Below are 72,089 nucleotides of genomic sequence, written 5' to 3'. Positions count from 1 at the left end.
AGAGCTAACTGTGATGCATCTATTGCATTTCTTGCTTTTATGTTTTTGGTTTCTTTAAAGGCAAAGAGAAAAGGTGAAGCGATAGCCTAGCGCAGAGTCGGCGCCTACCGTCAAGTATTTTTGATTTTCCAATGTTAAAAAACGTAAGATGTTTTTCCTGTTCCTCGGTAAGAGGAAGGACACTCTCTCTGCTAATAAACGAGGGTAGACGCACGTTATTTTACAGAGTAATCGGCGGTAGCCATTTTGGATACGAGAATAAGTGAAAAGACTGCATTTTTAATGTGTTCAGAAGAAATAATACATTCTTATTTCGTTAGTGAAAAATTGAGTTAATATAGAATTAAAGAAGCCCACTTGTGTACTTCTGAGTTATCACGAAGATCCGGTTCCCATATCATGGACACGGTCAAGATTTTGTAGGCGGATAGGGCGATCGGACGTAGTATTGTTAATTGGTAAGCATAAATCTACAATAAGATAAAGACTATTTTGTCCATTCAGAACTAATATGAACCCATTGACAGGCAGAGCTCAGCTTATTATGCTTGTCCGAGCAGGGAAAAATTAATCTCATTTCCATATATCTAAACATTATTACATTTTTTATTGTAGTATAAAGTGGTGACAAGCGATACGCACGCTGCGTAGTGAGCAAAACTGTGAGTACTAGAATTGTTAAGACAATGAATATACATGCATGTTAGTAATTTCTTTACGTTCCAAGTAATCGGATGTTATGACAGGGACGATGATGTAACACTGGAAAAACACTAACTGAAAGACAAAGAAATAATAAATAAATTAGGAGGAAAAAGACAATAATACGAAGAGTGGACAACTGAAAGTACAGTAGAGTGAAGTACCAGTTACAAGACAACAACAAGGTAGGACCGAGTAATGCATGTAGAAAATGCTTTCCTAATAGACCTATTAGAAAGTCCGAGCACCTATTTCCTAAAATCCAGAACATAAAGCTTCAGGGGTTAACGCAATTGCAATCAAGTAGAGAGAATGACATTAATCAGTACGAAAAGGATATTTAGTGAACAACAATTGATATTACAATTACATATAGTTGTACATGCATTCTGTCGCGCAAGAAATAGCGCGGGAGTAAAATCCAAACATAGAAAATACGGGCCAAAAAACCCCGAGCCTTCGGATTATTATTGTTATAACGGTTAATTTTGATTTACATTGAACGTGTAGCACCTACACACATTTTACATAAAAATCATGAAAACATGAAATTACACAACGTACAACAGTCCTTTGTGTTTTGTACAGATAGTTGTATTAGTCTGTGTTTTTGGCTGTTACAATTTTACATGGTATATCAGTTCATCGTCGACTACAACATTTTTGGATCTGATCGAAGTAAACGTTGCCGACGGCGGTTTGTTGTTGGTCTGGCGGTGTGTCGCTGCTGGCGTAGACGATAGCGTATGTGACCGCCTGTAGCAGCCGGCGCCGGTTCGTTGGCCCAAGCGGTGACGTAGGAGCGAACAGCTGCCGGTCGGTGGGCGTGGCGCGGCGTCCGCTGCCCGGACAGGACAACCGCCGATAGGTCGCCGCGTCGCGCAACATGTAAATATTTCACCGAGTATCAGTTCATCAGCATAATAAAGTAAATATACCTGCTATAAGTGCTGGAAGAAAACTCATTAATTTCCCAAACACTCCACGGTCACTGGTGTCCACTGTTTACGGAAAGCATTGTAAGAATGTACGAACGAACAAGTTCCAGGTCTTTAAATAAGTTCTGGTACGAACTCACATTTTACACTGGTTTAACATAACTGTAGTTTTAAGCTAAGTGTTCACTTGATCGCAGTACGCACTGTCACTATGGTGAGTGTTCAGTTGAGTACGTCGCGGTGACACTTTTCGCTTCATATCACTTGGCCTGCGTCGCTTCTAGCGTGCATCTGCCGGTCCGGAAACCACAGTTCGCTGTGCGCTACTCATAGCGTATTTTCACTGTACCCTGCTATGGCTCCGTTTATCAGAAGTCTCACTTCGTTGCCGAAACATTTATCCACACTGTGAATGTCTATCGTGTTTCGCATCTAAATTGTTTTCTGGGAAAGGCACACCATTTGAGCTATTAATTTTTGTTCTTTTGTTCACTCTACTTTCAGAACAGTCTTCCACTGTTAAACACAGTCACACATGTTGTGTTCTTGCACAGTTAACTGTTCACACTTTTATGTCGTTCGAATTCGTAGTTCAGTTCATCCGTTTTTTCACTATTTGAGCGTTCAGATAGTCACTTTTAAATTGGAACACGGTTTATTGCATTTTACTAGAATTACATAATAAATTTGTTTTGCATTTTACATGTTAATATTATGTATTTACATAGGTATGGTACAATTAGAGTTCCTTCTAAGTCCGTTTATCACTTAGTATTCAGTGATTGACCTAGTTGTCACCTCTTATTTAAAGTGTTGACCAGTTGGTCATACTGGACCCGTGAGTTCAGTAGGTTTTATGACATGTGTATTATTTATTCATTCAACACTGATTCAGAAACTTTTATCATTGTTGCGTTTGCAGCTGCCTTGCTTACGCACGGGTGTACCTGCAAGCGCCTCCAAGCTGGAATCAGTGCGGAAGTTAAGAGATATTATTCTGTTTGAAATTTTTTATTACGCGAATTCTCGCGTCTCTACAGCGATTCGCTGTTAATTTGCGCGTCCGACGACCATGCACAATGCTTCCTCCCTTTTCAAGGTTTATCCTGTGCAGAGCGTCCTTACGCAGATTCATTTGCTAATCTCTTTTCTGTCACGGCACTTGTTTAAGTGCAGTATTCTCCTTCTGTCACAACTCACTCATACATACACTTAGCAACTACTCTATATCTAATAAGCACAAGTACAAAATCAAATAAACATTAAATAAATCTTACTAACTAGGCATACAAGTTACATCTACCTTTACACACTACACATCTTAGACTTAAACTCTTAAGTATCCCTGGATATAAACGGTTTTATTATTTGCCACCGCAGCATTCTCTGAATTTCTCTCCCCACGGTTTGTCTTTTCGACCACGGCATTGAATAGGAGGAACGGCAGAAAGTTTGATGAGGTTTTACATGCATGTCAAACTCATACTCTTATTACCCCGGTTTTTCTGGAAACACTTGTCCAAATTGGTTCAGCACTTGGCTCAAATCAGATTGCTGTGACAGGCTGAGGTACGAAGATTCTGCTACTTTTGATTCAATGCGTTGCTTAATAATAGCATTTTCCCGTTCGCAACCGGATTCCGGTTCGCTGCTGTCTTGATTTACAGCACAGTTGTGGTGACTCAACGCGTCAGGATCCTGTAAAGTTACCCGGACATTCCGGCAGTAGTTCACATACGCGTCCGGAGTCCTCATTAACGCCAGATCAATTTGTCGGTTTGGATAGGTTAAGGTGCATGGACAATAACTAGTTTGGACAAGAAGAGAATAGAAGCTTTCGAAATGTGGTGCTACAGAAGAATGCTGAAGATTAGATGGGTAGATCACATAACTAATGAGGAGGTGTTGAATAGGATTGGGGAGAAGAGAAGTTTGTGGCACAACTTGACTAGAAGAAGGGATCGGTTGGTAGGACATGTTTTGAGGCATCAAGGGATCACAAATTTAGCATTGGAGGGCGGCGTGGAGGGTAAAAATCGTAGAGGGAGACCAAGAGATGAATACACTAAGCAGATTCAGAAGGATGTAGGTTGGAGTAGGTACTGGGAGATGAAGAAGCTTGCACAGGATCTTGTCTTGTGACAGCCAGAGCGAGAGCACCAGCAGCAGCGAGTACTGTTTGTATAAAGCGTTTATTTTGCATTTTGTTTACGACCTTCCACTAAGGAAGGGATTCTATTTGTGTTTATCTGCTCTGCATAGAAACTAACAGTTCTTGATCGTTAGGAGAGAAATTTATTTTGTACTTATTTGCTGCGCTTAGCTTTTAAATAGTTAGCCGGCCGAAGTGGCCGTGCGGTTAAAGGCGCTGCAGTCTGGAACCGCAAGACCGCTACGGTCGCAGGTTCGAATCCTGCCTCGGGCATGGATGTTTGTGATGTCCTTAGGTTAGTTAGGTTTAACTAGTTCTAAGTTCTAGGGGACTAATAACCTCAGCAGTTGAGTCCCATAGTGCTCAGAGCCATTTGAACCATTTTTTTAAATAGTTTTTCTGGGAAAACCTAGCGTAGTTTTCGCGTCTCGTATTTCAGTGAGTGTTTCTTGATTATCAGAGTAGCTCATCAGAAGATTATCATGGGAATTTGTCACCGTATAGAGTAGGGTAAACATAGTCATGTGTAGGGACTGTGGTTGTTGTGAGCGGACGCAAGGAGAATTGGCCACTCTTCGGGGGCAGGTGGAGGCTTTGTCTGTTAGGCTCATCGAGCTCGAGGCGCAGGCGTCGGCTCGTAGTGGCGTTGGGGCAACTGTGGTGAGACCTATGCCTACTTCGGTGGCCTTGGAATCACATGGAACCCCTGATGTCGCTGCGTCTTCCGGCAATGAGCATCTTACCGGTCAGCCATCACTCCAGGGTGAATGGCGGACAGCCGGCCGCGGTGGTCTAGCGGTTCTGGCGCTGCAGTCCGGAACCGCGGGACTGCTACGGTCGCAGGTTCGAATCCTGCCTCGGGCATGGGTGTGTGTGATGTCCTTAGGTTAGTTAGGTTTAAGTAGTTCTAAGTTCTAGGGGACTTATGACCTAAGATGTTGAGTCCCATAGTGCTCAGAGCCATTTGAACCATTTGAATGGCGGACAGTGGTGGGCTCGCGTGTGCCTGGCCGAAAGGCGAAGGTGGGATCTGGCCGCGTGGCAGCTGCCTTACCCCTTTCCAACAGGTACGGGGTGCTTCCTAGTGGTGATGACATCGTTTCCGAGCCACCACAGGATGCCTCGCCTGTTGGGCCACTGGCCGATTCTCCGGCAAGTTCCCGACAGTCACAGAGGGCGGGCCTATTAGTTATAGGGAGCTCCAACGTTAGGCGGGTTATGGAACCCCTCAGGAAAATAGCGGGTAGGTCGGGGAAGAATGCCAGTGTGCACTCGGTGTGCTTGCCGGGGGGTCTCGTCCGTAATGTGGAGGAGGCCCTTCCGGCGGCTATTGAACGCACTGGGTGTGACCGGCTGCAGATAGTAGCACATGTCGGAACGAATGACGCCTGCCGCTTGGGTTCTGAGGCCATCCTTGGTTCCTTCCGGCGGCTGGCTGATTTGGTGAAGACAACCAGCATCGCACGCGGAGTGCAAGCTGAGCTTAATATCTGCAGCATAGTGCCCAGAGTCGATCGCGGTCCTCTGGTTTGGAGCCGTGTGGAGGGTCTAAACCAGAGGCTCAGACGACTCTGCGACTATAATGGTTGCAAATTCATCGACCTCCGTTATTGGGTGGAGAACTGTAGGGCCCCCCTAGACAGGTCAGGCGTGCACTACACACCGGAAGCAGCTACTAGGGTAGCAGAGTACGTGTGGCGTGCACACGGGGGTTTTTTAGGTTAGAGGGACCCCCCCTTGGGCGAAACGATAAAATACCTGACGGCTTACCAGAGAGAACATCAGCATCGTTGATAAAGAACGTCCGTCCTCAGAGACCAAAAACAGGAAAAGTTAACGTAATATTGGTAAACTGCAGGAGTATCCAGGGCAAGGTTCCTGAATTAGTATCGCTTATTGAAGGAAATAGTGCGCATATAGTATTAGGAACGGAAAGTTGGTTAAAACCGGAAGTGAACAGTAACGAAATCCTAGACACAGAATGGAATATATACCGCAAGGATAGGATAAACGCCAATGGTGGAGGAGTATTTATAGCAGTAAAGAATTCAATAATATCCAGTGAAGTTATTAGCGAATGCGAATGTGAAATAATCTGGGTTAAGTATCAAAGGTGGGTCAGATATGATAGTCGGATGCTTCTATAGACCACCTGCATCAGCAACCGTAGTAGTTGAGCGCCTCAGAGAGAACCTGCAGAACGTCGTGAAGAAGTTTCGTGATCATACTATTGTAATAGGGGGAGACTTCAATCTACCAGGTATAGAATGGGATAGTCACACAATCAGAACTGGAGCCAGGGACAGAGACTCTTGTGACATTATCCTGACTGCCTTGTCCGAGAATTACTTCGAGCAGATAGTTAGAGAACCAACTCGTGAAGCTAACGTTTTAGACCTCATAGCAACAAATAGACCGGAACTTTTCGACTCCGTGAATGTAGAAGAGGGTATCAGTGATCATAAGTCAGTGGTTGCATCAATGACTACAAGTGTAATAAGAAATGCCAAGAAAGGAAGGAAAATATATTTGCTTAACAAGAGTGATAGGGCACAAATCGCAGAATATCTGAGTGACCACCATCAAACGTTCATTTCTGAGGAAGAGGATGTGGAACAAAAATGGAAAAAATTCAGAAACATCGTCCAGTACGCCTTAGATAAGTTCGTACCGACTAAGGTCCAAAGCGAGGGGAAAGATCCACCGTGGTATAATAATCATGTACGAAAGGTACTACGGAAACAAAGAAAGCTTCATCATAGGTTTAAGAGTAGTCGAATCATAGCTGATAAGGAAAAGCTGAACGAAGCGAAAAAGAGCGTAAAGAGAGCAATGAGAGAAGCATTCAACGAATTCGAACATAAAACATTGGCAAACAATCTAAACAAGAACCCTAAAAAGTTTTGGTCATATGTAAAATCGGTAAGCGGATCTAAATCCCCTATTCAGTCACTCGTTGACCACGATGGCACCGAAACAGAGGACGACCGAAGAAAGGCAGAAATACTGAATTCAGTGTTCCGAAACTGTTTCACTGCGGAAAATCGTAACACGGTCCCTGACTTCAGCCGTGGCACGGACGCCAAAATGGAAAATATTGAAATAAACGATATCGGAATTGAAAAACAACTGCTATCACTTAGTAGCGGAAAAGCATCCGGACCAGACGAGATACCCGTAAGATTCTACAGTGATTATGCTAAAGAACTTGCCCCCTTTCTATCAGCAATTTATTGTAGATCTCTGGAAGAACGTAAAGTACCTAGCGACTGGAAGAAAGCGCAGGTCGTTCCCATTTTCAAGAAGGGTCATAAATCAGATGCGAATAATTATAGGCCTATTTCGCTTACGTCAATCTGTTGTAGAATAATGGAACATGTTTTATGTTCTCGTATTATGACGTTCTTAGATAATACAAATCTCCTTCATCATAACCAACATGGATTCCGCAAACAGAGATCATGTGAAACTCAGCTCGCCCTATTTGTCCAAGAAATTCACAGTGCCGTAGACACTGGCGAGCAGATTGATGCCGTATTCCTGGACTTCAGGAAGGCATTTGATACGGTTCCGCACTTACGTTTAGTGAAAAAAATACGAGCTTACGGAATATCGGACCAGGTTTGTGATTGGATTCAGGATTTCCTAGAAGAAAGAACACAACATGTCATTCTTAACGGTTCAAAATCTGCAGATGTAGAGGTAATTTCGGGAGTACCGCAAGGAAGCGTGATAGGACCTTTATTGTTTACAATATACATAAATGACTTAGTTGACAACATCGGTAGCTCCGCGAGGCTATTTGCAGATGACACGGTTGTCTACAAGAAAGTAGCAACATCAGAAGACTCGTACGTACTCCAGGAAGACCTGCAGAGGATTAATGAATGGTGCGACAGCTGGCAGCTTTCCCTAAACGTAGATAAATGTAATATAATGCGCATACATAGGGGCAGAAATCCATTCCAGTACGATTATGCCATAGGTGGTAAATCATTGGAAGCGGTAACGACCGTAAAATACTTAGGAGTTACTATCCGGAGCGATCTGAAGTGGAATGATCACATAAAACAAATAGTGGGAAAAGCAGGCGCCATGTTGAGATTCATAGGAAGAATTCTAAGAAAATGTGACTCATCGACGAAAGAAGTAGCTTACAAAACGCTTGTTCGTCCGATTCTTGAGTATTGCTCATCAGTATGGGACCCTTACCAGGTTGGATTAATAGAAGAGATAGACATGATCCAGCGAAAAGCAGCGCGATTCGTCATGGGGACATTTAGTCAGCGCGAGAGCGTTACGGAGATGCTGAACAAGCTCCAGTGGCGGACACTTCAAGAAAGGCGTTACGCAATACGGAGAGGTTTATTATCGAAATTACGAGAGAGCACATTCCGGGAAGAGATGGGCAACATATTACTACCGCCCACATATATCTCGCGTAATGATCACAACGAAAAGATCCGAGAAATTAGAGCAAATACGGAGACTTACAAGCAGTCGTTCTTCCCACGCACAATTCGTGAATGGAACAGGGAAGGGGGGATCAGATAGTGGTACAATAAGTACCCTCCGCCACACACCGTAAGGTGGCTCGCGGAGTATAGATGTAGATGTAGATGTAGTAGCATGGAGAGCTGCATCAAACCAGTCTCAGGACTGAAGACCACAACAACAACAACAACGTGCATCTGGCTCGGGGAGGTCAATTTTTGCCTTCAATTCCCTAAGCGCGTCAAGGCCCAGGAAGCAAGGTACTGTGAGATTTTTGACCACCAGGAATGAGGACAGTATGGCTTCGTTTTCCAGGGCAATCTCTTCCTGCACCTGATTCTTTATTAACTGCACCCTGCCCCGTAGGGCACCTACTATCCTACAATTTTCTACTGGCAGGCTCGGTAACTTTTTCACACGATCCACACACTTGAATAACTGCTCCTCAATACAAGAAGCACTCGCCCCTGTATCCAATATTATTATTACTTCGACCCCATTTATCTTTGCCACAAAGGCAGCCTGCACATGTACTATTTCTTGTTGGTCTGCAGGTCGCGGATCAACTGTCAGTTGATCTTTCATCTCGCATCCGTCATTGTAACGGAGCATATTCACCCCCACATTCTGTCTGCCCCCCTCTTTCATCTTGCCGAACGTCTGGGAAGGGCCTACAGAGGTCGGCCAGAGTTTGATGGCCTGTCGCACCCTGCCGACACGTGATCAGACACATCGGTTATTCGAACATCATCAGTCACAATTGGTGACGTGCACTGCGGTGCGTACACGTGTGACTGATTGTACGGAGGCTGAGGTGGAGGCGGTGGCATCGGGATGACATTGATGTGATTAACAGGCACATGACCTGACGGCATGTTTTGATGTGGCTGCCAGTTTGCTGGCCCTGCCCGTTGCCACTGCTCGTTGTTAGTTCTCATATTTTTATTGCCGAAGTTGGAGTTTCCTCCCCCTTCGTCTCGTCTCTTTCGATTGTAGTTTTCTCCACCTCTTTTTGGTGAAGACGGGTTTGACTGGCCATGCTAGTACGTATTGTATCCAGTGCTGTGCCAGTGACCATCCACAGTGGGCACACTATTCATAGTGTTTCCTTTCTTAGTTACGTTTTCCCATTGCGAATATGCGTCACTCTTTGAATATCCGTTCTTACGAGGGCTATTATTGGATAGGTTTTTTCTTTTACAGTTCGCTTGTCCGTTGTTTGTACTCCCCTGATCTCCCTGCCTGGCATCCTCGTGTATTAAATCTAGGGAGTCTATGGTTGCCATAAACAACTCCAAGTCCGTGTCAGGGACGTGTACGAGTTTCTCTCTTATCGTTATAGGCAGTTTACCCTTCAAAATTCTTAGAACGTCCTTGGCAGGCATGGGTTCGTCCCAGTATCTGGTTTTGTTCAGGTATCTTTCAAAATATTTTCTCAATTTACCTGAACGGGGATTGAATGGTTCTGGGTTATACACTTATTTCCGGAGACGCGCCTCAACAGACCTGGACCAGTACCCGGCAAGAAATTTACTTTCGAATTCAGACAACGACGGACACTGCTCCGCGATTTCCATCGCCCACAGTGTCGCGTCGCCTATGATGAAAGAGATCACAAACTGAACCTTTTGGTGCTCAGACCATGATGCCGGGAGTACATTCCGAAAACTTTTTATAAATATTACCGGACGGACATTCTTTTTCCCCCCTCATTAAACCTCTGGAACTGCCTGTGTTTTACGAGGTGCATTCAAGTTCTGAGGCCTCCGATTTTTTTTCTAATTAACTACTCACCCGAAATCGATGAAACAGGCGTTACTTCTCGACGTAATCGCCCTGCAGACGTACACATTTTTCACAACGCTGACGCCATGATTCCATGGCAGCGGCGAAGGCTTCTTTAGGAGTCTGTTTTGACCACTGGAAAATCGCTGAGGCAATAGCAGCATGGCTGGTGAATGTGCGGCCACGGAGAGTGTCTTTCATTGTTGGAAAAAGCCAAAAGTCACTAGGAGCCAGGTCAGGTGAGTAGGGAGCATGAGGAATCACTTCAAAGTTGTTATCACGAAGAAACTGTTGCGTAACGTTAGCTCGATGTGCGGGTGCGTTGTCTTGGTGAAACAGCACACGCGCAGCCCTTCCCGGACGTTTTTGTTGCAGTGCAGGAAGGAATTTGTTCTTCAAAACATTTTCGTAGGATGCACCTGTTACCATAGTGCCCTTTGGAACGCAATGGGTAAGGATTACGCCCTCGCTGTCCCAGAACATGGACACCATCATTTTTTCAGCACTGGCGGTTACCCAAGATTTTTTTGGTGGCGGTGAATCTGTGTGCTCCCATTGAGCTGACTGACGCTTTGTTTCTGGATTGAAAAATGGCATTCACGTCTCATCCATTGTCAGAACCGACGAATAGAAAGCCCCATTCATGCTGTCGTTGCGCGTCAACATTGCTTGGCAACATGCCACACGGGCAGCCATGTGGTCGTCCGTCAGCATTCGTGGCACCAACCTGGATGACACTTTTCGCATTTTCAGGTCGTCATGCAGGATTGTGTGCACAGAACCCACAGAAATGCCAACTCTGGAGGCGATCTGTTCAACAGTCATTCGGCGATCCCCCAAAACAATTCTCTCCACTTTCTCGATCATGTTGTCAGACCGGCTTGTGCGAGCCCGAGGTTGTTTCGGTTTGTTGTCACACTATGTTCTGCCTTCATTAAACTGTCGCACCCACGAACGCACTTTCGACACATCCATAACTCGATCACCACATGTTTCCTTCAACTGTCGATGAATTTCAATTGGTTTCACACCACGCAAATTCAGAAAACGAATGATTGCATGCTGTTCAAGTAAGGAAAACGTCGCCATTTTAAATATTTAAAACAGTTATCATTCTCGCCGCTGGCAGTAAAATTCCATCTGTCGTACGGTGCTGCCATCTCTGGGACGTATTGACAATGAACGCGGCCTCGTTTTAGAAAATGCGCATGTTTCTTTCTCTTTCCAGTCCGGAGAAAAAAAATCGGAGGCCTTAGAGCTTGAATGCACCTCGTAATAGTGATTCCTCATGCTTTACTTGCGCTACAGTTGGTAGAGCTACCTCTCCGTTCGCGGCCACCATGCCAGAACATTTGACTGCCGAGTGCGGTTGCACTTTCTCGCAGTCAGCTTTTTCCACTCGGCATACATTTATCGGCACATTGCCATTATGTAAGTTGTTCAATGGCGCAGGGGTCGATGCCTGCTGGGCCCATTTTACCTTTTGTGGAACATATTTGTTTTGTTGAACCAATTCAGCCACTTGCTATTTTACTGCATCGATGTAGTTGTTGTGGTCTTCAGTCCAGAGACTGGTTTGATGCAGCTCTGTAGTTGTTGTTGTTGTTGTTGTGGTCTTCAGTTCAGAGACTGGTTTGATGCAGCTGTCCACGCTACTCTTATCCTCTTCAAGCCTCTTTATCTCCCAGTACCTACTGCAACCAACATCCTTCTGAATATGCTTAGTGTATTCATCTCTTGGTCTCTCTCTACGATTTTTACCCTCCACGCTGCCCTCCAATACTAAATTGGTGATCCCTTGGTCCCTCAGAACATGTCCTACCAACCGCTCCCTTCTTTTAGTCAACTTGTGCCACAAACTCCTCTTCTCCCCAATCCTATTCAGTACCTCCTCATTCGTAATGTGGTCTACCCATCTAATCTTCAGCATTCTTCTGTAGCACCACATTATGAAAGCTTCTATTCTCTTCTTGCCCAAACTATTTATCATCCATGTTTCACTTCCATACATGGCTACACTCCATACATATACTTTCAGAAACTACTTCCTGACACTTAAATCTAAACTCGATGTTAACAAATTTCTCTTCTTCAGAAACGCTTTCCTTGCCATTGCCAGTCTACATTTTATATCCCCTCTACTTCGACCATCATCAGTTATTTTGCTCCCCAAATAGCAAAACTCATTGACTACTTTAAGTGTCTCATTTCCTAATCTAATTCCCTCAGCATCACCTGACTTAATTCGACTACATTCCATTACTCTCTTTTTGCTTTTGTTGATGTTCATCTTATGTCCTCCTTTCAAGACAATGTCCATTCCGTTCAACTGCTCTTCCAAGTCCTTTGCTGTCTCTGACAGAATTACAATGTCATCGGCGAACCTCAAAGTTTTTATTTCTTCTCCATGGATTTTAATACCTACTCCGAATTTTTCTTTTGTTTCCTTTACTGCTTGCTCAATATACAGATTGAATAACATCGGGGAGAGGCTACAACCCTGTCCCACTCCCTTCCCAAACCCCTGCCTCCCTTTCATGCCCCTTGACTCTTATAACTGCCATCTGGATTCTGTACAAATAGTAAATAGTCTTTCGCTTCCTGTAATTTACTCCTGCCACCTTCCGAATTCGAAAGAGTATTCCAGTCAACATTGTCAAAAGCTTTCTCTAAGTCTACAAATGCTTGAAACATAGGTTTGCCTTTTCTTAATCTAGCTTCTAAAATAAGTCGTAGGGTCAGTATTGCCTCACGTGTCCCCATATTTCTACGGAATCCAAACTGATCTTCCCCAAGGTCGGCTTATACCAGTTTTTCCATTCGTCTGTAAAGAATTCACGTTAGTATTTTGCAGCCGTGACTTATTAAACTGATAGTTCGGTAATTTTTACATCTGTCAGCGCCTGCTTGCTTTGGGATTGGAATTATTATATCCTTCTTGAAGTCTGAGGGTATTTCGCCTGTTTCATACATCTTTCTCACCAGATGGTAGAGTTGGGTCAGGACTGGCTCTCCCAAGGCCGCCAGTAGTTCTAATGGAATATTGTCTACTTTCCTTCAGTGCTCTGTCAAACGCAGTGCTCTGTCAAACGCAGTATCATATTTCCCATTTCATCTTCAACTACATCCTCTTCCATTTCCATAATATTGTCCTCAAGTACATCGCCCTTGTATAGACCCTCTATATACTCTTTCCACCTTTCTGCTTTCCCTTCTTTGCTTAGAACTGGGTTTCCATCTGAGCTCTTACTATTCATACACGTCGTTCTCTTTTCTCCAAAGGTCTCTAATTTTCCTGTAGGCAGTATCTATCTTACCTCTAGTGAGATAAGCCTCTACATCCTTACATTTGTCCTCTAGCCATCCCTGCTTAGCCATTTTGCACTTCCTGTCAATCTCATTTTTGAGACGTTTGTATTCCTTTTTGCCTGCTTCATTTACTGCATTTTTATATTTTCTCCTTTCGTCAATTAAATTCAATATTTCTTCTGTCACCCAATGATTTCTATTAGCCCTCATCTTTTTACCTACTTGATCCTCTGCTGCCTTCACTATTTCATCCCTCAAAGCTACCCATTCTTCTTCTACTGCATTTCTTTCCCCCATTCTTGTCAACTGTTCCCTTATGATCTCCCTGAAACTCTGTACAACCTCTGGTTTAGTCAGTCTATCCAGGTCCCATCTCCTTCAATTCCCACCTTTTTGCAGTTTCTTCAGTTTTAATCTACAGGTCATAACCAATAGATTGCGGTCAGAGACCACATCTCCCCCATGGAAATGTCTTACAGTTTAAAACCTGGTTCCTAAATCTCTGTCTTACCATTATACACTCCTGGAAATTGAAATAAGAACACCGTGAATTCATTGTCCCAGGAAGGGGAAACTTTATTGACACATTCCTGGGGTCAGATACATCACATGATCACACTGACAGAACCACAGGCACATAGACACAGGCAACAGAGCATGCACAATGTCGGCACTAGTACAGTGTATATCCACCTTTCGCAGCAATGCAGGCTGCTATTCTCCCATGGAGACGATCGTAGAGATGCTGGATGTAGTCCTGTGGAACGGCTTGCCATGCCATTTCCACCTGGCGCCTCAGTTGGACCAGCGTTCGTGCTGGACGTGCAGACCGCGTGAGACGACGCTTCATCCAGTCCCAAACATGCTCAATGGGGGACAGATCCGGAGATCTTGCTGTCCAGGGTAGTTGACTTACACCTTCTAGAGCACGTTGGGTGGCACGGGATACATGCGGACGCGCATTGTCCTGTTGGAACAGCAAGTTCCCTTGCCGGTCTAGGAATGGTAGAACGATGGGTTCGATGACGGTTTGGATGTACCGTGCACTATTCAGTGTCCCCTCGACGATCACCAGTGGTGTACGGCCAGTGTAGGAGATCGCTCCCCACACCATGATGCCGGGTGTTGGCCCTGTGTGCCTCGGTCGTATGCAGTCCTGATTGTGGCGCTCACCTGCACGGCGCCAAACACACATACGACCATCATTGGCACCAAGGCAGAAGCGACTCTCATCGCTGAAGACGACACGTCTCCATTCGTCCCCCCATTCACGCCTGTCGCGACACCACTGGAGGCGGGTTGCACGATGTTGGGGCGTGAGCGGAAGACGGCCTAACCGTGTGCGGGACCGTAGCCCAGCTTCATGGAGACGGTTGCGAATGGTCCTCGCCGATACCCCAGGAGCAACAGTGTCCCTAATTTGCTGGGAAGTGGCGGTGCGGTCCCCTACGGCACTGCGTAGGATCCTACGGTCTTGGCGTGCATCCGTGCGTCGCTGCGGTCCGGTCGCAGGTCGACGGGCACGTGCACCTTCCGCCGACCACTGGCGACAACATCGATGTACTGTGGAGACCTCACGCCCCACGTGTTGAGCAATTCGGCGGTACATCCACCCGGCCTCCCGCATGCCCACTATACGCCCTCGCTCAAAGTCCGTCAACTGCACATACGGTTCACGTCCACGCTGTCGCGGCATGCTACCAGTATTAAAGACTGCGATGGAGCTCCGTATGCCACGGCAAACTGGCTGACACTGACGGCGGCGGTGCACAAATGCTGCGCAGCTAGCGCCATTCGACGGCCAACACCGCGGTTCCTGGTGTGTCCGCTGTGCCGTGCGTGTGATCATTGCTTGTACAGCCCTCTCGCAGTGTCCAGAGCAAGTATGGTGGGTCTGACACACCGGTGTCAATGTGTTCTTTTTTCCATTTCCAGGAGTGTATAATCTATCTGATACCTTTTAGTACCTCCAGGGTTCTTCCATGTATACAACCTTATTTGATGATTCTTGAACCAAGTGTTAGCTATGATTAAGTTATGCTCTGCGCAAAATTCTACCAGGCGGCTTCCTCTTTCATTTCTTACCCCTATTCCATATTCACCTACTACGTTTCCTTCTCTCCCTTTTCCTACTACCGAATTCCAGTCACCCATGACTATTAAATTTTCGTCTCCCTTCACTATCTGAATAATTTCTTTTATTTCATCATATATTTCTTCAATTTCTTCGTCATCTGCAGAGCTAGTTGGCATATAGACTTGTACTACTGTCGTAGGCGTGGACTTCGTGTAACTTGGCCACAACAATGCGTTCGCTGTGCTGTTTGTAATAGCTTACCCGCATTCCTATTGTTTTATTCATTATTAAACCTACTCCTGCATTACCCCTATTTGATTTTGTATTTATAACCCTGTATTCACCTGACCAAAAGTCTTGTTCCTCCTGCCACCGAACTTTACTAATTCCCACTATATCTAACTTTAACCTATCCATTTCCCTTTTTAAATTTTCTAACCTACCTGCCCGATTAAGGAATCTGACATTCCACGCTCCGATCCGTAGAACGCCAGTTTTCTTTCTCCTGATAACGACGTCCTCCTGAGTAGTCCTCACCCGGAGATCCGAATGGGGGACTATTTTACCTCCGGAATATTTTACCCAAGAGGACGACATCATTTATTCATACAGTAAAGCTGCATTCCCTCGGGAAAAATTACGGTCGTAGTTTCCCCTTGCTTTCAGCCATTCGCAGTACCAGCACAGCAAGGCCGTTTTGGTTAGTGTTACAAGGCCAGATCAGTCAATCATCCAGACTGTTGCCCCTGCAACTACTGAAAAGGCTGCTGCCCCTCTTCAGGTACCACACGTTTGTCTGGCCTCTCAACAGATACCCCTCCGTTGTGGTTGCACCTACGGTACGGCCATCTGTATCGCTGAGGCACGCAAGCCTCCCCACCAACGGCAAGGTCTATGGTTCATGGGGGGGACTACATCGATCTCCTGTGACAAATATGACACTTGCGCCCTGTCACGTTGTTGAAACATTTCATTCATTTTTGCCAGGAACTGATCATCACGCTCCTGTTCCCTGCGTTCGCGTTCAAGGCGTTCCTGTCTTTCCTTTTCCTCACGTTCGAGACGTTCTTCCGCTAAAATGTCCTTAACTTGGTTAATTAATGCCTGCTCCCGTTGCTTGTCTCTCATGTCTAATTGTGCCATCAGCACCGTTAGAAAATCGGTCGTTGGTATACGTACTTTGACAACAGTCGCTATCGATGCAGTAGCATCCTCCTTCCCTGTGCCAGTAATGTAGTGGATTTCTTTGCTCAATTGAGCTTTATCCTGATCAGTGTCTAATATTTTGTGCGTTTCAGGTTGCTCAGCTTCCGGTTTTGGAAGTTGAGAACCCGTCATTGTGGGTGGGTTCCTCACTGGACATTGTTGTATATTTTCGTCTGTGTCATAGCCTGACAGATCTTCCCCCTCTAACCGTGTGTCCTTGCGTGTCTTCACCATTTCGACTAGTATTAATCCTGACTGGTAAGACACGAGTACACACAAAATCTATTTTCCCCAAAAATGACACACACAAAATATACTAACTACACACAGCACGTACAAAACACTAAGATCAAGTAAAGCAAAGAAGTTGCCTACTACTATTACTACTGAAACTAACAGTTACACTTTCGTACTCGTTATATCTCCGTTGCACTGTGAAAAACTTTACCTCTGCAAAAATATTACTTTGTCAATCAGCTGCACTAGCATTTATTTAATTCAGACAGCTGATTGTGTGACCTCAAATCCAGAACACTAATCACTGTCTCAGAATTCTAACACTAAGTTTTGTTCAGTAGTAGTAAATGAATCTGTTTCACTATCCACTGACATTAAAACAAATTGCATAAACACTTTTGACAAATTTTAACTCAGGAAGATAAACACAGTGCATGGTCCCCGGATCTTTTCTTCCTTTAGTTTCCAGCCCAGAAGCGCATGCACATATACCTTTACCTTTATTAGTTATTGTTGCTTGGTGTTGTCTTTATCTCAGTCGAGACAATGGTACTCATCTAATCAGCTTCATGTCCATTTATCTTCACTGGTTGGATCTCGTGCAAGTTTTGTATTTTTGGTACATGGAAATACACTCCTGGAAATGGAAAAAAGAACACATTGACACCGGTGTGTCAGACCCACCATACTTGCTCCGGACTCTGCGAGAGGGCTGTACAAGCAATGATCACACGCACGGCACAGCGGACACACCAGGACCCGCGGTGTTGGCCGTCGAATGGCTCTAGCTTCGCAGCATTTGTGCACCGCCGCCGTCAGTGTCAGCAAGTTTGCCGTGCCATACGGAGCTCCATCGCAGTCTTTAACACTGGTAGCATGCCGCGACAGCGTGGACGTGAACCGTATGTGCAGTTGACGGACTTTGAGCGAGGGCGTATAGTGGGCATGCGGGAGGCCGGGTGGACGTACCGCCGAATTGCTCAACACGTGGGGCGTGAGGTCTCCACAGTACATCGATGTTGTCGCCAGTGGTCGGCGGAAGGTGCACGTGCCCGTCGACCTGCGACCGGACCGCAGCGACGCACGGATGCACGCCAAGACCGTAGGATCCTACGCAGTGCCGTAGGGGACCGCACCGCCACTTCCCAGCAAATTAGGGACACTGTTGCTCCTGGGGTATCGGCGAGGACCATTCGCAACCGTCTCCATGAAGCTGGGCTACGGTCCCGCACACCGTTAGGCCGTCTTCCGCTCACGCCCCAACATCGTGCAGCCCGCCTCCAGTGGTGTCGCGACAGGCGTGAATGGAGGGACGAATGGAGACGTGTCGTCTTCAGCGATGAGAGTCGCTTCTGCCTTGGTGCCAATGATGGTCGTATGCGTGTTTGGCGCCGTGCAGGTGAGCGCCACAATCAGGACTGCATACGACCGAGGCACACAGGGCCAACACACGGCATCATGGTGTGGGGAGCGATCTCCTACACTGGCCGTACACCACTGGTGATCGTCGAGGGGACACTGAATAGTGCACGGTACATCCAAACCGTCATCGAACCCATCGTTCTACCATTCCTAGACCGGCAGGGAACTTGCTGTTCCAACAGGACAATGCACTTCCGCATGTATCCCGTGCCACCCAACGTGCTCTAGAAGGTGTAAGTCAACTACCCTGGACAGCAAGATCTCCGGATCTGTCCCCCATTGAGCATGTTTGGGACTGGATGAAGCGTCGTCTCACGCGATCTGCACGTCCAGCACGAACGCTGGTCCAACTGAGGCGCCAGGTGGAAATGGCATGGCAAGCCGTTCCACAGGACTACATCCAGCATCTCTACGATCGTCTCCATGGGAGAATAGCAGCCTGCATTGCTGCGAAAGGTGGATATACACTGTACTAGTGCCGACATTGTGCATGCTCTGTTGCCTGTGTCTATGTGCCTGTGGTTCTGTCAGTGTGATCATGTGATGTATCTGACCCCAGGAATGTGTCAATAAAGTTTCCCCTTCCTGGGACAATGAATTCACGGTGTTATTATTTCAATTTCCAGGAGTGTAGATTACATATATGGCATTAATTTCACATACATATAATGACATACATAAAAAATTTTCTTTTAAATATAGTTTTCTAGACGGACAACCATATCTCAGACATTTCTGTGTAATTAATATTGGTATATAAAATTTCGAGCCCTCACGTTGTTGGGCGCACTTGTGACGTCCGTTGGGATTCCTTACGTCACATACAAAGGAAATTACATGTACATACATTTTATATATTTTTTATTTTTAATTTATCTGCATGATTCATTCTCTCACGGCTATTGTCTTTTCTTATCACTTTGATTTACGTGCATAAGTAAATATGAAACGGGTTCTTGAAGGGCCTCAGTTATTCATGTACCAACTTTAGATTTTGAACGTGATGACTAAAATATAGTTGCCGTTAACTGAATTTAGTGTAATTTTGTTAATTTCTATTTATTGATTGCAAAGAAAGGCTTGAGAGAATTTCGAATGTTGCTGATGTGAGGCCAAGATAAAACTTACTGAACTCATGGAATCTGTATAGTTTAGTAACATGAACTTTAACGTAAATTAATTATCTGTTGCAATTTAAAAAGGTTCGTACAACGAAATCTCTCGCATTTACATTTACTGTTAACACTGAAAAATAAAGGCGCGTAATGGCCGACCAGAGGCTGCATCGGATGATGAGCTTCTCGCAGCGCAAATTACTGAAAAAATGCTTATTAAAAATAATTAGCCAATGCGAGCATTTGAGGTGACTACTATTACAAAGGAATTCATTTTGTAATAATAATAACAGTAATACGAATAATTTACATCAAATATGTGTAGCCGCTCAATGGCTGCCTTCCATATAGCGAAACAAAACAGTGTGTGTCCCACAAAATACGTCCTTCCTCCTCGGCCGTACAATCGCTTCTCTTTCGATCCTTTTTTATTTTCATAGACATTAAATAAAGATGCTATCGCTGCATATCAGTTGTTTCAAGAACATTAACTACATCTTTTACACTAAATACACTCCTGGAAATTGAAATAAGAACACCGTGAATTCATTGTCCCAGGAAGGGAAAACTTTATTGACACATTCCTGGGGTCAGATACATCACATGATCACACTGACAGAACCACAGGCACATAGACACAGGCAACAGAGCATGCACAATGTCGGCACTAGTACAGTGTATATCCACCTTTCGCAGCAATGCAGGTTGCTATTCTCCCATGGAGACGATCGTAGAGATGCTGGATGTAGTCCTGTGGAACGGCTTGCCATGCCATTTCCACCTGGCGCCTCAGTTGGACCAGCGTTCGTGCCGGACGTGCAGACCGCGTGAGACGACGCTTCATCCAGTCCCAAACATGCTCAATGGGGGACAGATACGGAGATCTTGCTGGCCAGGGTAGTTGACTTACACCTTCTAGAGCACGTTGGGTGGCACGGGATACATGCGGACGTGCATTGTCCTGTTAGAACAGCAAGTTCCCTTGCCGGTCTAGGAATGGTAGAACGATGGGTTCGATGACGGTTTGGATGTACCGTGCACTATTCAGTGTCCCCTCGACGATCACCAGTGGTGTACGGCCAGTGTAGGAGATCGCTCCCCACTCCATGATGCCGGGTGTTGGCCCTGTGTGCCTCGGTCGTATGCAGTCCTGATTGTGGCGCTCACCTGCACGGCGCCAAACACGCATACGACCATCATTGGCACCAAGGCAGAAGCGACTCTCATCGCTGAAGACGACACGTCTCCATTCGTCCCTCCATTCACGCCTGTCGCAACACCACTGGAGGCGGGTTGCACGATGTTGGGGCGTGAGCGGAAGACGGCCTAACGGTGTGCGGGACCGTAGCCCTGCTTCATGGAGACGGTTGCGAATGGTCCTCGCCGATACCCCAGGAGCAACAGTGTCCCTAATTTGCTGGGAAGTGGCGGTGCGGTCCCCTACGGCACTGCGTAGGATCCTACGGTCTTGGCGTGCATCCGTGCGTCGCTGCGGTCCGGTCGCAGGTCGACGGGCACGTGCACCTTCCGCCGACCACTGGCGACAACATCGATGTACTGTGGAGACTTCACGCCCCACGTGTTGAGCAATTCGGCGGTACGTCCACCCGGCCTCCCGCATGCCCACTATACGCCCTCGCTCAAAGTCCGTCAACTGCACATATGGTTCACGTCCACGCTGTCGCGGCATGCTACCAGTGTAAAAGACTGCGATGGAGCTCCGTATGCCACGGCAAACTGGCTGACACTGACGGCGGCGGTGCACAAATGCTGCGCAGCTAGCGCCATTCGACGGCCAACACCGCGGTTCCTGGTGTGTCCGCTGTGCCGTGCGTGTGATCATTGCTTGTACAGCCCTCTCGCAGTGTCCGGAGCAAGTATGGTGGGTCTGACACACCGGTGTCAATGTGTTCTTTTTTCCATTTCCAGGAGTGTATATTCATAAAATACGTAAACCACGATTTACAGCCGCTAAAAACGTCAATATTTATGTGACGTACCGTCACACGTCCTTCTGGACAGCGTTGTTAATGGTCGAAAGTTTAATAAAACACCTATAGTTTCCTGTACTTTCAAATGAACTAAAGCGATCGCGCCCGGTAGTGTTTGTTCGAGCCTTTAAGAATGTACTGCCTAGGACTTGGACAGAAGCTCAAAAGATCAAATATGTGGTAGGACATACAGAAGGTGACACCTTTTCGTGAGCTACTGAGATGTCGGAACTCTGTGAGACCTAGATCAATTGGAGAATGCGTTTTTAGATAAATACTGGTCAACAGCTATCCAGGAGAGATTAAGACGGGAGATATTTAACCCAGTATCATAACATCCAAAATTTTTTTTTTTTTGGGAGGGGGGGGCTTAGAAACTATTCTTGAACATTCCTGAACAAAATCCGCTACTGAAATAATCCGATATCTCATGTCTATGTACTGAAAATCTTTAAGAACAAGTTGGCTGCAAACGTTAGGAAAAAATTAGCAACCATTTACGATCTCTAGTATTTTCTCTCAGTGCTCGACTCAATTGATCTAATTCATGAGGATGGGTAAGCCATGCCTAGTTGTCGTAACGGTAATGAACGCTACGCAAATGGGAGGAACAACAACGGTAACGGCAACGGCAACGACTTTGGAAACTATAAAGGTCGTGTGCTTATGAACGAATGTCATCCTTATGCACCGCCGCTCCACAACGGAAATCCATACAACCGGTTTACCTATCAGCCACAGGGTGACCGAAGGTAAGAAAATAAATATCAGCCCCACTGGTACGGCAATGGCCGAGATAGGAGAAATTCGAGAGAAAACTTTGATAATAGGTGACAAGGAAACGCAAATTACCAGGATCGGAATGTGGAACACAGGGATCAAAGAGGGAACCGGCAGCCCGTACAGTCAAACCGAAACAACCGGGCCACGAACTGGCGAGCACGCGGACATAGTAAAAGTGACGGCAGAAAATGAAACAATACCTTTCTCGACTCCAGGAAATAGCAATAATCGGGCTTGACTAGAGGAAGAAGGTAATGAACTGCCAGTGTGCCACAATAATAATATTAGCGACATAAACACTAACACGAACAGAAATAGGAAAGAGGAAGTAGACACTGAAACAAACTTACACGTACAGCACATCCGTTATCTATTTTTAAGGTTGATAAGGAAGCAGAAATGAAAGAAGATTTTTTCACTGAAGAGAAAGAAACAACGCGCAAGGTAAGTGAAATAATTCAAGCAACAATTAAGGTAACGGTGAGAAACATAGATGTACAAGTTGTTTGGGAATCTGGCGCGTCAACAAGCCTGATGTCGACCAGCTTGTTTAAAAAGATAGCGCTGGAAGTAAATGTACCCACGCTACCTGCAGAGAATTGTAAGATCGTAACGGCGATGGGAAGTAAATCTAAAGTTATAAAATTACAGGCCAGCATACCCATTAGCATATATGATTTAATTTTGCAGTGTACTTCCTTGTTGCTAGACAAACTGATAGTGAACTGATTATTATTATTTTACTGTATACTTCGTATGAAGGTGTTGAAGGTGAGAGGTGAGAGGTTTGTCGCCCTTTGACGAATAAACCGACTGGCGCTGGGTTCCTCTCCGGCTAGGGGGTACAATACTTATATTTCCGGTACACTCTTCTACTATCATGTTTAGTCCATAAGGAATGTTCAATTTTCTTCTACTATCTAACATGCAAAGAATGAGATGCAATCTAGTGAATAGAAATTTTCATTGTATTTTGATATTGTACTTTCCTAAGACTTAAATATCTATAGAAGCAAAGGAAACCTTTTGATATTCCTTAAGGAAACACGGAATATACAACAAGACCTAAAACAACTATACACAATACTGAACAAGGGAAAACCATTAGATGACGTAGTTATACTACATCAGGCGTAAAAACTTGAATAAGAGTGATGGAAAAGAAAGGAATTCACAGGGCACAAGCTCTAAGCGAGGGTCAAAAGCGGTGAAACGTAGTGAGACGCGCAACCGCGCTTAAATCGGAGCGTACATTAACTATATGTGAAGCGGGTAACATATGATCGTAGGGGCAGAGTATGCAAAATGCAAATTTAATTTCAGTGTCCCCTTTAAGATGCGCAAATACACACTGCGCACCGCAACGGAAACCATTTTAGAATTTAAGCGAATCGGCATCTACGGCGCGCAGCCAACTGGACAAAACAGGAACGATACGAAATGGAGCACCTATCAGCTGATTATTCTAACATAAATCAGTTACACAAACAAAACGAGTAGAGACATTTGTTTCCAAGTCTGAGACTATACTGTAAAAAGCACTAATTTTAAGAGTATATCATTAGGTTAAGCATACATAGTTTTAAGACAAGGAGCGCATCGGCGCAAGAAAATTGTAAGCAGCTTAGAATACGCTAAACTTGTGAACTTAACATAGGCTATTGAATGTACATAGTTAGAAATGAGTATAAGGATTGAAAGTAGACGAGAATCTACACAGGAAATGACCTATCCGAGTATACAGAACAGGACTAAGACACGTCTGAAAGAGAAGTAATAACATGTACGTTTAAAAGAACGCGATCAGCACAGAACTTAAGAACTAAGCGACTTACATACAGCACGAAAGTAAGGTAAAATGAAATATACACAGAAATATGGGTGTGACTAAGACGTAAACTATAAACTAACATATTGTACAAGATTTAGCGAGAGGAGCAGTTGTGCACTAATAGAAATACACTTCTTTACAGACACCATTAGAAGTAGTGGCCTTAATGTACAGGGAGACAACATACCTAAAAATCTGCTATTACAGAATTCACGTGAGTTAGTTGCTAGTACCTTATAGGAAAAGCATAAGGAGCAAAATAAAACTGAACACGAATCGTACAACACGCGAGAGATGAGCTAAGTAAATACGAAAACCAACCAATACGCACACAACGTAATTACATGAACTTAAAGTAACTGAGGTAAGTACAGTAGGTTTAAAAAGCAAAGTGGAGAAATAAATGAATCTGACTGCTGGATAATTCTAGGAAATAGAGTGTGAAATCTTTTAGATTCAACTGGAGATATTAATTAGTTAATCTACGTTTGTGGTGACATATCATACATGGAGTGAAACTAGGAAGAGAATGAAAGTGTATTAGAATAATATGAGTATTTATATTTGTGGGAAGAAATAAATAGGGCGGTGGTGTTAGTGTGATAACCCCACAGGTAATACATGGGTATAAATGTAGGTCATGTGGAAGATTTTTAATGAATAATTATATGGGTGTACGGCGATGAATATCAAGATCAATATTACTGGGGTACCTAGGAAAGGGTCACGAAGGCGACGTAAGAAACAATAGATTATATAGTTTTAAGTATCGGAGTGAATGATTGCGTGAGTGTGGAAAGCGAAGGAGGGCGCTACATGTACGGTAAGTAATTGTGAAAACGAACACCTCGAAGAAGCAGTGAATAGTGAATAAGAAACAGCGAAGTCAATATTAACAAAGGTACACGGTACATTTAACGTACACCAAGGCACAGTAATTTGCTAAACATACATCAGAATGTGAAACAACTTAGTTTGAAAAATACTTCCTTAGCGACTCACTAAAGTTGAATATAAATGAAATTATATACAATTCGTACGAGGGATGAACAAAAAACGCAGTGAAACAATATTTTCTCCACTGAGTTCTTGACACACGCAGAAGGGAAAGCAGTACTTTAGCATAAGCATTTTATTCTTTAGCGGGAATGAATTATGAGTGGAATTACATATGACAAAAGTACAGTAAAATTACCGGTTACACGTTACGAACACGTACACATCGTCGCACCAATAAGGCAGATATACAGCTTCATATATGTGTACACGAATGTGAAATATTGCAACGATTAACAAGCAGTGATGAAGTCAATATTGTACATAGTATGAAGAGTTATCAAATGCCAGGGATAGAATAAGTACACTAACGACGCACTACAAGTAGCAATGCTAGACGTAGCTTGATCTTTGAAGCAGACCCTAGCAAATCGTCTTTTTTCATGTAGTGAGTGGTGCTGGAACGTATTTTCTATGTGTAGTTGTGAAGGTAAAAATGCGAAGAAGGTCGGTCCTGCAGGACAAGAAATGAAAATGCAAATATTCAGAACAAATGCGAGATTCCTTGTAATTTACTTATTGATGTGTAAGATGGTGCCTAACATGGAGCCCGTATATGAAATAATGCGAATTGTACATTTAGTTTTCAACATTATTATTGTCTATGTCTATATAAAATGTATGTACTATTGTCAATTTTATGTGAAATTTTATTTTGAAGGAGAACCAGTTATGTATGTATGTATGTATGTGAAGTACAACGCGATGGACGAGTAACGTACTCGCAAGTGTGAAGTGACACAAAAATAGTAAGGCCTGATAATAGTGAAAGTAGTGGCTGAGCCGTGAGAAAACCAAACGCTACAGTCTAGCAAAGTGGATACAGCGCGATGTGCGACGGAGAAAGCAGAGGAAATCCGTATAACCACTACTTGATGTGTGAGGACCACCGAAATACAATGCACGACGGAACATAATCCTGCAGTGCGGCCCTTACCTTCAATTTCACTGGCCGAAAACTTCGTGCAGGTGCGATATGAGGTACTGGTGTGCCTCGGGTTGGGTGTTGGATCTAAATCCGTTGTATCCATTTTCCGAACTGGAGGGCATACACAACACCGACCTCGTAAGCCTGGAGCGACATTACAATGGATGCGCGGGCAGTGCTGGTGCTCACGTGGCGCTTGGGTCACTGCGACGGGCGCGTTAAACAATGAGCTGCTGCTGGCCGTTAAGTGCAGCCAACAATGAGATAGCGTGTGCCGAAAGGGCATCTCAGAATTGCCAATAAACCGAAAGCAAGTGAGAAAAACATTTTTAAAACAGGGTAAAAGGAAAATTTAAGAAATTTAAAATTTTTCCCCTGTTCACACCATGCATACTACCAAATGTAAGGATAAAAAACAGACTAAGACGGTGGCACAACATGGACGTGCAATTATGTAATATAAATGTATGTGAATGTATTTATACCTATGGATTTGCAATGGACAAAGAAATGAAGCTTTGTAGATATACTTGTAGCAGCATAAGGATATTGAAACTTCATTGACGTACAATAAACACCAGACTATGAGCCCCCAATGTAAATAAGGCTACTGTATACCGTATCCCTAAATAAACAGACTTATTTCCGGCAGCGTACAGTAGGGGGAGGGGGCATTTGTGATGTACCCTTTGCATTTCTTGCTTTTTTGTTTTGGTTTTCTTTAGAGGCAAAGCGAAAAGCGGTAACCCAGCATAGAACCAGCGCCTACCGTCAAGTATTTTTGATTTTCAAATGTTAACAACATTTGATGTTTTTCCTTTTCCTCGGTAAGAGGAAGGACTCTCTCTTGCTAATGAACGAGGGTAGACGAACGTTATTTTACAGCGTAATCGGCGGTAGCGTTATTTTTGATGTGTGTCGAAGAAATAATACATTAGTATTTCGTTAGTGAAAAATTTAGTTATTATTCCAAGTGGTACTGTAATATAGGACTGAAGAAGCCTACCTGTGTACTTCAGAGTTATCACGAAGATCCGATTCCCATATCATGGACACTCAAGATTTTGTAGGTGGATACGACGATCGGACGTAGCTTTATTAATTGGTAAGCATAAATTTACAAGAGACTATTTCGTCCATTAAGAACTAATATGAATCCATTTACAGGCATAGTTCAGCTTATTGTGCTTGTCCTAGCGGAGAAAAATTGATCTAATTATTTCCACATATCTAAATTGAGACGCCCGCTAAACCTGCTGGGCAGACCAGGTAATAGGACTGTGGTAAGGGCCAAGGGTTGAGGTCAGTTTCTGCTTATAATTGTCATTTATTGTAATATAATAACCGTTACAACCAACACGCCACATAGCCGAATCTTTACCGAATGCAACTCTTTCAAGGCTGAAGGCATCCAACAAGAAGTCCTAAGAAGATAAAAATCCTATTAAGATAGCAATAAAATAATTCAAAAAACATACGCAATGTGTAATACAAATGGCTGAATTTTAAAATATATTATCATAGACCTTTAAAGGCAGAAGGCCAGCATGTTAAACATCAAGAAATCTTAAAATCCAATTAAGATAGCAATAAAATAATTCAAAGAAGCAGCATATGCAAGGTGCAATACCAATGGCTGAGGGCCACAATTAAACTTCAAAATTTTAAGGTTTATTACCATAATCTTTGAAGGCAGAAGGCCGCAGTATTTAAGTCTGAAAGATAAAATTAAAAAAATAATTTTGCAAAATTTTAAGAAACAGAACAATTAACCATAAGCCTAAAATTTAAAATAGCTGCCAATAGATAATTAAACACCTGTGGCACTCAGAAGGCCTCCAGGTAGGTCGATCTGCCCTCGTTCACTTAGGTGGGGAGTCCAACCATACTTGACCCGTCGGAACCCAACCTGGGACAGCCTCGGACCGACGGACACAACGACTTGCTTCCCGTCAATCAGTACATGACAACTCAAACCGGCAATGTTACAAACGTGATAATCCACAATGAAGTATGTATTAGCTGTCAAAATTGCACACCATGTTGGACGGCGACAACTGGTGAGGAAAGGACGCTGCCTGAAATTTCGTTAGTGGCCATGGCAGGTAACCGGAACACTAACGGCCACAAGACAAAATTCCACTGGTGCAATCAAATCGTAATCGACTAAAATAGTTAACAGCACCGCATGGCGGCTGAATCTCAACAGTAGAACCACTTGGTGTTGCTCACTGGAAAACCTCCCCCAACAGCAAACCACCGAAGCGAACCAGCACAACGTTCATAGACGTGGCTTTGGTAGTTGAAACCACTACTCAACCTTGACGTCCTGGGTCAGTGAACCATGTAGCTCGTAACGATCTGACAGCTCCACACACGCTCCGACACTGCGCAGGGGTTGCCAGCGGCCCCAGCCGACTGCACCGCGCTGAGATAACTTCCTTCGTCCGCAACAACCGACCGAGTCGCCTCAGAATGCCGACATCTAAAATCGTCGTCAGTGGAAACAACGCCAACTTCACACACAACCAGACAAACACTTGCACCAAGACCTGAACGATACACAACGGTGACTGAGCATACACGAAAACAAATCGTGAGTCGATGCGCATACACACACAGCCGACTCACTAACGATCGGCGAGCCAAAACGCGTCGTCCGGTAGGACAACCGACCGACGATCCACCAAGACCGTGGCCCGGCTCAAGTGATGCGTGGCGGCAACGGTCGGGCGAGCCATGTCGACGCAGGCCTCACTGCTGCTGCATTACAACTCCCGACTGGCAGGTCCGGAGTGCGCTCAAGACGCGTTCCAACTGACTGGAAGTGGCAGGACCGAACTCGCGACACAAAACTCACTTACGACAGACAACGACCGGGAAGTCATAGCAGTTAAGCAAAGATACTACTAGAGGGGATATATCGATACGCGCTGCTAGCGCCGGTCACGGTCAGGCAAAGCAGCAACTCAGTGACAGTAGTAGTTTAAATTAACGTAGTGCGGTGGAAGTACGTTAAAAACAGGATGTAAAATACATGAAAGCGGGACCATGAGCCATGCACGGCTCATAACCATTTTTATTATACGAGGGTTGTTTTTTAAGTAAGGGCCGTTCACGCGTATAGTCCCGTAGTTCGCGCGGACGCCGCAACAAGCCACCGCGCCACTTGCCGTCATCCTTCCCGTTCACACTGATGCAAGTTGCAGCTCTGTAGCTGACGTGTACGCATCGCTGTGCTACTTTATAATGTTTACGATTGTTGAATCGCCCGCCGCGTGTGAGATACGGTCAGTGATACGTTTTTTGACCGCGAGAAGCCTATCAGCTGCAGAAATTCATCGTCAGTTAACAGAAGTTTATGGCGTGAATGCAATGAGTGAAGGTAAAGTGCGTCAATGGGTTAGAGAGTTTAAAAACGGCCGTCAAAACGTCCATGACGAAGAACGCTCAGGCCGGCCCTCTGTGATCACTGATGATTTGGTGGCTGCAGTCGAAACAAAGATTCGTGAGATCAGAAGATTCACAATTTCCACTCTTTCTTTGGAATTTCCACAAGTTTCAAGATCGGTTTTGTACAAAATTGTGTCTGAAAACCTAAATTTTAAGAAACTGTGTTCTCAGTGGGTACCCAGACTCCTCACAGAGGACCACAAAGGGAAGAGGTTTGCCACTTCATTGGACTTTTTGATTCGTTACGAGAAAGAAGGGGATGACATGTTGAGTCAAATAGTCACTGGAGATGAAACATGGGTATCCCATATCACTACCGAAAGCAAGCGACAATCGATGGAATGGCGACACACAACCTCACCCGTCAAGGTCAAAGCCAAACAGATGCTGTCAAAGCGCAAGATTATGGCAACTGTGTTCTGGGACCGGCGCGCTGTTTTGCTAGTGGACTTTATGCCACGAGGAACGACAATCAACTCAGATGCCTACTGTGCAATTCTAAAGAAGCTCCTCAGAGCAATTCTAAACAAAAGGCGCGGCATGCTGACAAAAGGAGTTTTGCTCCTGCACGATAACGCTAGGCGTCACACCTCTCAAAAGACTCGGGATTTGATTGATTCTTTTGGCTGGGAAGTTTTGGACCATGCACCATACAGCCCCGACCTTGCTCCTAGCGATTTTCACCTTTTCCGGTACCTGAAACACCATCTTGGCGGGCAGCGCTTCAATGACGACGATGAAGTGAAAGCGGCCGTGAACTCTTGGCTGTCGGAGCAGGCGGCCGCATTCTATGAAGAGGGAATTAGAAACTTAGTTGTACGGTATGACAAGTGCTTAAATAAACAAGGCAACTTTGTAGAAAAATAGGTAAAAGCGTGTAGAATCAGAAAATAAAAGTTTTTTTACAAAAGTATTTGTATCTTTTTTTAAAAATAAAAACGGCCCTTACGTAAAAAACAACCCTCGTATTATATAACCTACAAATTCTCTGTGCGTCCATTTTAGTGAAAAAATGGGATGGTTTTCGAGCCAGATAAAGCCGACAACTAGCCGGCCGCTGTGACCGGGCGGTTCTAGGTGCTTCAGTCCGGAACCGCGCGGCCACGACGGTCGCAGGCTCGAATCCTGCCTCGGGTATGGCTGTGTGTGACGTCCTTAGGTTGGTTAGGTTTAAGTAGTTCTAAGTCCTAGGGGACTGATGACCTCAGATGTTAAGTCCCATAGTGTTCAGAGCCATTTGAACCATTTTGGAAGCCGACAACTGCCGCTGCAGAGCGCTGGTAGCGCCAATTTACGTTAACCAGCTCCTGCCATGGTGCCGATGGCGCTGTGTCTCGTGACGTGGAATGTCCAGTCTACGTGCGCATCAAAGTTAGCAGACTCGTCCCGTGTGCCGACGGCTCTAGCGACACGCAGTCCGCCAGTAAAATCTACAACTTGTTGCTCCGAAGACTTATTAAGAAGCACTATTAAAACTAAAACCAGTCCAAATAAGGGTCGCCTGTCTAGCTTAGACCCGACAGACAAAGTTAAACTTATCTTTACTCCAAAGCGAATAACTACTGCGCTGTAGATATCTAAAGGCAGTCAGCAAATATCAGCAGCGCTAACTGTTCATACATACTAGTTTCTAGCAACTCATGCTGATAACCTCGAGAAAAACAAACTCAAATGGTCAAAATACACATAAGAACACCACACTTCAAGTTGCTACGCAAGCTAATGTGATTTATTATTTTTAATTAGAACTCATCAAGTCAATATCTTTCATTAAACTTTTACTACAGCTAATTACTGGCACCGTGATTTGTTAGGAGTGCCTGCCGAGTACTTGTACAGAAGCAAACTGCAACAGCGTCAGGAGCAGAATGCGGGCACTTACATTAACCATTTCGAAGTGCTGTTTACGCCTTGAATTTTTGATAGCTTATTTCAGACACGCGCTGAGAAACGCACGTCTTAGTGAGAAAATCACTAGCCCTTCATCCAGTACAGTCTGCTCTGACAGCAAACCACTTTGGCCATATTACAAGAAGATCTTATAAGATTATGCGAAAGAACTTTCTCCCCATCTAGCAGTAATTTTTCGTAGATCGCTTGAGAACAAAAGATACCTAGCGACTGCAAAATAGCGCAGGTCATTCCCGTTTTTAAGAAAGTCCGTAACACAGATTCACACTATTATAGACCTATTTATTTGACGTCAATCTGTTGTAGAATTATAGAACATGTTTTATGCTCAAGAATTATGACGTTCTTGGAAAATGAACATGTCCTCTATAAGAATCAACATGGATTCCGCAAACAGAGATCCAGCGAAAGCCAGCTCGCTCTGTTCCTCCACGAAATGCACACCGCAGTGGACAACGGCGCTTAGGTTGAGGCTTGTGCCTTGATTTCAGTAAGGCATTTGACACCTTCCAGCATTGCCTTTTAATGAAAAAAAAATACGAGCTTACGGAGCATCGGAGCAGACCTGCGATTGGCTCCAAGACTTCCTTGCAGACAGAACTCAGCACGTCGCCCTTAGCGGAACTAAATCGGCAGATTTAAAGGTAATATCCGGAGTACCACAGGGAAGTGTGATAGGACCGTTGATGTTTACAATGTACATAAATTATCAAGTATAAAGCGTCGGATTCTCATTAAGGCTATTCGCAGATGATGCAGTTCTTTATACCAAAGTAACAACGCCAGAAGGTAGTAAGAACTTGCAGAACGACCTGCAGAGAATTTATGAATGGTGCGACTCTGGCAGTTGACCCTGAACGTAAATAAATGTAACAATTGCGCTTACATAGGAAAAGAAATCCACTTATCTACGGCTACACTACTGACGACAAACGGCTGGAGACTGCGTCCGCCGTAAAATATCTAGGCGTAAATATCCAGAGCGATCTTAAGTGGAATGACCGTATAAAACAGATGGTGGGAAGAGCAGACACGAGACTCAGATTCATCGGAAGAATCTTAAAAAAATGTAACTCTTCCATGAAAGAAGTGGCTTATAAGGCGCTTGTTCACCCGATTCTTTTGTTTATCTATCTGGGATTCCTTTCGGGTAGGACTGATAGAGGAAATAGAGAAGAGCTAACGAAGAGCGGCGCGTTTCCTCACGGATCGTTTCGCTGGCGATAGAGCGTTACGAATATGCTAAACAAACTCCACAGACGTTATAAGAGAGGTGTTGTGCATCAAGGAGAGATTTACTATTGAAATTTCTGTAAAGCACTTTCCCGGAAGAGTCAGACAACATATTACTTCCCTCCACATACATCTCGTGTAGTGACCACGAGCAGAAAATTCGCGAGTGGAAAATGGTTGGAGGGAGCAGATAGTGGTACCGAAAGTACCCCCCGTCTCACACCATTTGGTGGCTTGCGGAAAATATTAGTTTATTTATTTAAGTTTGGCTTAATATATGTATTTATCTTGCCAAGGTGAGTCTCATCATTTGTGAGTGTATATTCTGTTACTGTTTGAGGGTGCTGCCTCGCGTGTGATTTTGTTCACAGTTGACTGTTGAAAACGACTAACTCGCTGATGGTTCTCCATTCCATGTGTTGATGTTTGATCCTTTCCTATCCTGAACCTGTTACCTGGGTTCCAAGTAGAAGTCGACTTTTGGAAGACCAGTTTGGGTTCGGAAGAAATGAAAGGTAAAGCGACGGAGATAGCTTGAAGAAAAGTAAACTTACGTTTATTCCATTTGTAGATTTACAGACAACTTTTGACAGTGTTGTCTGAAATAAACTTTTTTAAATTCTGAAGATAAAAGGAATATTATACAGGCAGCGAAAGGTTGTTCACAATTTGTACAGAAACGAGACTGCAGTTACAAGCGTCGGAGGACATGAAAGTGTTGTAGCATATCCCCGATGTTATTCAACCTGTACACTGAGCAAGCGGTAAAGGAAACCAAGGAGAACTTTGGAAATGGAATTAAATTTCAAAGAGAAGAAATGAGAACTCTGAGTTTTGCCAGTAACATAGCAGTTACGCCAGAGGCGACGAGGGATTTGCAGACGAAACTGAACAGAAATTTATCTTAACATTGTAATATGAACATAAACGAATGAAAAACAACAGTATTGGAATGGAGTCTAATTAGATCAGGCAATGCTGAGTCCTTGAGTTTTGCTATTTGGACAGCAAAAAGCTAACGATGGTCGAGTTAGAAAGAATATTAAATGCGAACTGGCTGTAGACACAAAATAGTTTCTGGAAAAGAGGAATTGGTTAACAGTGGATATAAATTTAGGTAAACAAGCTGTGACATGGTCGTGAATGGAACAGTGACTCGAAAAAATAGAATAAATTTTCTTTTATTAAATATCTCGGATTACAAACTTCTAGGTCCTCGAACTAATGCTTTCTGTCAGCAGTGACCATCTTTAGATCTGCAGCAAAATACGGGAAAAATATAAATACTAATGGGCTGTCTATAGCTTAAAACAATAAAATTGGCCACGATGAAAAGTTTTACTGGCATACATGTGAAAATTGTGCGCTCTAAATATGATGAGTTATACCTATCTCATTAAAAAAAAAAAGTCCGAATATACTGGAGCCAAAGTGGCTTCGTTAAATGCTAAGCACAAATTCGGAGCCAGCGACGTTACATATACACAAACCAAAAAAGTTTTGCATCACCTCGGTTCCGAGAGTTCCGGAACCTGTACAGAAAATTAGAATAGAGATAAACATAAACATTTTCACCCTTCTTATTCCTCATGGAAACCACACGTTACATGTTGTGCCACCATACAGGAGACCTTCAGAGGTGGTGGTCCAGATTACTGTACACCCCGGTAGCTCTAATACCCAATAGCACGTCCTCTTGCATTGGTGCATGCCTGTACTCGTCGTAGCATACTATTCACAAGTACATCAAGGCACTATTGGTCCAGATTGTCCCTCTCCCCAACGGCGGTTTGGCGTAGATCCCTCAAAGTGGTTGGTGAGTCACGTCGTCCATAAACGGCACTTTTCAATCTATCCCAATCATGTTCGATAGGGTTCATGTCTGGAGAACATGCTGGCCACTCTAGTAGAGCGGTGTCGTTATCCTGAAGGAAGTCACTCGCTAGATGTGCGTGATGGGGGCGCGAATTGTCATCCATGAGGACGAATGCCTCGCCAATACGCTGCCGATATGGTTGCGCTATAGGTCTGAGGATGACATTCACGTATCGTACAACCGTTACGGCGTCTTCTATGACCACCGGCGGTCTACGTCTGCCCCACATAATGCCACCCTAAAACGTAAGGGACCTCCACCTTGCTGCACTCGTTGAACAGTGTGCCTAAGGCGTTCAGCCTGGCCGGGTTGCCTCCAAACGCGTCTCCGACGACTGTCTGGTTGAAGGCATATGCGAGTCTCATCGGTGAAGAGAACGTGATGCTAATCCTGAGTGGTCCATTCGGCATGTTGTTGGGCCCAACTGTACTGCGCTGCATGGTGTCGTCGTTGCAAAGATGGACCTCGCCATTGACGTAGGGAGTGAAGTTGTGCATCATGCAGCCTATTGCGCACAGTTCAAGTCGTAAACACGACGTCCTGTGACTGCACGAAAAGCTTTATTCAACATGGTGGCGTTGTGAACTGTGTTTTTCTACTTCGCGTCAGCGTAGTTGTTATTTGCGCTAGTTCGGTTGTGCCTGCGTTCTTACGAGGATATCCTTGAGTGCGAGATCACCAAAGACAATGATTTTTACTGCATTCGACGCCCCCACATATTGTCTACTGTGCAACCACAACACTAGCTGCCAATGGCTATAGGGTTCGGGACTAGAGGTATCCAATGGTGCGCACAGCATGAGGCTACGGAATGTAATTGAAGTGTTTAGTCGACGAGTAACTCACAACAGTGCTATTGGTTAATGATACAAAGCAGAGCAATAGCAATGCTAAACGAAGCAAACTTTGCATTATATCTACAACAATGGTTGCCGAATTTGACATTTCGTCTGAAAAGAACCCAAGGAGTTTCACGAAGTAAGAAAGTGGTGACAGATCAAATATTAGCGTTTCTGCAAGATGAATCACTGGAGTGTGGTGTCATATATGCTCGACTGTATGGACAATTTACGTGAGGAGTACATAGATACGTGCTTAAAAAGTGAAAGTGGTGTAGAAACATGGAGCCACACATCCCGTCTCCAGCGAAACGTAGCAAAGGACAATCGTTGCCCAAAGAGCGGGTACTAAACATAATTACGTACATGGAAAATTATCCACAGCATAATAAAAAAACAATTAACAACAAATTTCGAATAACTTCGCAGCAATATGACCGTTTAGTGCAAAAGAAAAACTACGGATATTTAAGAGAGAACAAGCGCACTTACTACAAAAACTAGTGTTCGTGTGTTTCAAGGAAGTTCTATACAATTTACAGGATGTGCATGATAGTGACCAACAACGTTATGCACACTAAACGCGCACGACATAGGTTACAGTAATTTCAAGTGATGCAGTGGATGGTAGTTTAGCTTCAAAGAGTCCTACAGAATTGGAAGGCGTAAGATAACTAAATTACATACAAAGCGGCAGGTTGACGCACAGCAAACTGCGCAAACGGTACGAACATTTGTAGATGAGATAAACAAAGTTATCCCATAGTTCACAAAGGATTTTTTTCCAACTCCGACAAATCGGGATTTGAAGGGGAAATGGATGTGAAAGGAACTCTGGAAATTAGAAGTATAAAAAAAGATGTATCAAGATCAACTAACATCAAATCCTTAACGCATTCGTTTACAGTTATGTCGGTTGCTCATCTAGATATTAAACTGGCTGAAAAGCTACTTATTGTGCTGCGATATGTTGGAGGTGCTCTATCCCGTACGATTCTTTCTCATGTGTGTGATCTTGGGAATATTTACTTACCTCACAGCAAGCAAGAGTGGGAAAATAGGCGTAAGAGAATTATAACTACGGTATGAGTACTTCTTCTCGTGAGCAGATGGTAAAAATAACTTGCTTTTCCTTGATTACTGGTCTGTGTGTAAAAGTTATACCTCATGCCACCTGGAAGCACTGGATAAATGTAGCCGCTGGGTGTTTTCTTTTCCGTACCTACAAAACATATTATAGCGCTATCTGCAGCTACCCCTTGAAGGATAGCCAGCTTTACGGCAAGCTTCACGACAGACGGTTGCATGGGCCGTCACATAAAGTTCTCATCACCCCATTACACCCATATCAGTCTACGTGCATTCTGTAAGAGTGGATACCTAGTGAATGTTCTGCACGGTTTGTGACTTCCAAGAAGTTGGCCTTCGATCTTGATGCCGCGAACCTTCGTGATCACTGTGGAGTACCATTTTTCATCCTATGTTTATGGTGCAAGTAGTAAAAGGATATCCTCCTCTAGCATTACTTTTCATCAACAGCAGTTGTCGATACCACTATTATGTTTCGAATTTTGGACGAGTCAATATTATCTCAGTTGCTTTTCTGAACACTTTCATATAATTTTATACAAAGTGTGTTATATATCAAGCTAAAATTAATGAAAATGATTTACTTTATAAAATGTTTTAGTCTCCTTGTTGTAATCGATAAGTCCTAGTTCTGAATGTACAGTTAAATTATTTTTTAGAAACATTTGAAATTACGAACTATTGGCACTCAAATTCCTATTATTAATCACGCAATACTGTACTGATTACTATATTTCAGAATTCATTTATGAAATAATAATCGAAAGCAATAATGTAACAGCAACTAGCAAAATTCATTTGGTAAGAAAAATTTTAAACCTTTTGGATTATGATTATTTCCGAAGAGTGTGAGAGTCCTATGCATGCCCATGAAGTAATCGGAATATTTTTGTATTTTTATGTGAACAATGTAATTTCGGCTATGTTGTTGTGGTTATTGTTGTTGTGGTCTTCAGTCCAGACACTGCTTTGATGCAGCTCTCCATGCTACTCTATCCTGTGCAAGATTCTTCATCTCCCAGTACCTACTGCAACCTACATCCTTCTGAATCTGTTTAGTGTATTCATCTATTGGTCTCCCTCTACGATTTTTACCCTCCACGCTGCCCTCAAATACTAAATTGGTGACCCCTTGATGCCTCAGAACACGACCTACCAACCGATCTCTTCTTCTAGTCAAGTTGTGCCGCAAATTTCTCTTCTCCCCAATTCTGTTCAATATCTCTTCATTAGTTCCGTGATCTACCCATCTAATCTTCAGTATTCTTCTGTAGCGCCACATTTCGAAGGCTTCTAGTCTCTTCTTGTCCAAATTATTTATCGTCCATTTTCCAAATGGTTCAAATGGCTCTGAGCACTATGGAACTAAACTTCTGAGGTCATCAGTCCCCTAGAACTTGGAACTACTTAAACCTAACTAACCTAAAGACATCACACACATCCATGCCCGAGGCAGGATTCGAACCTGCGACCGTAGCGGTCGCTCGGTTCCAGACTGTAGCGCCTAGAACCGCACGGCCACCCCGGCCGGCGTCCATGTTTCACTTCCATACATAGCTACACTCCATACAAATATTTTCAGAGACGACTTCCTGACACTTAAATCTATATTTGATGTTAACAAATTTCTCTTCTTCATAAATGCTTTCCTTGCAATTGCCTGTCTACATTTTATATCGTCTATACTTTCACCATCATCAGTAATTCTGCTCCCCAAATAGCAAAACTCATTTACTACTATAAGTGTCTTATTTCCTAATCTAATGCCCTCAGCATCACCCAACTTAATTCGTCTACATTCCATTATCCTCGTTTTGCTTTTGTTGATGTTCATCTTATATCATCCTCTCAATACACTGACCATTCCGTTCAACTGCTCTTCCTAGTCCTTTGCTGTATCTGACAGAATTGCAATGTCTTCGGCGAACCTCAAAGTTTTTATTTGTTCTCCATGGATATTAATTCCTACTTCGAATTATTCTTTTCTTTCCTTTACTGCTTGCTCAATATACAGATTGAATAGCATCGGGGATAGGCTACAACCCTGTCTCACTCCCCAACCACTGCTTCCCTTTCATGCCCCTTTTATAACTGCCATCTCTTTTCTGTACAAATTGTGAACAGCCTTTCGCTCCCTGTATTTTACCCCTGCCACCTTCAGAGTTTGAAGCAGTATTCTAGTCAACATCATCAAAAACTATCTACAAATGCTAGAAACGCAGGTTCGCCTTTCCTTAATCTATCTTCTAAGATAAGTCAGAGGGTCAGTATTGCCTCACGTGTTCCAACATTTCTACAGAATCCAAACTGATCTTCCCCGAGGTAGGCATCTACCAATTTTCCATTCGTCTATAGAGAATTTGTGTTAGTATTTTGCAGCCGTGACATTAAACTGATAAATCGGTAATTTTCACATCTATCAACACCTGCTTTGTTTGGGATTGAAATTATTATATTCTTCTTGAAGTCTGAGGGTTTTTCGCCTCTCACATACGTCTTGCCCACCAGGTGGTAGAGTTTTGTCAGGGCTGGCTCTTCCAAGGCTGTCAGCATTTCTAATGGATTGTTGTCTACTCCTGGGGCCTTGTGTCAACTTAGGTCTTTCAGTGCTCTGACAAACTCTTCACGCAGTATCATATCTCCAATTTCATCTTCATCTACGTCCTCTTCCAATTCCATAATATTGTCCTCAAGCACCCTCTATATACTCCTTCCACCTTTCTGCATTCCCTTCTTTGCTTAGAAATGGGTTTCCATCTGAGCTCTTGCTATTCATACAAGTGGTTCTCTTCTCTCCAAAGGTCTCTTTAATTTTCCAGTAGGCAGTATCTATCTTACCCCTAGTGAGATATGCTTGTACATCCTTACGTTTGTCCTCTAGCCATCCCTGCTTTGCCATTTTGCCCTTCCTGTCGATCTCGTTTTTGAGACGTTTGTATTCATTTTTGCCTGCTTCATTTACTGCACTTTTATATTTTCTCCTTTCATCAATTAAATTCAATATTTATTCTGTTATCCAAGGATTTCTATTAGCCCTCATCTTTTAGCTACTTGATCCTCTGTTGCCTTCACTATTTCATCCCTCAAAGCTACCCATTCTTCTTCTACTGTATTTCTTTCCCCCATTCCTGTCAATCGTTCCGTTATACTCTCCCTGAAACTCAGTACAACCTCTGGTTCTGTCAGTTTATACAGGTCCCATCTCCTTAAATTCCCACCTTTTCGCAGTTTCTTCAGTTTTAATCTACAGTTCATAACCAACAGATTGTGGTCAGAAGCCATACAAGTACAAACAACAAGGAGAAATTAAAAAATATGAGGCAGTACACATAAGGGCGCCCAGATGTTCGAAGGTCGGCCTGTAATTCAAACACTAACGCTCGCTTAGGTGTGACAGGCAGTCGGGCCAACCATTCACGATCCGACGACAACCCAACCGACCGACAGTCAGCGGACCCACCGACAAGGTAACGTCCACTGCAACCGACCAGCGCACAACAGGGAGTTCAACGGAACAACGTGGAAGATATTGGCGCCCACAACCAATCACACACGGAGCTGTCAAACTGCACACCGTGCTGGACAGCAACAACACGATGAGGAAACTACACTGCCTGAAATTTACGTCAACGCCCAGGGTAGGTAACCGGAACGTTAACGGCAACAAGGCAGAAGATTCCGCTAGTGCACTTCAATTCAAATAACCAAATACAGCGAAACTCCACCAGAGGGTGGCTAAAATTTTGCAACTTGAAAATCACATTATTGCTCACGAGAATATCCCAACAGCCAACAACGAACTGCAAACGACACAATGTGAACAGTCTTGACTTGCTGGTAGGTTAAATCAAAACTCAACTTTCTTGTCTAGGGTAGGTGAGCCACGGACCTCGTAGCAATGGGAACAGCGCCGCACTCTTCGACACTGCGTAGAGACCGCCAGCGGGCCCCGGCCAAACTACGCCCCGCCGAGAATTCCTCACTGATCCACTCCAACCGACCAGCTCCCCAGAGCCAGTACGCCGACAACATTTGGAATAACTTGTCAGTCAAAAAACTACACGCTGTTGCACGAACACTTGCACGAAGAACCAGACAACGCTAACGGCAGTGACTGTACAATAACAGGGACGAATCACGAGTCGGCACACACAGCCAACCTATAAGCGACCGCCGGCCAAATACACATCGTCCGGCAAGACGATCGACCGGCGACCAACCGAAGTCGTCGCCACTCCAATCATGTGTGTCGGCAACCGTCGGGCGAGTCATGGCGGTCCGGAACTCACTGCTGCCGCGCGCCGACTGAACTTGTGCCGAGTGCCAACTGAAACACTGTCAGGGCCGAACTGCACTGCTAACGCCTCCCAACTCACAGGCAGATCCGAACTAACTCCGAACACATGACAACCGGGAAGTAATAGCAGTCAGCAAAGATAATACGCCAGGGCTTATATCGATAAGTGCCGCTGCTGCCGCTCACGGGCAGGCAAGGCGGCAACTCAGTGACACCAGTAATTGAAATTAACATAACGAGGAGGTAGTACAGTAAAACAGGATGCAAAATGAGATATGGCACGAACACGAGCCACGCACGGCTCAAGATAAACTTTTCTGTGTATTAATCCATGCTTTCAAGGTGGTTGTGAGTAACGTTTTACTTAGTATAAACATGGAATTAAATTTTTGGAGAGGTTTTAATCCAACTGAATTGTTCCCTTTGTAAGCATTGACTTAAACTAAACTTCAAAGTTCTTTTTTACTAAGGCTCTTGTTAGTGGTTGTGTTAAGGTTAAGCATAAATATTGATCACTTGGTTCATACCAGCTTGCTGATAAGTAGACGTAAGAGTACGATGTATTAATTATTGTTTGGTGTGTTTAGATGAACTCAACCTCCTTGTGTAATATTATCAACACTAGTCCACGCATGGCCGTGGGCATAGGCCAGCTAGGAGGACCAACTAACGTTTATCAAGTCATGATTGCATGATAATATGGTGGCAAAACTGCCTTCCATCTAATTACTGAACAAATAGATGGTGGACATCGGAATATTCTTGTGCGGCAATCTGAGTCACGTAAGATTGGTACTGTAAATGTGTCGCAACACTAGCATGTGTTGTTGAATTCTAAATAAAGTCGTGGATCTTGTGCGAATGTATATTTTCAAGTATCTGAATCTTCTCAGTTTTATTAGGTTGAAAATTTTTGGTAGTCTTTTGATTTAAGTCAAGTGATATTTTGGGTCAATTTCAGTCTGTCTCAACAATAATTCAGAGTCTCTGTTCTAGATTCAGACTGCTGAGCTTGTCTGCAAAACGCAATTTTGCTAAATCGTTCTATGCATGCTACCAGTCTACACTGTTCAAAGTGCTTTGGCGAATAAAAAGTAATGTATTTTCGTGTATCCTCGACATGGCTTCAGTCGTTACATTCTACCAACCCGTGTGCTGCTTACCTACTACATCAGTGGGCATATGAATAAATTACTTTTGTTAATATTTCATAGCTTCATTTTCTGCATTTATTTCGTAGCTCGGTGGATATCCTCGATATAGTCATATGAGGGTTGTAAGACGTATGCTTTGCCGGCGATGGGCGAGGCATGACAGAATCTCTGACCAGAGAGTAGTTTATTGTTATTTGTTGCTTGTCGCGAGTCTGCGCTTGTCTGCCCGAGTCGACAGTAGAAGTCAATCTGCGCTTGTCTCCGCGAGTCTGCAGTAGTCAGTCGGATACGGTAGTAGGGAGTCGGCATGCGTCGGCTGTGTGCTCTGGTCGCGACTCTGGTCAGGACTCTGGAGGATGAGTATTGTTGTAGAAGGTAAAGAAGCACCCTTGCGCATATTTAATAATGTATGTTAATTGTAATTTAATTTGTTAAAAAAATGCCCCAATAATAATTTTTTTATAAAGTAACTCTTTTAAAGAAAAGTATTCATTTCAATTTAAACAATTTTCCACTCTTTTGAAGAAAAAGCATTCATTTCAATTTAAAGAATTTTTCCTATGCATTCCTTCCAAGAATCAAAAAAAAAAAAAAAAAAAAAAATTATACGCCAGCATTTCACGAAGCTGTGTCGATAAATAAGAGCAAATATAGTTGCAGTTTTTATTGAGGTAAGAATTTTGCCTGTTTTATTCCGAATATAGGGCCGAAGGTCAGCGCTGCTGTCCTTATAAAATTTACCAGATATTATTATTTCTGTTGAGAGGTTCCATTTGGTTCGTGGTTCATTATTTAATTAATATTGTTGTTGGTTTATGGTCAATTTCCATTCATAAATTTTTGCGGGGAGGTTACACTTGACTCCATTTTGCATTATTATTAAACATTATTTTTGTTGGGAGGTTACATTTGGCTCCATTTTCATAATTTTTCATTTAACATTTTTGCGGAGAGGTTACACTTGGCGACATCCGGCCAGGATCGTATTTCTTTGGGAATCTTCTGATAAGTAGTCATATATCTGCTCTTATTTACTTAAATGTAACTAGCATTTGGCGCAACGCATTTACTAATTTGTCACTCTTTCTTCCACAGATCATCAGCAATTTGTTGCTCTTCGTTGTAATAGTGTTTGTTGCATTTTGCATTGTGCTTGTTTCATTAGTGAATAATCTTGATTTGTGTAAAAATGGCGCGAAAAACTGTTAACAGTACATCGCGATGTGTAATGAGTGAAATAGCCGAGTCAAATAATATGACCGATAGTACTTGCGACACTCAGTGTAATGATGACAATCCTCCATTTGTTGACAATCAGTGCGTACCGACCACTAATATTGTTTTTGATCCTAGTGATGAACAAACAAATTCAATTGTGTCCTCTGTTAATTTAACGACAATTGATGACGCGGGACGTTCTGTTACAATGAACGCTGCCCAGCTTGACACACCCAGTTTGCAAAATTTACGTAATGAACAGATAAATTTTTCTAGCGAAAATGAACAGTGTAATCAGAGTACGACAGATTTATTTAATTCTGGTGTAGTGACTAACAGTGCACATCCGATTGGCAAACATTTTCAAGAATCACAGAATAACCAAATGATTACAGAAAACGTGACAATTGCAGATATGCCATCAAACAGCACAGAGAATAGAGTAGGTAATGTTACTTTGGATCAAATTATGGCAGTATTACTACTAATGAATGAAATACAGGAAAACCATCTCAAACGACTTGATCTAATTAATGAAAGTTATAAACAGTCGAATGAAGGACAAGACAATTTTAATGAAAAAATCAAACAACTTAGTGAACGGAATAAACTGCTTAGTGAACAGATTACAGCCATTGGCGCGCAATGTCATGATACTAAGGGACAATTAGGTGACGAAATTAAGGCTTGTGCTAGTAATAGTAGTGAAAAAACTAGATCTGTTGCACAAGAATTAGATAATAAACATGCAGCCACAACAGAATTACATAGAGACGAAATTAATGTAGTCACTGAACAATGTTCAGAAAACGCAACACAGATACGCGACGAGTTTAATTTAAAGTCACCAGAACTTTCACACACTCTGGATACGGAAGTCGATAAGAAATGTGAACAACAGAACAACCAAATTGACGAACGTATTAAAGTGACAGAAATGAAAAATGTTTCAGTCACTAACACGTCACAGCATACGGCACATTCCGATCATTTGTCACACTCACACAGCCAGTGTAACTTAGGTAATTTACAGAGAGCTCGTGACTTAAAATCCGAAAAGACACAGATTCTTATGCAATCGTGAACCTGTTCACAAAGTCAGAGACGATAACGTTGATTACGTGCAATTTTTATCCGTAAGAAAATCTAAGGAATTTAATAATGACAGAGCACAGGTACACGCTTTGAACTGGATACGTCGATTTGTTTTTGTACTTTCACCAGCTTGGTCTGTAACGCAGAAACTAGCTTTGAACTGGATACGACAATTTGCTCTTGAATTTTTACCAACATTTCGTGTAATGCAGAAACTGGAATTAGCGTGGATACAGCAATTTGCTTTGGAATTTTCACGGCATTGCCTGTAACGCAGAAGCTAAGATTTATTTGTAGCGCGTAATTGACCTCAGGGGATTCATTACGCTTTAATGAGTATGTGCCGTAGCGTGCACAGGGCCCCGAGCCGTAGTAGTGCTGTTTCATCTTTAGTTTTCTGCACTGCTGCCTTCTCTTCTACTATCCTTTATATCTATTAAAACAGCTCTTCAACTATTGCTCTACCTAGGATTAAGAAATGAGTAAAGAAAACTCGATACGACAAGTTTTACCGAAAGTGACAGTTCTCTTTAGCCACTCCCGAAATGACAACTGTCGCCGTAATTTTAATAACAGATAAAATTGTAATCATCAGTATGTATAGCATTTTCAGCAATCGTCAAATTTATTAGCAACAGGAACCACATTTTGGTAACAATACAGGTTTTTCTCCGCAACAGCATCAAAACCAGCCGGTTAGCATACCTAACTAACAATGCAGTCGACAAGGTCAACCAAGCTTTAATGTTTCGCCGCGTACACGTATAGCATCAGCTCCAACAAATAGTAACGCACAGCAACAAGGGAATCAGTACGTACAGAAAACATACTATTTCAATTCCTATCGCAATGCGCCGTATAGAAATGACTATCACGACAGATGTAAAAATAATGCGCACAATTTTCAGCGTACATTTAGTAACAGTCGGTCTTATCAGCAGCAAGAACATCCGCCACAACGTATAATCGTGAATGAACCAGACGGTAGGTATCATCCAGAGCGCAATACGTCTGGAAGAAATAACAGAACAGTACAAATAGTGGAAATGCCACAGCATCCTCATGAAAATAATAACACGCCAGATAGAATTTGATTAAATACAGCACAGGTTGCATATTCCAGTAACGCAAGCAATACTTTTTACACGCAGAATCTTGTTCACGAGAATGTTATTTGAAACATGCTTTGTTGAATGCACCACTTTTATCACACCCAGATCTTACCAGAAATTTTTCCATTGCCACTGATAGTTCTAACACCGCTTTAGGCGTACACATTTTTCAAGAAATTGAAGAAGATGGTTGCACAGTAGTTAAAAACATCGCCTTTGCGAGTCGCATTCTGTCAGCTGCTTAGCGCAATTATTCTGTTACTGAACTTGAAACATTATGTGTTGTATGGGCTTTTACGAGATTTAGGCACTTTCTTTATGGAAGGCATACGACCGTTTACACAGACCACAGAGCGATACAATTTTTTTACTTTCGGCTAAATTTACACGTGACAGATTAAGTAGACGGAAATTTTATGTACAGGAATTTGATTTTACAATTGTTCACATTCCCGGCACACAAAATATTGTAGCAGACGCACTATTTCGTTCTCTCAGCAACAATCAGCAAGACATCGCAACCAACTTCTGCAAAGCAAATTTCAGCGTCATGTACATTCAACAAGTTGCATTTAAAAATTTCATTTCGTCATCATTACAAGACATAGCACGAGAGCAGAATAAAGACAACGTATGGAAAGAGATTAAACACCTTTGGCAAGATAGGAATAATGTTACTATTAGAAACCATTACACTGTACGCAATGACATTCTGTTTCGCCGCTCTCATCCTGACAGCAACAATTGGTTATTATGCATTCCTGACGAACTTGTTAAGAAATTAATCTGGTATACTCATTTAAGTTATGAACATTACGGAGCAAGAAAATGTTTTCTTATACTGAGACAGAAATGTTATTTTGCCAACATGGAGAAGCGTATTCGACGAGTTTTAGCGTCATGTAAAATCTGCCAGAAAGCTAAATCATACACGACTTCACATGTTCCTCCGTTACATCCTATTGTACCGATTAAATTGAGACATATGGCCGCTGTAGACATTTTTGGTCCGATTCCCAGAACTAATAGAGGTTTTTGCTACATCTTTGTCGCTGTTGAACTCACTTCAAAATTTGTTACTTTCACTCCGTTACGCAAAGCTACTGCTAAAACTGTTTCGAAAGCATTTGTAAAACACTTTCTATTTCATGTAGGGCATGTGTTGAAAGTAATTTCCGACAATGTATCACAGTTTCGATCTGCTATATGGACACGTATGTTACGAGCTAGAAACATTTCTCCGATATATATATCCAGGTACCATGCTTCTTCGAACCCTTGTGAACGATTAATGAAAGAAATTAGTAAACTGTGTAGAATTTACTGCCATAAAAAACATATTGATTAGGACACACACATACTCTCATTCCAAGATGTAATTAATTCCATACCAAATGAATCTACTATGCTATCTCCGTCTGTTATACTGAAAAATGTTGAACCACCAAACAAAATTAAAGAATTAGTAACATTTCCTACATCTCGTCGACTACGACACCATGAAATAATTGACATTGCGCTGAACAACATCAAACGTGCCGCAGAGCGCCGGAGAAGACAGCAAAAACAGGTTTGTACACGCCGTGACTTTCACATTGGACAGAAGATATTAGTACGTACACACTATTTATCGAATAGAGGAAAAGGTAGGTGCAGTAAATTTGAGCTTCTATACGCAGGTCCATATCAAATTCGCAGCATTCCTCACCCCAAAGTAGTACACGTCGAAACTTTGAGAACCAGAAAAACCAAAGGGAACCACCACATATCCAACGTCAGACCTTTTATTGAATGAACATACTTTATGATTTATCACACTGTAATGCCATTTCCTAATTTTTTATGACCACTTATGCAATTATAGTCACATGAACACCTACTAATGATTATCGTGTTTTTTTTTTTTTTGCAAGTGTAAGGTTAGCAGGTCGCTTTTCTTGTTATTACACATCAGACCGTGCATATTTTTCCAGATGAACTTATACATTTTATGACCACTTATGCAATTATATTTATGTGACTACTTACTGATGATTGTCGTATTTTCTTTTTTTTTTCTTGGGAAGTGCCCGGCAAGGTAAGGTTAGCAGGTCGCTTTTCTTGTCGTTACACATCAGACCGTGCATATTTTTCCAGATGAACTTATACATTTTATGACCACTTATGCAATTATATTTATGTGACTACTTACTGATGATTGTCGTATTTTCTTTTTTTTTTCTTGGGAAGTGCCCGGCAAGGTAAGGTTAGCAGGTCGCTTTTCTTGTCGTTACACATCAGACCGTGCATATTTTTCCAGATGAACTTACACATTTTATGACCACTTATGGAATTATATTTATGTGACTACTTACTGATGATTATCGCATTTTTTCTTCGCAAGTGCCCGGCAAAGTAAGGTTAGCAGGTAGCTTTTCTTGTCGTTACACATGAGACAGTGCACATTTTCCAGATAAAATTACGTATCTTACGAATAATTATGCAATTCTATCTAGTGATATACTAATTTTATCATATTTTCTCTCCATTAAAGTCTTCAATTCTCGCCTCTATTAACTACACAACATACAAGCTGTACACAGAGAAGATCACATTTCTTGTCGTTATATACCCTAGACCGTGCATATTTTCCATTTTTATGTATGTATGATTGTTTTCCTGTTTTGCTTGTATGTACTATGAAATATTTAAGATATAACAAACACCAGTTGACTTTAACATTTTGCCTTATGATAGCTAAACATCGTGACTACTTTACTTTGTTTGCTGCTACAGTGTGATACACTGTGTACATTTTTGCTTCTGAACACTGTCAATGTTTTTGACATATTACGTTTTCTGCCATGCTATGCTGTCATGCTTGGTTCAAGAATCATAAAAGAAGGTTTTATACCTGGAAGAATCCTGGAGATACTAATAGGTATCAGATAGATTATATAATGGTAAGACAGAGATTTAGGAACCAGGTTTTAAATTGTAAGACATTTCCAGGGGCAGATGTGGATTCTGACCACAATCTATTGGTTATGAACTGCAGATTGCAACTGACGAAACTGAAAAAGGTGGGAATTTAAGGAGATGGGACCTGGATAAACTGAAAGAACCAGAGGCTGTAGAGAGTTTCAGGGAGAGCATAAGGGAACAATTGACAGGAATGGGGGAAAGAAATACAGTATAAGAAGAATGGGTCGCTCTGAGGGATGAAGTAGTGAAGGCAGCAGAGGATCAAGTAGGTAAAAAGACGAGGGCTAATAGAAATCCTTGGGTAACAGAAGAAATATTGAATTTAATTGATGAAAGGAGAAAACATAAAAATGCAGTAAATGAAGCATGCAAAATGGAATACAAACGTCTCAAAAATGAGATCCACAGAAAATGCAAAATGGCTAAGCAGGGATGGCTAGAGGACAAATGTAAGGATGTAGAGGCTTATCTTACTAAGGGTAAGATAGATACTGCCTACAGGAAAATTAGAGAGACCTTTGGAGATAAGAGAACCACTTGTATGAATATCAAGAGCTCAGATGGAAACCCAGTTCTAAGCAAAGAAGGGAAGGCAGAAAGGTGGAAGGAGTATATAGAGGGTTTATACAAGGGCGATGTACTTGAGGACATTATTATGGAAATGGAAGAGGATGTAGTTGAAGGTGAAATGGGAGATAAGATACTGCGTGAAGAGTTTGATAGAGCACTGAAAGACCTGAGTCGAAACAAGGCCCCGGGAGTAGACAACATTCCATTAGAACTACTGATGGCCTTGGGAGAGCCAGTCATGACAAAACTCTACCATCTGGTGAGCAAGATGTATCAGACAGGCGAAATACCCACAGACTTCAAGAAGAATATAATAATTCCAATACCAAAGAAAGCAGGTGTTGACAGATGTGAAAATTACCGAACTATCAGTTTAATAAGTCACAGCTGCAAAATACTAACGCGAATTCTTTACAGACGAATGGAAAAACTGGTAGAAACGGACCTCGGGGAAGATCAGTTTGGATTCCGTAGAAATGTTGGAACACGTGAGGCAATACTAACCTTACGACTCATCTTAGAAGAAAGATTAAGAAAAGGCAAACCTACGTTTCTAGCATTTCTAGACTTAGAGAAAGCTTTTGACAACGTTAACTGGAATACTCTCTTTCAAATTCTGAAGGTGGCAGGGGTAAAATACAGGGAGCGAAAGGCTATTTACAATTTGTACAGAAACCAGATGGCAGTTATAAGAGTCGAGGGGCATGAAAGGGAAGCAGTGGTTGCGAAAGGAGTGAGACAGGGTTGTAGCCTCTCCCCGATGTTATTCAATCTGTATATTGAGCAAGCAGTAAAGGAAACGAAAAATTCGGAGTAGGTATTAAAATTCATGGAGAAGAAGTAAAAACTTTGAGGTTCGCCGATGACATTGTAATTCTGTCAGAGAGAGCAAAGGACTTGGAAGAGCAGTTGAACGGAATGGACAGTGTCTTGAAAGGAGGGCATAAGATGAACATCAACAAAAACAAAACGAGGATAATGGAATGTAGTCAAATTAAATCGGGTGATGCTGAGGGGATTAGATTAGGAAATGAGACACTTAAAGTAGTAAAGTTTGTTGTTGTTGTGGTCTTCAGTCCTGAGACTGGTTTGATGCAGCTCTCCATGCTACTCTATCCTGTGCAAGCTTCTTCATCTCCCAGTACCTACTGCAACCTACATCCTTCTGAATCTGCTTAGTGTATTCATCTCTTGGTCTCCCCCTACGATTTTTACCCTCCACGCTGCCCTCCAATACTAAATTGGTGATCCCTTGATGCCTCAGAACATGTCCTACCAACCGATCCCTTCTTCTGGTCAAGTTGTGCCACAAACTCCTCTTCTCCCCAATCCTATTCAGTACATCCTCATTAGTTATGTGATCTACCCATCTAATCTTCAGCATTCTTCTGTAGCACATTTCGAAAGCTTCTATTCTCTTCTTGTCCAAACTATTTACCGTCCATGTTTCACTTCCATACATGGCTACACTCCATACAAATACTTTCAGAAACGACTTCCTGACACTTAAATCTATACTCGATGTTAACAAATTTCTCTTCTTCAGAAACGCTTTCCTTGCCATTGCCAGTCTACATTTTATATCCTCTCTACTTCGACCATCGTCAGTTATTTTGCTCCCCAAATAGCAAAACTCCTTTACTACTTTAAGTGTCTCATTTCCTAATCTAATACCCTCAACATCACCCGACTTAATTCGACTACATTCCATTATCCTCGTTTTGCTTTTGTTGATGTTCATCTTATATCCTCCCTTCAAGACACCATCCATTTCGTTCAACTGCTCTTCCAAGTCCTTTGCTGTCTCTGACAGAATTACAATGTCATCGGCGAACCTCAAAGTTTTTATTTCTTCTCCATGGATTTTAATACCTACTCCGAATTTTTCTTTTGTTTCCTTTACTTCTTGCTCAATATACAGATTGAATAACATCGGGGAGAGGCTACAACCCTGTCTTACTCCCTTCCCAACCACTGCTTCCCTTTCATGCCCCTCGACTCTTATAACTGCCATCTGGTTTCTGTACAAATTGTAAATAGCCTTTCGCTCCCTGTATTTTACCCCTGCCACCTTTAGAATTTGAAAGAGAGTATTCCAGTTAACATTGTCAAAAGCTTTCTCTAAGTCTACAAATGCTAGAAACGTAGGTTTGCCTTTCCTTAATCTTCTTCTAAGATAAGTCGTAAGGTCAGTATTGCCTCACGTGTACCAGTATTTCTACGGAATCCAAACTGATCTTCCCCGAGGTCGGCTTCTACTAGTTTTTCCATTCGTCTGTAAAGAATTCGCGTTAGTATTTTGCAGCCGTGGCTTATTAAACTGATAGTTCGGTAATTTTCACATCTGTCAACACCTGCTTTCTTTGGGATTGGAATTACTATATTCTTCTTGAAGTCGGAGGGTATTTCGCCTGTTTCATACATCTTGCTCACCAGATGGTAGAGTATTGTCAGGACTGGCTCTCCCAAGGCCGCCAGTATTTCCAATGGAATGTTGTCTACTCCGGGGGCCTTGTTTCGATTCAGGTCTTTCAGTGCTCTGTCAAACTCTTCACGCAGTATCGTATCTCCCATTTCAACTTCATCTACATCCTCTTCCATTTCCATAATATTGTCCTGAAGTACATCGCCCTTGTATAAACCCTCTATATACTCCTTCCACCTTTCTGCTTTCCCTTCTTTGCTTAGAACTGGGTTTCCATCTGAGCTCTTGATATTCATACAAGTGGTTCTCTTATCTCCAAAGGTCTCTCTAATTTTCCTGTAGGCAGTATCTATCTTACCCCTAGTAAGATAAGCCTCTACATCCTTACATTTGTCCTCTAGCCATCCCTGCTTAGCCATTTTGCACTTCCTGTCGATCTCATTTTTGAGACGTTTGTATTCCTTTTTGCCTGCTTCATTTACTGCATTTTTATATTTTCTCCTTTCATCAATTAAATTCAATATTTCTTCTGTTACCCAAGGATTTCTACTAGCCCTCGTCTTTTTACCTATTTGATCCTCTGCTGCCTTCACTACTTCATCCCTCAAAGCTACCCATTCTTCTTCTACTGTATTTCTTTCCACCATTCCTGTCAATTGTTCCCTTATGCTCTCCCTGAAACTCTGTACAACCTCTGGTTCTTTCAGTTTATCCAGGTCCCATCTCCTTAAATTCCCACCTTTTGGCAGTTTCTTCAGTTTTAATCTACAGGTCATAACCAATAGATTGTGGTCAGAGTCCACATCTGCCCCTGGAAATGTCTTACAATTTAAAACCTGGTTCCTAAATCTCTGTCTTACCATTATATAACCTATCTGATACCTTTTAGTATCTCCAGAGTTCTTCCATGTATACAACCTTCTTTCATAATTCTTAAACCAAGTGTTAGCTATGATTAAGTTGTGCTCTGTGCAAAATTCTACCAGGCGGCTTCCTCTTTCATTTCTTAGCACCAATCCATATTCACCTACTGCGTTTCCTTCTCTCCCTTTGCCTACACTCGAATTCCAGTCACCCATGACTATTAAATTTTCGTCTCCCTTCACTATCTGAATAATTTCATTTATTTCATCATACATTTCTTCAATTTCTTCGTCATCTGCAGAGCTAGTTGGCATATAAACTTGTACTACTGTAGTAGGTGTGGGCTTCGTATCTATCTTGGCCACAATAATGCGTTCACTAAGCTGTTTGTAATAGCTTACCCGCGTTCCTATTTTCCTATTCATTATTAAACCTACTCCTGCATTACCCCTATTTGACTTTGTGTTTATAACCCTGTAGTCACCTGACCAGAAGTCTTGTTCCTCCTGCCACCGAACTTCACTAATTCCCACTATATCTAACTTTAACCTATCCATTTCCCTTTTCAAATTTTCTAACCTACCTGCCCGATTAAGGGACCTGACATTCCACGCTGCGATCCGTAGAATGCCAGTTTTCTTTCTCCTGATAACGACATCCTCTTGAGTAGTCCCCGCCCGGAGATCCGAATGGGGGACTATTTTACCTCCGGAATATATTACCCAAGAGGACGCCATCATCATTTAATCATACAGTAAAGCTGCATGCCCTCGGGAAAAATTACGGCCGTAGTTTCCCTTTGCTTTTAGTCGTTCGCAGTACCAGCACAGCAAGGCCGTTTTGGTTATTGTTACAAGGCCAGATCAGTCAATCATCCGGACTGTTGCCCTTGCAACTACTGAAAAGGCTGCTGCCCCTCTTCAGGAACCACACGTTTGTCTGGCCTCTCAACAGATACCCCTCCGTTGTGGTTGTACCTACGGTACGGCTATCTGTATCGCTGAGGCACGCAAGCCTCCCCACCAACGGCAAGGTCCATGGTTCATGGGGGGAAGTAGTAAAGGAGTTTTGCTATTTAGGGAGTAAAATAACTGATGATGGTCGAAGTAGAGAGGATATAAAATGTAGACTGGCAATGGCAAGGAAAGCGTTTCTGAAGAAGAGAAATTTGTTAACATCGAGTATAGATTTAAGTGTCAGGAAGTAGTTTCTGACAGTATTTGTATGGAGTGTAGCCATGTATGGAAGTGAAACATGGACGGTAAATAGTTTGGACAAGAAGAGAATAGAAGCTTTCGAAATGTGGTGCTACAGAAGAATGCTGAAGATAAGGTGGGTAGATCACGTAACTAATGAGGAGGTATTGAATAGGATTGGGGAGAAGAGAAGTTTGTGGCACAACTTGACTAGAAGAAGGGATCGGTTGGTAGGACATGTTTTGAGGCATCAAGGGATCACAAATTTAGAACTGGAGGGCAGCGTGGAGGGTAAAAATCGTAGAGGGAGACCAAGAGATCAATACACTAAGCAGATTCAGAAGGTTGCAGTAGGTACTGGGAGATGAAGGAGCTTGCACAGGATAGAGTAGCATGGAGAGCTGCATCAAACCAGTCTCAGGACTGAAGACCACAACAACAACATGCTGTATGTTCAATTATGTTACTATAAACCAGTTTTTATTTTATGAGTATGTGATTTAAATGCAAGGCATGAATCTTTGTTCATCATTTTCAGAAAGAAATAACGTGCAAACGGAATAAATTAAACAGAAATGGGAATTTCACCTTCGGAATGAACGAAAGAGGATGCAATACCTCATGATGAAGAGTAAATGGATCAGAATTAACAAGCATTAACAAGAATATACTATAAACATCGTAGAATAGCAGTCTTAACTATTTTTTTCTTTCAGAATACGAGGCGATTGATGCAGGCTGTCAGACAGAACTACACATCTTAGTTTTAGTGATGAAATATGCTAGAAATAAGGAATAGTTTAATAATGAATAATGAAGTGACTTTTTTTGCAGATGATAATGAATGATGATGAATAAGGATGAAGAGTATGCTACTATGGATAATGAAGTTTTTCTTTACAGGTGATGATAATAATGGAGTTATGGTGATATGGATAATGAAGTTTTTCTTTGCAGATGAAAATAATGATGAAGTTTATGGATAATGAAGTTTTTCTTTACAGGTGATGATAATAATGGAGTTATGGTGATATGGATAATGAAGCTGTTCTTTGCAGATGAAAATAATGATGAGGTTTATACATTTGCTGTTAGTTAAGAGATGCTATGTAGTTATTTAAGTATTTGTTGCAGTTCATTTTGACAGTATGTGTTATATCGTATGGTATGATGACTGAATGTTTTGGAAAGGACAGCTAGAGAACATATATATTTTTATACACATTTCACTACCTGTTCATTCGAAGTTCATTACTTTTCAACATAATATGCGTTTCTTCTTTCAGCTCAATAATCCATTTTGTATTTTTTTTTCCAGGAGAAGCTTTTCATGATACTTACTTTTATTAAACCTGTACTAGTACTTGCATTTTTCTTTTACGCAGTTGTGTCTATCATTTATAAATGTGATCACATATACTGCCTTTGTTTCATAACCTTGCTACAGCTGACTCATGACGAATGACGTTATACATCTTCATTTGCAGCAATAACTCAAAAGCAAACAATGTAATTACCAGTCCCAAATAATGCTACTAGTTTAAGAGAGTTCCAAATAATACTGATCAGCTCTGAATAGTATGTCACTTCAATAATGACTTCTGAATAATACAAAAAAAATGCTTTGTAACTGGCCAATGAATGCCACTGTTTATTGTAATAAGATGACATATGGTGCCAATGGTTACTATAATTAGACTAATTATGTATAAATGCTATGCCAATAATTAACTCATTTTGAATAATGACCTCTGAAGAATACAAAAAAAATGCTTTGTAACTGGCCAATGAATGCCACTGATTATTGTAATAAGATGGTCAATGAGCGCCAATGACTACTATAATTAACTGAATTATGTTAATACTATGCCATTCATTATCTCCTGTCTTCAATGATGACTTCTGATGTTTTGTAACTGACCAATGAGTGCCAATAATTACTATAACCAAGTGAATTATGCTAATACTATGCCATTCATTAGCTCCTGGTTTCAATGATGACTTCCGATGGTTTGTAACTGGCCAATGAGTGCCAATAATTACTATATTCAGATAATTTTATGAACATTATTCTGTAATACTACATACATGGTACACAAATGTTCAGCAGCTGGGCGATGAGTGCCACCAATTACTCAAATCAGTTGTGAGACTAGTGTAATTCTCAATGAAGACTACTATGTGACTTAATGTCCTTCACCTTCTGACCTAATTACCAGAAATTACTGCAATATCCATTTCTCCTGTCTATCCTCATGATCATGGAGCACTATATTTGGTTTTTGCACTAATTCTACGTTGGTCTACTTTACAAGAACATGGTGTTGACACGACATGCTGTCCACCACCTTGAGCGATGGAGATGTTATTATGATCCCACTGTTTGGTGTACTTAGTGTACTACCAAAATGATAGAATGGAATATTATTACGACATTTCAGTGTCCTGGCTACACTGATTAATACTTCAAGGAAAAGAGCTTCAGATTGTCTCAATTGGTGTTGTGCTTCTGTAGAAAGATATGGACTTTCAGTGCAGCTGCGTGCAACCTAAAGTGCTACAACCATGACGCAATCCTTCCCATTCCTTTCCTAATTCTTGTAAAATGATAAAGACATATACAGTGCGTGTGCACTTCATTTCATTTGTTAACAAGATCAGTTGTCCTAAAAATACTAAAGACTTCTATAGTGCATGTGCACTTTATTTCACTCCTTAATATGTTTATTTGTTGTAAAAAATATTAGAGAGTTTTACAGTGCGTGTGCACTTTATGCCATTTGTACACATTACGTATACATTTTGTGATTCCCAGATATGTTTTGTCCTACAGTGCATTTTCTGATTTGCTGATATATTCTGAACTACAGTGCGTGTGCACTTTTATGTCATTTCATTTGTACTCATTGTGTATACATTTTGTCTTTGCTTGATATGTCTGTACTCAGTGCATGTGCACTACATTTTATTTCATGTTCTGCACCTATATATATGTATATATTCTGTGATTGTAAAGTTAGTTAATTAGGAAAAATTTGTTGCTCATGGCAAGTCCAATTGACTCACCATCGCTGCCAAATTTTTGCCCCCCCAGTGGAGGGTAATGTAACACGTATGCTTTGCCGGCGATGGGCGAGGCATGACAGAATCTCTGACCAGAGAGTAGTTTATTGTTAGTTGTTGCTTGTCACGAGTCTGCGCTTGTCTGCGCGAGTCGACAGTAGAAGTCAATCTGCGCTTGTCTGCGCGAGTCTGCAGTAGTCAGTCGGATACGGAAGTAGGGAGTCGGCATGCGTCGGCTGTGTGCTCTGGTCGCGACTCTGGTCAGGACTCTGGAGGATGAGTATTGTTGTAGAAGGTAAAGAAGCACCCTTGCGCATATTTAATAATGTATGTTAATTGTAATTTAATTTGTTAAAAAAATGCCCCAATAATAATTTTTTTATAAAGTAACTCTTTTGAAGAAAAGTATTCATTTCAATTTAAAGAATTTTTCCACTCTTTTGAAGAAAAAGCATTCATTTCAATTTAAAGAATTTTTCCTATGCATTCCTTCCAAGAATCAAAAAGAAAATATACGCAAGCATTGCACGAAGCTGTGTCGATAAATAAGAGCAGATATAGTTGCAGTTTTTATTGAGGTAAGAATTTTGCTTGTTTTATTCCGAATATAGGGCCGAAGGTCAGCGCTGCTGTCCTTATAAAATTTACCAGATATTATTATTTCTGTTGAGAGGTTCCATTTGGTTCATGGTTCATTATTTAATTAATATTGTTTTTGGTTTATGGTCAATTTTCATTCATAAATTTTTGCGGGGAGGTTACACTTGGCTCCATTTTGCATTATTACTAAACATTATTTTTGTTGGGAGGTTACATTTGGCTCCATTTTCATAATTTTTCATTTAACATTTTTGCGGAGAGATTACATGGTGTAAGCGGAGATGTTTGAATCACAAAGTTGGCATCCATATCTGTATTAGCAACACAGAAAAATATATAACGACGAAGGTCTTGGAACACCTCCTTATATCGTGTCGGACCTCCTTTTACCCGGCGTAGTGCAGCAGCTCGACGTGGCAGGGACTCAACAAGTCGCTTGATGTCCGCTGCAGAAATATTGAGCCATGCTGTCTCTATAGTCGATTATGATTGTGGAAGTGTTGCCGATGCAGGATTTTGTGCACGACCTGACCTCTCGATTATGTCCCATAAATATTCAATGGGATTCCTGTACGGCGATCTGGGTGGCCAAATCATTCGCTCGAATTGTCCAGAGTGTTTTTCAAACAATTCGAGAACAGTTGTGGCCCAGTGACATGGCGCATTGCCAGCCATAAAAATTCCGTCATTGTTTGGAAACATGGAGTCCACGAATGACTTCAAGGAGCCGAAAATACCCATTTCCAGACATGTAAACACAGCCTACACCGTTATGGAGCGCCCACCAGCTTGCACAATATCTTGTTGGCAAACTGGTGCCTGACTTCGTGGGGTCTGCGCCACACTCGAACCATACCATCTACTCTTACCACCTGAAATCATGACTCATCTCACCAGTCCACTGTTCTCCAGTCATCTAGGATCCATCCGATATGATCACGAGAGGCGCTGCAAGCGATGTCGTGCTGTCAGCGAACATACTCGCATCAGTCATCTGCCACCATAGCCCATTAAAGCCAGACGCAGCACTGCGATAACGGATACATTCGCTATACGTCCCAAATCCTTTCTGCGGATGTTTAAACCAGTGTTGCTTGTCTGTTAGCACTGACAACTCTACGCAAAAGACACTGCTGTCGGTCTTCACTTATTGGCCACTGCGTTGTCCGTGGTGAGAGGTAATGTCTGACATCTGGTTTCCTCGGCACGCTCTTGACACTCTGGATCTCGGAATATTAAGTTCCCTAACGATTTCCGAAATGGAATGTCCCCTGAGTCTAGCAGCAACTACCACGCCGCTTTCAAAGTCTGTTAATTGCCGTCGTGCGGCCACAATCACGTCGGAAAAGTTTCACATGAATCACCTGAGAACAAATGGCACGCCCACCAATGCACTGCCCTTTTATAACTGTGTAAGCGATACTAAACGGTCCAAACGGCTCTGAGCACTATGGGACTTAACATGTGAGTCATCAGTCCCCTAGAACTTAAAAGTACTTAGACCTAACTAACCTAAGGACATCACACACATCCATGCCCGAGGCAGGATTCGAACCTGCGACCGTAGCAGTCGCGTGGTTCCAGATTGAAGCGCCTAGAACCGCTCGGCCACAGCGGCCGGCTACACGATACTACCGCCATCTGTGTATCACTATTCTATGACTTTTGTCAACTCAGTGTACTTTTCGTATACTGTTGATATATGCTTAACCCTTTAGGTACATATTCCACCTTATAAATACGAAGAACATAGAAAGCAATATTTTGAGGTACACTAAGTTTTGTGTACTACTTGTCATATTTACTTCTTGGGGCTTGATACGTTTTTAAACTCACAGAATCAGTTGTATGAAAGATGCAAAGTTTTGAGTCTTGTCCCCTCATGGAGAAATTTCTGTAGGCTCCCATGCTAGTAGGGGGTCTTCCTTGTCTACAGTCAGCTATCTGGCTCGTTCATTCCCCTACATGCGTCGAGATGTTGATAACACGGCAACAAAAAAGCTTTGTGCATTCACCATTTCGGCAGGTGCAATCAGTTACAACTCTGCGGCCTGACTGGTGTCGATGGTTGGGTACTGCACCTCTACAGCTCAGAGCACTGAACGATGGAATCCACAGTTTCAATACACCGGTTGTTTATATGAGGGGAAATCCACAGGTCGCCCTCATGTGCTGGTACAAGACATCGTATTCAACAGAGCTTCGCACGTAGACCATAGGAATCTACTGGTTCCAGACAAGAGTTATTCATTCTTCATGCGTGGAGTTTTGTGAACTCTTCCTGAGTATGGTGATGGCTGATCACAATTTCTTTTCACTGAAGTGGAAAAGCGGACCCCCAGAGCATGGGAACACAGCAGCAACATACGTTAGACGAGCACTGTCCGGGGCGTCTTGCGTTTTGTGCGCTACCTTAAAAAAATATGTACTGCCAGTTTTTACTGGCGGAAACGATGATTACTAGAATCGCGTACCGGAATGTGATAGAGATCTAACATTTTCCACTATTGTGACAACATGGCGAAGATTCGCTTCTGAACACGGTGGAGCACAACGCGCTGGCTTTATACGTGGGAGCGTTTCTTGACAATGACATACCTCAACGATGAATCCGCCGCATCGGACTCACAGATCTCGCACTATACCAGTAGCCTACGAGGTCGGTTTACCCCACGGTATGTCATTTTATGTGGTGGTTGGTGAAAGACGCCAGCTATGTGCCTCGCTTTCTAACAATATTAGATGAATTGCGACCTCACATATCAACAACACTGAGTGCATTAACGCAACACATCCTCACAATATTTGGGGAGGAATTTTTCGTCTGATTGGTGAGTCGTATACTGGACCTTTGTAAGAAGTAAGTGAAAACTTTGATCCTAAACGTAATTAAAAAAGTATTTCCAGTTTGTAGGTGCATGCAACTAAAAGATATACCCTTTTCAAATCGGATGGTTCTTTTAAATACAAAAACTTTTTAACACTGTTCGTTGAAGTCTACCTTTATTTATGTACAAGATGGAGTGTCAAGAAATCAGATAAATCTTTTTAAACATCTTGCATATCAGAGTTCAGTTAATATTTCTATATCTCCAAGCCGGCCGGGGTGGCCGAGCGGTGCTAGACGCTACAGTCTTTAACCGCGCGACCGCTACGGTCGCAGGTTCGAATCCTGCCTCGGGCATGGATGTGTGTCATGTCCTTAGGTTAGTTAGGTTTAAGTAGTTCTAAGTTCTAGGGGACTGATGACCTCAGAAGTTAAGTCCCATAGTGCTCAGAGCCATTTGAACCACTATATCTCCAACTTACCTGTCCAGTTTCGTAAAGTGCGTTACACCTCGCTTCGACTCGGCAGTTGGTGGGTATGGAATTAAAATTCGAGGTTCCTCTCTATAACACAACGCTAGCACGCGGAAGGCAATCTGAGTGGGAATATCTTCCCTTTTGTGCCATTTTGTAGTGAATGCAGGAGGACCGCGTAGGTTATCTTTAATCAGAAAGATTCCAAACGATTAGTAACAAAATGACACTTATTAAATGTGAAGAGATACTCAACTTACAGGATTTTCCTCTGAAATGTCCAGCAAAATAGACATTTTAAATTATTACAAGTCCTCTAAAATACTAAAGTGCTACGTAGAGTCCAGAGCTGGCCTACGATACCTATGTCTCGGAGACGACGGACGAACGCTGCATCTTGTAGACTTGGCGGTAACTGGAGGCTGCACACGGCTCGCCGCACTGAAGAGAACTGTCCTCCGTAGCTCAGTGCTCCGGTATTTAACGAGATGCAGGCCAATCGCTATCCGCATACGCGATTCCCGCCTCTGGCGGACCTCAGTATATTTCTTAGTGCAAGCCCATACTGCTGCTGCATCGCAAGTGTTTCTAGCGCGGCTTATCGATTGTGATGCGATACACTCTGGAGCCGTGAGTAGCCACACCACACTTTTACCCTGCGTTGTTTTAAGTATACTGAGTGTCAAGACACCACGGACCCAGATTATTAAAACATCTACGCCCAGTAAAAAATGCCATTACTAGTGCAAGCGGTTTCGGAATGCGTTTATTTTATATCCGGGCGTGTGTCTTGGTTGTTTTGGCCGCATTACTTCTATGTCGCACAGTTGTTCATCTTCTGACAGGTGAGCAGACAGACACTGTATCGGAAGCGGTGTTTCAGTTGTTCTGAACTTGGCGTGTAGGACGCTTCCATTACATATGAAACTCTATAGCCATGAGGTAATACTGTGTGTCCGTTACATTCCTCTCGATATTCACAAGTTATTTAGTCACACGAAATTTAATTGCATAATATAGCTCGTTACTCTAACGTTTCATTTTGATGAAGTTACGTTAATTTCGGTATTTACATAATCCGCTCCGAAAATTTCATACGTTAACGTAATCAAATTAAAACACGGATAATATCAGTATTCGCATTTTGTAACAACTACCACTTTTACAGAGCTGCCAGTTTCATAGAGGTTATGCCGTTACTTTCTGCCTTTTATATGCGTGGAATATAACTCTTCGCTCGCATAATTCCTCGTTCGCTATTTACGGAAATACCGGTAGCCCATAGTTGCTACTTTTTATGAGTCGTGTGTTTAATTCCACCGTACTGCCCCAGAAATCCAATGAAATACAATGAACAGAGATGCAAGAAGCTACTGATGTGGTGCACTGGAGTTTCATTTCGAGAAGCGATGATAAAAAGTCCTCGCGGTTATTCCCATTTAAATTTCTTTCTCCTTCCATAAGTCTCAGCTCTATTTGTGAAGCTTTGTGTCGCTGAGTACATGTTGAACTTTTGAAAAACTACTACAAAATATTAACAACATTATGAGACTTGAAGCAGCAACGTTTAATAAAAAGTACATAATATTCAAACACAAGTCCATCAGTGGTAGATCTACATCAAACAGTACTGCCAGTGCCGGTCGTTTGTGGTAGTACAGTATCACTCATATGAAGTATATTGCGTTATATCGCTCTTGGGTTTCTTCCAGAGTTTTTTTTCTTTTTTAAGTACCTGCAGTTTTCGTTTTCGAATTTACTCTCTGTTTTAGCCTGGTACATGAAGCTCATCCGTACTGCCTATGGTCTGTTTAGGAGGAATGCAGTTCTTGCTGCAGCTTGTTATATTTCTATAAACAGAGGAGAATACAGAGAAAATAATTTTATATACTTCCACTTCTTATATGAATGCAAATATACTACGTAGTGCTATGAATCGTGGATCCAAAGGCAATAAAACCGTTTCTTAGTTACGTAAATTCTATGGTGAGATATTTCATAGTAAGAGAGTAGTGCATTATTCTGTGTTTTTCATTATTTTTAAGCTGTAACATACTATGATTTGTAACAGTTTTTTCACCGTACGGTTTAACAGCGTATGATACACGGCTCACTAGATCAGATAATGGTTTTACGAAGAGATCTGAAACGGTTATAATGAATAAAATGCACTGTTGTGAACCAGATAGCGAAAAAACATTTTATTTCCAATTATTTGCTATCAAGTCGGTGCAGACTTGTTTGCAACTGTATAGAATATCACTTCTTGATTCATTGCATTGTTGTGCTGTTAACTTTAAAGGTTAGAGGCTGCACGTAAGGTTTTTGGCATATTTCGCACCGATAATCGGAAATTGGAGAAAAGTGTAAAGCTCGTATACAGTGGTAAACAAGATAGCACACAGTACAAACTGGAGAATACTATATGTATTTATGCTGCTGGTGACCAGAAGCAACATATTTCAGCTATAAATTTAACTTTTTTCCGAACGTTTGCTAATGTAAAAGTTGTAAAAATTCAAAATTTTGAGGAGAGATTGGGGAGTGAACTCTTTTGAAGCGGTTTTAGCAGTTCTCCAGATCACTTTGGGTGAATGTGGGAATGGTTAAATTGAAAACCAAGGACTCATTTCCTGATACCTAATACATATGGGCTGTGGGCACCGCAGCACTAAATTTTACGGTCACTTCCCTTTTTTTTAATCTTGCTTCATGAATTTAGTTGCTTAGCATAAATGTTAATGAATGCGAGCCGTTCGCTGAAAAGTTGTATAAGATTTTAAGATTGAAGAGGTCATCGAACGTCATTCGCTTTCGATTATCTGTAACGAAATAGGCGTCCAGACTATAATAGGTGTTTATCTTATCCGTATTCTGAATCTGACCTTATGCGAGGTTCAGAAGCGTTCACGTATCATTAAACTGTGTTCCACACAACATGAAATATTACTCTGACATCGGAGGTGAAAAGCAATTTACGTCTACTGCAGGTGAACAAATTACGTCTACTATAGCTGTCAGGTGAACAAAATGTCGACTGAATAACAGGGTGTAGTTCTCCTTGCATATTGTCGGCGGGAGACGTGCGTAGTTGTTTACGTGAGAGAGCTGACGATTTTATGGGCTGTGGGCACCGTAATTTGAATCGCACTTTACTGGATGACAATGGATTCCAAGGGAAAGGAACTGGGCAAGCGGTACAAGGAGAACAGCGCGCCATAAAATATTAAAATTTTCATTTCACAGACGAAAGATTAGTCGGGGCTCTTCAGCAGTTAGTGGCCGAATAATGGATGCGGTGCATTTTTAATGCAGGGTAACAGGTTCCTAGGGCAGCCGGCCGCTGCCAGACCTCGTCTCAGCGGGCGCGCCTTCCTGCCGGCTCGCCGCGAGACCGTTAACACAATGCCCGCACTGTCTATTACAGTATTTATATCGCGCCTCGGGACGATAGTTCTGAATAGCCCCGACTTTCAACTCGGACGACATGTGACCCATTAAGTTATGTATTTTGGCGCAGTTTGCAGAATGAGAGTTAAAACAGAGGCCCTGTCGTCTTATGTTACGCTATCCTCTTTTTCTAGTTTTTCCTCGTCAGTCTTCTGGCTGGTTTGATGCAGCCTGCCACGAATTCATGGCTAACTTCTGCATCTTTCAGAGTAGCACTTCGACCCTCCGTCTTCATTTATTTGCTGGAAGTATTCCAGTCCCTGACTTTCCCTAGCTTTTACCCTCTACAGCTCCTCCTAGCGCCAATAAGGTTATTCTCTGACGTCTTAACATAGGTCCTATCAACCTGTACCTTATTCTTGTGTTTCCCGTATGTTCTTTGCTTCATCGATTCTGCGCAGAACCTCATCATTCCTCACTTTACCAGTCAACCTAATTTTCAACGCTCTTCTGAAGCATCACATCTCAAATGCTCCGACGCTCTTCTGCTCTGGTTTCGCCACTGTTCATGTTTCACTACGATACGATGCCGTACTTCGAACGTATATTCTCAGAAATTTCTTCTTCAAATTAAGGCCTGTTTTTGATACCAGTAGACTTCTCCTGGCCAGGAATGCCCTCCTAACTTCTGCTTTAAGTGTCCTCTTTGCTTCGTTCACCATTGGTTATTTTTCTTCCAACATAGAAGAATTCCTTAACTTCGGCAATTTAGTGACAACGAATGATGTCAATTACTCACTACTCTCAGTTCTCAGTTCTGGCATTACTTATTAACTTTTTTACGGTTTACTCTTAAGCCACATTCCGTACCCGTTAGGGTGGTCATTCCACCCAATAAATCCTGTAATTCATGTTCATTTTCGCTGAGAATAAGAGCTTCATCAGCGTATCTTATCATTGATACGGTTGTAGCGGCCCCTTATTACTTAGAGGGCCCGCGCAAACATACACGCAAGATGGGTTGCTGACCCCCTTTCAGGAGCGCAGAGGGAAACATCGCCAGTATTGCGGCAGGAATGAACGGATACAACGGTAGCACAGACTCTAATACAATCATCTATTGCTCTTCGTGCTGTAGAAATCCTTGGATTATAAAAGAGACATTGAATTTAATTGATGAAAGGAGAAAATTTAAAAAAGCAGCAAACGAAGCAGGAGAAAGGAATACAAACGTTCAAAAAATAAGATTGACAGAAAGTGCAAAATGGCTAAGCAGGAATGGATAGACGACAAAGGTAACGATTTAGGAGCATATTTCGCTAGGTGAAAGATAGATACCGCCTATTGGAAAATTAAAGAGGCCTCTGGAGCAAAGATAAGCATCTATACTAGTATCGAGAGCTCAGATGGAAAACTAGTCCTAAACAAAGAAGGGAAAGCCAAATGGTGGAAGAAATATATGGAAGAAGTATAGGGAGAAGAACGTGAAGGCAACATTATAGAAATAGAAGTGGACGTAGCTGAAGACGAGATGGGAGATACGATACTGCGAGGAGAATTTGACAGAGCTCTGAAATCTAAGTCAGAAAAAGGTCCCGGGTGTAGGGGATTTTCCGTCGGAACCACTGATAGCCTTGGGAGAGCCAACCTTAACAACACTCTTCCATCACTGCGCAACACGTATGAGACGACGGAACAGCCTAGGACCTCTAAAAGTCTATAGTAACTCCAATTACGAAGGAAGCAGTTGCTGACAAGTGTGAAAATTACCGAACTATCTGTTTAGTAAGTCACGGTTTCAAAATAGTAACACGAATTCTTTACAGAAGAATGGAGAGACTGGAGAAGCTGACTTAGAGGAAGATCAGTTTGGATTCCGGAGAAATGTAGGAACAGACGAGGTAATGCTGACCTTACGTTTTATCTTAGAGCCTCTGCCCATTGATTTTATAAAAGTAGCGAAAATGACGTGCCAGCATCAAAAAGTCCTCATCCCATTTGATCCAAAAATTTAAGACCTGTCACGTCAGATAGCTCGCATTAAACGTTCTAGAGAACAAACTCAGTTTACATGCTTTGGAGTGTAACAGAATCGATTCGCTACCAAACAAAAGAAACCACAACAGATAAAAAAAAAGTGAGACATGTGTTTCTCCCGGTGTTTACTACGTTCAAATGACTTACGAGAATGCAGCCAGGTGACGTCGTCGACAACCGTCGACATTTTTACATGTGACCTTCTTGTCATTTTCAGAAGAAAACTATACGCAACTATAAACACCATAAACACTAGTGTCACAACACATCCGATGATGACCGACACCAGAAGTTATCGATAGTGGAAATCACAAGACAACGGGTGAGGTATCATAACTATGTCCCTCTGTTTTCTGACAAATGCGAGAACAATATTCTCGCACGCTCTTCCAGCTACTAGGATACCGTTAGCAGTGAAGATTAAATTAGCACGTAACCTTGTAAAGTTGGGAGGCTTAGCTTAAATTCTGCGTGGAATCTTGTTCCACGCAGAACGCACTATGCACGATGGACATGAATGAATGCAGGTGATCAGATGCTTACGTACGGTGACCTGTCAGAGTCGTATCGAGACGTATAAGCAGTCCCGTATCACTCCAACTGCACACGCCCCACACCACTGCAGAGTCTTCACCAGCTTGAACAGTACCCTGCTAACATGCAGGGTCCATGGATTCACGAGGTTGTCTCCATATCCTTAAAAGTCCATCCGCTCGATGCAATTTGAAACGAGACTCGTCCGACCACGTGTCATCAATGTCGGTGTTGATGGGCCCAGACGAGGCGTAAGGCTTTGTGTCGTGATGTCATCAAGGGTGCACGAGTGGGCCTTCGGCTCCGAAACCCCATATTTTTTTGTTGAATGTTTCGCGCGCTGACACTTGTTGATGGCCCAGCATTGAAATCTGCAGCAATTTGCGGAAGGCTTATACGTCTGTCGCGTTGAACGATTCTCTCCAGTCGCCGTTGGTCCCGTTCTTGCAGGATCTTTTTTCGGCAGCAGCGATGTCGGAAATTTCATGTTTTACCGGATTCGGTACATTCTTGAAATGGTGTACGGGAAAATCCGCACTTCATCGCTATATCTTAAATGCTGTACCCCATCGCTCGTGCGCCGACTATGACACTACGTTCAAACTCAGTTGAATCTTGATAACTTGCCATTGTAGCAGCATGAACCGCTCTAATAAATGCGTCAGACACTTGTCTTATACAGGGTGTTACAAAAAGGTACGGCCAAACTTTCAGGAAACATTCCTCACACACAAATAAAGAAAAGATGTTATGTGCACATGTGTCCGGAAACGCTTAATTTCCATGTTAGAGCTCATTTTAGTTTCGTCAGTATGTACTGTACTGTACTTCCTCGATTCACCTCAACCCTCTTGACTTTCATTTATGGGGGCATTTGAAAGCTCTTGTCTACGCAACCCCGGTACCAAATGTAGAGACTCTTCGTGCTCGTATTGTGGACGGCTGTGATACAATACGCCATTCTCCAGGGCTGCATCAGCGCATCGGAGATTCCATGCGACGGAGGGTGGATGCATGTATCCTCGCTAACGGAGGACATTTTGAACATTTCCTGTAACAAAGTGTTTGACGTCTCGCTGGTACGTTCTATTGCTGTGTGTTTCCATTCCATGATTCATGTGGTTTGAAGAGAAGTAATAAAATGAGCTCTAACATGGAAAGTAAGCGTTTCCGGACACATGTCCACATAAAATATTTTCTTTGTTTGTGTGTTAGGAATGTTTCCTGAAAGTTTGGCCTTACCTTTTTGTAACACCCTGTATAGGCGTTGCCGACCTCACCGCCGTATTCTGCCTGTTTATTTGAATATGCATGCCTATAACAGTTTCTTTGGCACCTCAGTGTATAAAAACTACGACGCAGCGAGGAACAGACTCCCCCGACGAAGAGAGAAGGTAGTGTGAAACTGTGCATTGTGCAAATCAATGTTGAACAAGCTGTCGAGTGAGCTAGAACGGGAATAGGCGGTGCGAGGTATGCAGTGACACGAAAGCACGGAGTTAGCAGACGGGGCGGGATCCGTGTCGCGATAATCCTGGCGAGTGTCCTTGCCGTTGTTTTGGCCGGCCTAGTCTGTCGCGAATTATTCATGGCGCTCGCGCGTGCCTGCGCGGGCAGCCGTGAGCCACGCCACGTGTATTTTTCATGCGGCCCAGTTGCGCGCTCCGCGTGACGCGCCAGGGGCAAAGTGGCCGCCGCACGCCGCACGCCGCACAGCTTGGTAATGGGTGCCGAAGTGGCCGACAGCCCACCGAGTGCATAGCTGGGCGCTTGGAGCTCCCACAATGTGACGTAAACTAGCTGCACTTATCGTCACGCGGGATGTGGTTTACTAGTTAAACGCTTAGTTGTAGGCGTCCCTACATTTACGATGCTGCATCTAGAGTCTGAACGTATGTTGTCAGTTGACCGTTTTGATAATGTTATTTATTATACAGTAAAGTTTTTTTACAAAACCACTATAAAAAACATACACACATCCGTATACATTACGCAGGATCAGCAAACCAAGAACCCTTGAGGACTGCAATCACTTCATTCCATTATGGAAAAAAATACTTATTGCAAAAAATACTAATGTATATGACACAAAACAAAATCATATATAAGCGTTAATGTTTTATTGTTTACCAACTGGCAAACACGGCATTTGCCGGGTATTCATTTTGCCAGTTTGACTTGTGACCAAGACGACCATCTTCCTTTCGTTTATTATTGCCTTTACTCCCGTAGAAGACTCGGTGTGAGAGAATCCCGGACAGTCTCTGTGTGCTGGATGTAACTGCTTCGCGTGTTTACAACGCTACTTTGTAAACGTCTCTATGTCAAAGCCTCCGTATATCTCTGTAGACGGCTATTGATTCCTCCTACAGTCGTTTACGCTTCGTAGTTTTAAGCTGTCAAAATCGTTGCCCTGTCTCAGGAATTTATTTTAGTTGACTCGACTGTAGGAGTGTATTTTTTTAGTAAAGCATAAATATATTAAAACTTTATGCACGATGCTGCAATTTTACACGTATCTCAGAATTTATGATATCATATTAGCTGAACTGTGGTACAGTGATGTATTTTTGTAGGAACATTCAGCAGTATATATGAATACTCTCTGCGAAATGTATTGCGAATAGAGTTAGTAACGAGGAAGTGAGAATTTAAACGTCATACAAGATGCCGAGATTTTTCACGAATCTCATTGTTTATGACGCCATATCTCCTGAAATATGATAAGTATGTGGTTCTCACGCCCACAACAATTGTTGACTGACATTAAGGGATATGTGCACGTAGTTTGGTTGTAATCGGTCCATTGGTTTAGGAGATGTGAAATATACATAAACACACGCACACACACACACACTAGATACGTATATTTTTGCAGTTTTTATGGACTGTTCAGCACATAACTGAGACTTGAATTACGACAAAGTTATAAGTACACTTAGTTGTCAGTGCTAACAGACAAACAACAATGCGTCAAATAACCGCAGAAATCAATGTGGGGCGAACGACGAACTTACTCATTAGGACAGTGCTGTGAAATTTGGCGTTAATGGGCTATGGCAGCTCGTCACCTGGGCTCATGGCTATATAGGTGGGGCTCTTTCTTTTCCATCATTCTTCTGGCTGCTTTCATGCGGCCCGCCACGTATTCCTCTCCTGTACTAACCTCTTCATCTCGGATTTGCATTTGCGATCTACGTCCTCAGTTAATAGCTGGATGTATTCCAGTCACTGTCTTCCTTTACAATTTTTGCCTTCTACAACTCCCTCTAGTACCATGTCTTAACAGATGTCCTATCATCCTGTCCCATCTCCTTAACAGTGTTTTCCATATATTCCTTTCCTCTCCGATTCTGCGTAAAACTCCTCATTCCTTACCGTATCAGTTCATTTGGTTTTCAACATTTGTCTGTAGCACCACATCCCAATTGCTTCTCTTCCGGTTTTCCCACATTCCATATTTCACTACCATACAATGCTGTACTCCAGCCGTGCATTCTCAGAAATTTCTTCCTCAAATTAAGGCCGACATCTGATTTTAGTAGACTTCTCTTGGCCAGGAGTGCCCTTTTTGCCATTTCTAGTCTGCTTTTGAAGTCCTCTTTGCTCCGTCCGTTATTGGTTATTTTACTGCCTAAGTAGTAGAATTCCTTAACTTCATCTCCTTCGTGACCATCGATACTGATATTAAGTTTCTCGCGGTTGTCATTTCTAGAACTTCTCGTTACCTTCGTCTTCCTTCGATTTACTCTCAATCCATACTCCGTTCTTTGCACCTATGTTTTCCTTTCCAGCTTCTGTGATGGCCCTTTTTAGAGACGTCCATTCCTCTACAACTGTACTGCCTACTGAGATATTCCTTATTACTGTATCTACAGCCTTAGAGAATTTCAAGCGTATCTCGTCATTCCTAGTACTGCCGTATCCCACTTCTCTGCGCATTGATTCTTCCTGACTAATGTCTTAACTGCAGCCTACTCTTCTTGACTACTATATTATGATCTTGGTTTATATCTGCTCCTGGGTACGTCTTACAATCATATTCCAATCCAACTGAAATCTTCCCGTATCACCCGGTCTTTTCCAAGTATACCTCCTCCTCTTGTGATTCCTGAACAGAGTATTCGCTATTTCTAGCTGAAGTTTATTACAGAACTCAATTAATCTTTCTCTTCTCTCATTCCTTGTCCCAAGCCCATTTTCTCCTGTAAACTTTTCTTCAACTTCTTCCCCTACAACTGCATTCCAGTTCGTCATGACTATTAGATTTTCATTCCCCTTTAGAAACTGTATTACTCTTTCAATATTCTCATGCGATTTCTCTTGCGACGTCGGCATGTATACCTGAACTATCGCTGTCGGGGTTGGTTTACTGCCCTACCTTGTTATTAATAACGAATCCTGCTCCTGTTATACCATTTTCTGCTGCTGTTGATATTTCTTTATACTCATGTGGCCAGAAATCCTTGTCTTCCTTTCTTTCAGGAGTGCTAGTTCTGCAAGGTTCGTAGGAGAGCTTCTGTAAAGTTTGGAAGGTAGGAGACGAGATACTGGCAGAAGTGAAGCTGTGAGGACCGGGCGTGAGTCGTGCTTCGGTAGCTCAGATGGTAGAGCACTTGCCCGCGAAAGGCAAAGGTCCCGAGTTCGAGTCTCGGTCGGGCACACAGTTTTAATCTGCCAGGAAGTTTCTAATCCTTGTCTTCTTTCCACTTCACTTCTCTGACCACTACTATATCTAGATTGAGCTTTTACATTTTACTTTTCAGATTTATAATTTCCCTACCACGTTCCAGCTTCTGACATTCCACGCCCCGGCTCGTAGAACGTTATCCTTCCGTTGGTTATTCAATCTTTTCTTATGGTAACCTCCCCCTTGGCAGTCCCCTCGAAGATCCGAAGGGGGGACTATCCCGGAATCTTTTGCCTATGGAGAGATCATGACACTTCTTCAACTACAGGCCACATGTCCTGTGGATACACTTTCCGTGTCTTTAATCCAGTGATTTCCATTGGCTTCTGCTTCCTCATGCCGTTGATCATTGCTGATCCTTCCGCCTTTAGGAGCAGTTTCCCATCCTTAGAGAGTGCTCTGAACCTCTGTCCTCTCCTCCGCCGTCTTTGACAACGCCGTTGGCCGAATGAGGGTGAGTTCTTATGCCTGAAGTCTTCGGCAGCAATGCTGATTATTTATCAATATTTAAGCAGTGGCGGGATTGGAACCCAGTACCGAAGACGTTTTGATTATGAATCGAAGATGCCACCCCTAGACCACACGTGTTCTATATGAGCGGAAAACAGTGGCCTGGTCAGGTGAGCCCCGATTTCAGTCAGTAAGAGTTGATGGTAGGGTTGGAGTGTGTCGCAGAACCCACGAAGCCACGGACCCAAATTGTCAACAAGGCACAGTGCAAAATGGTGGCGGCTCCGTAATGGTGTGGGCAGTGTTTACATGGAATGGGCTGGGTCTTCATCTAGCTGAACCGCTCATTGAATGGAAATGGTTACGTACGGGGAACATTTGCACTCATTCACGGCCTTCATGTTCACCCACAAAGATGAAATTTTTGTGGATGACACAACAGTTCTCGATTGATTTGTAGAACATTCCGAACATTTCGAGCTGGATAGCTGCCATTATCGCTCGAGATGAAACTCATTGAACATAATTGAGAGGTCAGTTTGTGCCCTACACTAAATACTACACCGGAAACACTTTCGCAATTATGGACCGCTGCAGATGCACTACGGCTCAATATTTCTCCAGAGGACTTCCAACTACTTGTGTCCATGCCACGTGAAGCTCGTGCATTATGCCGAGGAAAAGGGAATCCGAAACGATAGTA

The sequence above is a fragment of the Schistocerca nitens genome, chromosome 1 (genome assembly GCF_023898315.1).
Source record: "Schistocerca nitens isolate TAMUIC-IGC-003100 chromosome 1, iqSchNite1.1, whole genome shotgun sequence".
Taxonomy (NCBI): domain Eukaryota; kingdom Metazoa; phylum Arthropoda; class Insecta; order Orthoptera; family Acrididae; genus Schistocerca; species Schistocerca nitens.
The sequence above is the reverse complement of the archived record's forward strand: the minus strand, read 5'-3'. Positions refer to the sequence as shown.